This window comes from Hippopotamus amphibius, chromosome 7 (genome assembly GCF_030028045.1).
Source record: "Hippopotamus amphibius kiboko isolate mHipAmp2 chromosome 7, mHipAmp2.hap2, whole genome shotgun sequence".
NCBI classification, from domain to species: Eukaryota; Metazoa; Chordata; class Mammalia; order Artiodactyla; family Hippopotamidae; genus Hippopotamus; species Hippopotamus amphibius.
Window position 1 is genome coordinate 74353226 of NC_080192.1, and position 68092 is coordinate 74421317.

General features: G+C 49.9%; 1 protein-coding gene across 3 annotated transcripts; it reads left to right on the plus strand.

Moving 5' to 3' along the window:
- Window positions 1-20421: 20421 nt before the first annotated feature.
- Window positions 20422-60024, plus strand: LOC130857841 (myelin and lymphocyte protein-like). 3 transcript variants are annotated; one of them, XM_057743672.1, is made up of 5 exons: window positions 20422-20617; window positions 31646-31813; window positions 33012-33137; window positions 36860-37044; window positions 48155-48385. In XM_057743672.1, the coding sequence occupies exons 1-4, from the start codon at window positions 20453-20455 to the stop codon at window positions 36944-36946; spliced, it is 546 nt and encodes a 181-aa protein (XP_057599655.1). In that variant the 5' UTR covers window positions 20422-20452; the 3' UTR covers window positions 36947-37044; window positions 48155-48385. The 3 variants fall into 3 exon arrangements, with proteins under 3 accessions (XP_057599655.1, XP_057599656.1, XP_057599657.1); XM_057743673.1 differs by lacking the exons at window positions 31646-31813; window positions 33012-33137; window positions 36860-37044; window positions 48155-48385 and adding exons at window positions 55831-55998; window positions 59950-60024; XM_057743674.1 differs by lacking the exons at window positions 31646-31813; window positions 33012-33137; window positions 36860-37044; window positions 48155-48385 and adding an exon at window positions 59950-60024.
- The last annotated feature ends 8068 nt before the right edge of the window (window positions 60025-68092 follow it).

Below are 68092 nucleotides of genomic sequence, written 5' to 3' on the forward strand. Positions count from 1 at the left end.
GCTGGCGTGACACACGCTCAGAACTTTGCTTTTGTGTCCCCTCTCAACAGTTTTGCCATTTGGTCTCGGGGTGCCTCCATCCCCAAATCCTGAAAAGTCCTTTCCTGCTCTAGCACTTTGAAGCAGTTTCTTTGGAAGCTGTCTTCTTGCTGCACAGCTTAATAACAAGGAATTCCTTCAGGTTTTGTTTATCTCAAAAAAGGAAAAGGAGGGACCGGATGGGACCTGGTGGTGGGAGTGGTTTCTTGCTCTGTTGAAGGCTGCCAACTTTGAGTAGAAGCTGCCAGGGAGGGCTACCAGAATGGCTCTGTAGGAGAGAGGCTCTACCCAACCCTGGGAGCAGAGGGTGAGGGCTCTTGGCAGCCTGCTCACAGCCAATGGGCTTGGAGTAAACAGGAATAAAATCCCTAGGGTGGTGGGTGAGGACAGCTGGAGGTTGGAGGGAAGCCTTGCTCCCCAATAGCAGGTTGGGACTCAGAAGGGCAGTGCCACCCACATCCCCATGGGGCCGCTGGAAAGGGCAGGACAGCATTAAGGCAAGAAGAGACTGCAGATGGCCGGAAAGCACGTCACCAAGGGGACTTCAGGAAGGGGTGCAGCTGTGGGGTCTCCTCTGAGGACTGCTGTGGTCCCAGCATTGGCCAAAGGCCTGAGGTTAAACGCCCCCTTTAAAGGACAGAGGCATCCAGGAGTTTCCTGAGAGCCACAGAGAATGTGACTCATGGGCTTCAAGGAACGACCTTAGCTGTACTGATGGCCATCCCCCCCGACCTCTGATGCTCCGCTAACAGCTGCCCCAGTAGCCTTGTCCCAGGTCTGGCCTCAGGAAACAGACAGAACATGTCCTGGGCCCCTCTCCCTGGCCTTGAGGATGATATGCCTTTAAGAGTGTTTGTTAACATGAGTCTTGATAACTGAGCCCGCATGGACCAGAGGTCAGCACCACTTCCGCAGCAACAGCTACATTTGTAAGATGAAAATCTTACCCTGAGTTTTTAGTTCTATCTGCGATGCTCCCAAAGAGAGAGACTCCTGGTTTAAGTTTGCCAGACATGAATTGAGCTGATCTCCAGGGATAAGATGAGACAAAAATACTACAGCCCTACTATGTGGGCCCCCTAAGGACCCCTGGGAGGCAGAGGCAACTTTCTTTCTAAGAAATCACCATTGCCCAAAGTGAACCTTAAGCTCAGGGCAAACAGCTGCTTGCTCAGGCAAGACCTCCAGCGGGGGTCCTGTGCGTGTGTCAATCTCCTGAGTGAGGGGCCTGGGCCCCCGGGGTTGTGCCCAGTGCGTATCAAGGGCAGTATCCCCCGTGAGCCTGGAGCAGCCGTCTCAGCCCCAGTGAATGATCCACTTGGTCCACCCCCTTGTTTAAGGGAAACGGAGGCCCTGGGAAGCAAGAGCAGCCCCAGGCCACACAGCTGGCTTTTTCTTACTCATCCATTGACCATATGGACCCTAGTCTTCCATCAGTTGAACAAGAAAAGGTTTTTTTCCTTTCTGCCCCTTCGTCTGTAGGCTCTCTCTCTGCATCACACATCAAAGAAAGAACTTTCTGAAGTTTTCCTATGCCACCCAATCACTGTTCCACATTGTGCTTGAACGTGAAGCTCTTGGATTTATTCTACTTAAGAGGGTATTTGACAGCCACAATCATCAGAGTTCTGTGCCTCTTCCTACCAGGCCACCCCCTTGATGGAAGTCACCTCCTCGGTGTCCTTCACCCTGCCAGGTGCCCCCTATCCCCGGGCCCCAGTCTGGCAGGGCAGTGGTGGTTCCCAGGGGGAACAGGGAGCGGGGCTTCTGGACTTACTCCCAGCTTCAAAAGCCCCATGTCAGGTGGGGCGTCCAGATCCAGATGGAACACTCCTTAAACCACCAGCAGCTCAGACCTTGGGGTAGGGGTAGGGGGCTGCCTGGGAAGAAGAACAAAGGCTCCTTCCTGCAGGCTGAGTGCAGGCCCACTGCCCCAGTCCCGGAGGGGGACCTTCTCCAGGTTACAGCAGCATCAACTGGCCCAAACACAGGCACGGCCCTGCCTTGCCCCCCTCCAGATCTCTGACATGGCGACACAAATGTTTTCCCACAAATTTCTTCCCACACATGTCTTTCCCAGGGACCGACAAGGCCTGCAGGGGCCTCCCAGTCAGGACCTTGGGGCTCTATGCAGCCAGAGGAGGGTGGCGACCCACCTGGTCAGTGCCTGGGCCAGACGGGGGTGAGGAGGCTGGCATGGGTCCTGGAACCACAAGTTTGGCCCACCGCATGCTTGCCTTTGTGACTGCCTGCATCTACACCCCTCTCTCCACCAGACCTTGAAGCCAGGTGTTCAAGATGGTTGGTTCCCTCCTGGCCCCGCACAGAACCTCCAGCTAAGGCTCTGAACCAACCGAGTTCCCAAGGCCACAGTGGGCGCGCACCAACCCTCCCTCTGCTTGGAGCATCCCCTCACACATACCCACGCAACTCCTACTCATCCCTTAAGACCCTATGCAAAAATCCCTTACCCTTACCCTCAGGATCCCAGAGCTTTCTTTCTAGAGGCCATAGACTCCCCGTGACATCCCCTTTTCCCTCTGACCTGGGCTTCTTCCCTCTACCCCCAAAAGGATTCCTGAATAAAGGAACTTCTCCAGCCTTGTTGGACCCAGCGTGCCTGGGTGCCAACCCTGGCCTCACTCCTTACTGGCTTCTCACCTTGAGCAAGATATTTAATCTGGGAATCTCAGAGCACAAGGGTTATTAATTTAAATATGTAAGTGGATAACAACTGTCTAGTATATGACAATAAGTGTCAGCCATTACCATGCTCATTATTAAAAAAAAAAATTAAGTCATAGGATGTAAATACACGCCAGACAAAACTCTCGGTAAGAATGAGGATCTAAACATCAGAGTAATGGGCATGCTCTGAGGATCGGTAATCGCCCTTCAGCGCTAAGGAAAAGGCAGAGGCGCACCTGCCCGGCTCAGCTTACAACATAAACACAGCTCATTGCGCCCCAGTTTGCTCAGAGTGAGGTACCTCCTGCCCTGTGCCCAGTTCTCACTACTGGCAAGGATTGCCTTTTTCTGACAAGAGGAGCCTCTTAGAAGCAGCAGCACTAGACTGTGGAGAGAAGTTGACTCCACCTTACAAGCCACAACTTAGAAAGCTGCACTCCCAAGACTGCCATTCGTCCCCTGCGGCCCCCCAGCCACTGCCCTCTCCCCTGCGACCTGGTTCACAAGCTCCCCTCCCTCCTTCAACAGCCCTGGGCTACACTGGAGGGCAGAGAGGATTTTATATGCAACACTCATCCCCTGGAGAGCTCATTCCTCCTTTTTGGAAAGCTGAGACTGGGGGCTGGGGGCAGATAGGGTGGTTAAGCAACTTGACATCACAGCAAGTTGTAGACCTTCAAGCTGTCCTTCCCAGATCCCACCTGCTCCCTGCAGCTGCCCCACAGCCCTGACTTGTACTTTGGGCTCCTGATAAACCTCACTGTGAAAGCCGTGACATGCAGCTGAAAGAAGTCTGCAAACCCTGCATGAAAGGAAGAGAAGAAAATGGGATTCTTTTAAGACTAGTCTTTGTAGCACAAAGCTGGAATTTAACTTGAATCGTGATGCTAGGAGGTGATTAGAGCTCCTGGGAATCCCACATCTAGCAGTTCAGATTGGAATGATTTACCTGTGTAGAAGGCAAGCACTTCCAACTGCAAAATATTTCTTTGAGAAGAGAGATGGCTTTCTACTAGAATCATCCATTTCTACATTATAGCAGGTACTGCCTCATTCAGTAAACAGAAATGGGACTATTTGGGGGGTTCTGCCTGCCCCCTGGTGGTTGTAAGTATAACTTTTTAACAGTTTTAATGATGTTTCAGTAACAAAGGGCACATGTTTAAAGTGCACACTGTGGAGATTTTTGACATCGTATGTACTGTGAAACCATCACCACAAACAAGATAATAAACGTACCTATTACTCTCAAAAGTTCCTTAGCCCCTCTGTCATCCCTCCTTCCCACCCCTCCCCACCCTCTCCTATCCCCACCGATCGGAGGCAGCCACTGATCTACTTTCCGTTACCATAAATTAGTTTGCACTTTCTGGAGTTTTACAAAAATATAATCATACAATATGAGATCATTTTTGTCTGGCTTCTTTCATTCAACATAGTTATTCTGAGATTCACCCATGTCAGGTGTGTATCAAAATTCATTCATTCTTAGTGCTGAGTAGTAATCCTCATGGATACACCCCAGCGTGGGCATGCTTTCAACGCTTGAGATACATCTGCATCATTCCAGGTTCTGCCGATCACAATTAAGCTGCTATGAACATTGATACACAAGTCTTGGTAAGGGCAGATGCTTTGTTTCTCTTGAATACATACCTAGGGAGGGAATGGCCAGGTTATACGGTAAGTGTACCTTTAACATTTACAACACTGCCAAATTACTTCCAAAGTGGGTGTGCCTTTCTACATTCCCACTAGCAACTTACAATAGTTTCGGTTGTCCCATATCTTCACCAACGTTTGATATAAAAATGTTTACTTTGGGATATTCTAATTAGGGCAGAGTGATATCTCTCAGCGGTTTTAATTTGCAACTCCCTAATGCTTGGTAAATAGCTTTTCATGCCTATTCGCCAGTTCTATACCTTCTTTGGTGAGGTATCTGTTCATATGTTTTGCCCGTTTTTATTGGGTTGTTTGTTTTCTTTTTATAAGTTTTCATAATTCTATATGTATCTGAGTACACGTCCTTTATTAGACAAGCGATTTGTGAATATTTTCTCCAATCTGTGGCTTATCTTTTCCACATACTTAACAGAGTCTTTTGAGAAGCAGAAATTCTTAATTTTGATAAAGTCTAATTTACCAGTATTTCATGGATTATGCCTTTGACATTGTACCTAAGAAATCTCTTCCTAACACATGGTCACAAAAATTGCTCCTCTGTTTTCTTCCATAAATTTTGGATGTGGGCTTTATAAATAAGTCTAGGAAATATTTTCTGTTAGTTTTTGTATATGGTTTGGAATATGGATCAAAGTTCATTTTTTGTAGATGGACATCCAACTACACCAGCACTATTTGTGGTATCTTTTCTTCACTGAAATGTCTTTATATCTTTGTGAAAACTCAATTGACCACATATTTTATGGATGTATTTCTCTACACTCCGTTCTCTTCCATTGATCTATGTGTTTATGTTGATGCCAGCACCAAAGATCTCAATTCCTGTAGCTTTATAGTCTACTTAATTCCAAATACTTCCTAATTTCCCCCATTTAATTTTCTCACTACCTTGTGGTTATTTACATGTCATTTATTTTCAAAATATTTGGATTTATCGATTTCTAATTAAAAATGTTGTAATCAGAGATATACTTTTTATGACTTGAATCCTTTTACATTGGTTGAAACGTTTTCTGACCATAGTGGTAAATGTCCTATATGCCCTTGAAAATAACATGTATTTTGTCATTGCTGGGAGGAGTATCAATAAGGTCTTGCTGGGTGATTGTCATTTCATCCATATCCTTACCAATTTTCTGTCCAATTGTATTAATTACAGAGACAAATATTAAAAAAAAGTCTTTGCATAAATTCTTGGATCTATTTTTCATTGCAGTTATATTTGCTTATACTTTGTGAATTTTAACCTCTGTTTCTAGAGGCCTAAATGTTTAGGACTGCTATGCAGTCTTAATGAATTAATCCTTTTTATTATAAAATTGTTCACACTATCCTTAGTAAAATTCCTCGTTCCGAAGTCTACTTTGTCTGATACAGACACACATGTTGCAGCTTGCTATTCAACACTGTTAGCAAGGTTTCTTTTCCCACCCTTTTACTTTTACCCTACTAGTCTTTACGTTTAAAAGGAGTTTCTTGGGACTTCCCTGGTGGTCCAGTGGTTAAGACTTTGTGTTCCCAATGCAGGGGGCCTAGGTTCGATCCCTGGTAAGGGAGTAGATCCCCCACACGACAGCTAAAAGATCGCTCATGCCACAATGAAGATCCCATGTGCCACAACTAAGAGCTGACACAGCTAAATAAATAAATATTTTTTAATTATAAAAAATGAAATAAATTTCTTGTAGGCAGCATATATTTGGGTTTTTTGTTTTGTTTTGTTTTGTTTAAATCAAATTTGGCGATTTCTGCTGTTTAATAGACACATTTAGACTTTTGGTCTCTGGTCCAGCATGTAAGGAGCTTAGAAGTCATCACTCCATCCTAACAAGTAAGAAGCTGAGCAAACTGAGAAATCAACAACTCTTCTTAGATCCATCAGAGAAGTGACGTCACAAGGCAAACTGCTATCTCAAAACTTGAGAGACAGAGAGACGAATACAGAGAACACAACTTTCCAGAGCAGAAACCATCTAGCAGAAACCTCCCCAGAACCAGTACAGGGTAGGAAAACCTAAACTATACTGAGGAATTGCTCGAGGCTAGTGTGGGTCAGTCTGAGATTTAAAACCTCCAGAGGGGCTCCGACACTTTTCTGAGTTTTGCTTCCAGGAGCTCAACCTGGTTCCCACAGTGAATAATGGAGAAAAATCCCCTCTGCTCCTGGCAGGGAGAGGGGGGAGTGTCACCATTTTGAAACATGCCTGAGCATTCTGTTTCGTAACAAGGGCCGCTTAAGGAAAACTATTTTATCAGAGACTAAAGTACTGGAGTTTTATCAGAGCCTAACCAACCTGGGGAAAGGGACATTTCAACTGCAGCCCCCTCTACCCATCTGGTCCCACAAGAAGGGGCAGAAAAACTGAAGAGCATGTGTGACATTTATGGTCCAGAGGCACACGCTCAGGAAAAGGATGAGACCTCATCATAGGACTATAGATGCTTCCCCTCTCCCCTATAACTCAGCACATTACTAAAGACCTATTTACAGCTTTTCCTTTTATCCAGTACATTGTGTCTGGCTATCAACAAAAAATTATATTCTGTTCTAAAAGGCAAAAAATATGATTTCAAGAGGCAGAGCAAGCATCAGAACCAGACTCTGACATAGCAGGGATACTGGAAAAATCAGACTAGGAATTTTAAACAATTATGATTACTAGGCTAAGGGTTCCAATGGAAAAGCATGCAAGAACAGATGAGTAATATAATCAGAGGGATGGAAATTCTAAGAAAGAATCAAAAAGCAGTGTTAAAGAATATGAGGTACTTCTGTTCATTCTATAACAGAAATGAAGAATGCCTTTGATGGGCTTATAAGTTGACAGCACACAGTTGAGGAAAGAAACTCTGAGCTTGAGGACTGTCAATAGAAACTTCCGTAACTGAAAAGAAATGAGGAAAAAATACTTAAAAAGAAAAAAAAAGGAACAGAGTATCTGAGAACTGTGGCACAACTACAAAAGGTGTAACATACATGTAATGGGAATACCAGAAGAAAGAGAGAAAGAAACAGAAGAAACATTTGAAGCAATAATAACTGAAAATTTCCCAAATTAATGTCAGACATCAAACCATAGATCCATGAAGCCTGGAGAACACCAAGAAGGATAAATGCTTAAAAAAAAGAAAGAAAGAAAGAAAGAAAGAAAGAAAGAAAGAAAGAAAGAAAGAAAGGAAGGAAGAAAGAAAGAAAGAAAGAAAGAAAGACACAACATATTGAAAACTACAGAAAATCGAAGGAAAAGAAAATATGTTGAAAGTACCCAGAGAAAAAACAAGTTATCTATAAAGGAGCAAAGATAAGAATTTGACATTTGACATCTCCTCAGAAAGCATGCACGGAAGAAGAAAATGAGATGAAATGTTTAAAGTGTTGAGGGGGGGACTTCCCTGGCAGTCTGGTGGGTAAGACTCCAAGCTCCCAATGCAGGGGGCCCAGGTTCCATCCCTGGTGGGGGGAACTAAGAGTTCGCATGCCACAACTAAAAGATTCCTGTATGTACGGACTTCCCAGCTGGCACAGTGGTTAAGAATCCACCTGCCAATGCAGGGGACATGAGTTCGATCTCTGATCCAGGAAGATCCCACGTGCCTCGGAGCAACTAAGCCCACGTGCTGCAACTACTGAGCCTGAGCTCTAGAGCCTGTGCTCCACAACAAGTGAAGCCATCGCAATGAGAAGCCTACACGCTTCAAGGAAGAGTAACCCCTGCTCATCACAACTAGAGAAAGCCTTCATGCAGCAACAAAGACCCAATGCAACCAATAAATAAATAAATAAATTTATAAAATAAAAAAAAAAAGATTCCTGCATGCCACAACCAAGAGCCTGCATGTGGCAATGAAGAAGCCCTCATGCTGCAACTAAGAAGCCTGTGGGAAGACATTCAGGAGCCTTTCTGAAACCTTGAAAATGTTAAAGTATGTGGGCCGAGCGATGGGATTCAGAATGTCCTGCTTGAGCAGTGGAGGAACTGAGGGTGCGGGGCGTGGAGACTAATATCACCCTGTTTGGTCCTGAGGGATGGCTGGTTAGCCAAAGATGGGTAAGATTCCTCAGAGGAGGAACAACCTAAGACAGGCACAGCCGCAGAGGGGCCAACAGGGGTGGTGCATAGAGCCTTCCTTATATCACCGTGTTTGGCCCTGGAGGATGACTGGTTAGCCAGAGACGGGTAAGATTCCTCAAGGGAGGAACAACCTAAGACAGGCACAGTCGCAGGGGGGCCAACACGGGTGGGGCACAGACCCCCAATATCTGAGAAAGGTCTCCTGCCCCCAGGGCTGTTTTGCTCTCCACACCCAGCTCAAATCCACATCTGCTCAGCTCGGACCCAGGAGGCAAACAAGGATCATTGCCCCAGTCATGTGAGGCCTTTGATTGTTTATGAGTGTAACCTGAGAATGTTAGCCCACAAACTCAATAAAAGCAACCTGGGATGAGTCAGCAGGGCTCTTGATCCTAGAGGTCTTGAGTCCCCCGGTCCCATCTTTCTCTTCAGTCTGTGTCTGTGTGTTCTTCAAGCTTGCGGCACCCATCACTCACCTCGAGTCGCCGAGTTGATCCCGGCAAGTGGCGCCCAACGTGGGGCTCGAAAGGCTTGAGTGACGAAGGTTCACGGAAAGTGAAATTGATAAAAGTAAAGAATTGGGAAGTGCCGTGAAGCCCCCAAGAGGAGAGTAAGAGGCCTCTGAAAAAATCCTGCCAGTAAGTAAATCTCTTGGGTAGTTTGTGTTCGGGGTAAAATATGGGAAATAAAGTTCAGATTAATATCGACCAGATGTATGCCTGTTACGGCAGCTCCTAAGGGCAGGTGGAGTAAAAAGCAAGTGAAGGTCTTGTAAAAAGCAAATGAAGGTCGATTGTTAAAAATTCTGTAAATAGTTGAGAATATTGTATATAGTTTCCTTCTTTAGGCTAACACTGGGTTTATGTACTTAGGGATAAGGTTGGGAGCAAACTTAAAAAATTGCATTCTAAAGGGACTCCAGTATCAGGTTCTGTTTGGTCAAATGTGGTCTCTGATTAAGTCAGTATTAGAGCCTCTATTAGAGCCTCTATGGGCTCCTGAAGGCTCAAATGATAGCTTTGATGAAGAAGCCGGTCCATCAGAGGACCGATGGGCATGTGCGGTGCCAAACGAAACTGAAAAACAAAAAGGAATTAGAATTCATACTGGAGTGATTGATAATGATTATACTGGAGAAATTAAAGTGATGATATCAACTTCGGTTCCATGGAAAGCCCATCCAGGTGACAGAATAGCACAGTTGCTTCTTCTGCCATATTATAAGATTGGCAATAGTACAAAAGTAAGGAGAACGAAAGGCTTTGGAAGCACAGGAGAGGCCGGAGTTTTCCTCTTTGAAAAAATTTTAGAAACACGCCCGACGTGCTCAGTAACTATAAATGGAAAAGCTTTTAGAGGATTAATAGACACAGGTGCTGATGTTTCAATTATAAGCAGTAATCATTGGCCTTCTCGCTGGCCTACTTGTCCTGCAGACATTACAGTGGTAGGTTTAGGTAGAGCTCATGGCTTGCAGCAAAGTGCTAAAATATTGCCTTGTATTGGCCCAGATGGGCAGCCAGCCCACTTACAACCCTATATAGCAGACCTTCCCATTAATTTATGGGGAAGGGATTTATTGCAACAATGGAAGGCTGAAATCCACATCCCAACGTTAGATACTTATAGTATGCAAAGTCAAGAAATGCTAATAAATCAAGGATATCAGCCAGGGTTAGGTTTTGGTAAATATCATGAAGGGAAACTATTTCCCATTCCAGCTGAAGGTAATGCAAATAGAGAAGGTCTTGGATATCAGTCTTTTCACTAGTGGCCACTGTTCGTAAAAGCTTACTGCTTCCCCCAGCACCAATCTCATTGACCTGGAAAACTGATACACCTGTATGGGTTGAGCAGTGGCCTTTAACCATAGAAAAGTTAGAAGCTCTAACAGAATTAGTGACTGAACAGTTAGAAAAAGGGCATATTGAAGAATCTTTTAGCCCATGGAACTCTCCAGTATTTCCAATAAAGAAAAAAACTGGTAAATGGCGTTTATTAACAGATCTCAGAGCAGTCAATGCAGTTATACAACCAATGGGGGCCTTACAACCAGGCCTCCCATCACCTAATATGATCCCTGCTAATTGGCCTTTAATAGTTATTGATCTGAAAGACTGCTTTTTCACCATTCCATTACATCCCAAAGATAAAGAAAAATTTGCTTTTTCTGTGCCTGCACTAAATAATAAAGAACCTCGAAAAAGGTTTCAATGGAAGGTGTTACCTCAAGGCATGTTGAATAGTCCTACTATTTGCCAGAATTTTGTTGCTAAAGCCCTTGAACCAGTACGACTAGAATTTCCTAATTGTTATCTTATCCATTACATGGATGATATCTTATGTGCTGCTCCTAATCAAGATTTACTTACTTCTGCGTATATTAGCATGCAGCTTTGCCTTGATAGAGCAGGACTTAAAATAGCTCCAGAAAAGGTACAGATGCATAGCCCGTATCAATATTTGGGCACAATAGTTGCTAGAACAACTATTAGACCACAAAAGGTGGAACTGAGGACAGATCAAATCCAAACTCTTAATGATTTGCAAAAGCTCCTAGGAAATATTAATTGGCTTCGCCCATGCATAGGGATCCCCACCTATGCATTGTCTAACCTATTTGCTTTGTTAAAAGGAGATTCAAAATTAAATAGTCCAAGAACTTTAACATCAGCTGCTTTAGAGGAACTAAAACTTGTAGAAAATAAAATTCATTCTTCTCAATTACAGAGAGTAACTGTTAATCAGCCATTGCAATTAATTATATTACCTTCTCCTCATTCACCTACAGGGATATTAATGCAAAATGAAGGAATTGTGGAATGGTTGTTTTTAGCAAATACTATGGTGAAATCCTTGTCACCTTATTTAGAATTATTAACTCAGTTGGTTCTAAAGGGAAGAACTCGAAGTAAGCATTTAATTGGAACTGACCCTTCACATATAATTATTAATTTAACTACTAAAGAAATTCAGGCTTGTTTCCAAAATTGTGTAAGTTGGCAAATTGCCTTTGCTGATTATATTGGGAAAATTGATAATCACTATCCGAAAAATCCCATTTTGCAGTTTCTTAAGAGAACTCAATAGATTCCTATACCAGATGCTTCTATAATTTTTCTGATATGGTGGCAGGACCCATTGACTAATATCTGGTCATCAGGAAGGTTAATCACATGGGGAAGAGAGTTTGCTTGTGTGTCACCAGGACAAGGCCTGGAACCTGTGTGGATTCCATCTCGGAGAATTAAGCCACATCATGAGCGTTCCAAAGAAACGCCATCTTGAATGGGATGTAGAATCTCCGGAGATGAACTTTGTACATTTGTTTTCAGGTTTGAGCTTTGGATACTAAGTTTACTAATTATGCCATCCCTGATAGACCTTTGTGTAAAATAAAACGGATATGGGCTGACAGACAAGATCAGATTCTTTGGGATGTTTGCCGTGGGACGGAGGGTGTAATACTACTTAATGGTTCCTATGGAACAGTATGAAACTGGTCCCCTAAGGGGTATGCAGTCTCTAATGGTTTACACCAAAACAACTCCTCCTGCAATCCCTATAAAAGGTTGTAATGGCATATACCAATATTGCCATGCACTCGCCATATCCCATCTTATGGCTTAGGATTGGATTAATACTTCCTTGGCCTCAATTAGAGAATGGCAGAGCTCAAACAGAAATATGGAAACTTCCCTTAAGTTTAAGAACATTACAAATCTGGAATGGCCATGATGCCAGTGACACATCTGCTGGGATATGGAGCGGATGGTCTCACACTGGACATACAACAATTACAAACTAAAATTACTGGCATGCAATATGATTTTTGCAGTCTCTACACCAAATTTGCTACTTTACAAAGTATAGCTGATGGATTAAAAGCATTGCATCCATTGGATTGGATAAAAGGCATGAATAGCAGTCTCCTAAGCATTTTGATACTTTTTGTTGTCTTTTAATTATCCTATGTTTAAGTTCTCAGGTGCACAGGAGGAACGCTCCAAGGATTGACTGAAAAAGAAATAACTCGAATAGGCTTATCTTCTCCTACAGGCTTATCTTCTCCTACGAAAACAAAAAGGGGGAGATGTGGGAAGACATTCCGGAACCTTTTTGTAACCTTGAAAATGTTGAAGTATGTGGGCCGAGCGATGGGATTCAGAATGTCCTGCTTGAGCAGTGGAGGAGCTGAGGGTGCGGGGCGTGGAGACTAATATCACCCTGTTTGGTCCTGAGGGATGGCTGGTTAGCCAAAGACGGGTAAGATTCCTCAGAGGAGGAACAACCTAAGACAGGCACAACCGCAGAGGGGCCAACGGGTGGTGCATAGAGCCTTCCTTATATCACCGTGTTTGGCCCTGGAGGATGACTGGTTAGCCAGAGACGGGTAAGATTCCTCAAGGGAGGAACAACCTAAGACAGGCACAGTCGCAGGGGGGCCAACACGGGTGGGGCACAGACCCCCAATATCTGAGAGAGGTCTCCTGCCCCCAGGGCTGTTTTGCTCTCCACACCCAGCTCAAATCCACATCTGCTCAGCTCGGACCCAGGAGGCAAACAAGGATCATTGCCCCAGTCATGTGAGGCCTTTGATTGTTTATGAGTGTAACCTGAGAATGTTAGCCCACAAACTCAATAAAAGCAACCTGGGATGAGTCAGCAGGGCTCTTGATCCTAGAGGTCTTGAGTCCCCCGGTCCCATCTTTCTCTTCAGTCTGTGTCTGTGTGTTCTTCAAGCTTGCGGCACCCATCACTCACCTCGAGTCGCCGAGTTGATCCCGGCACTAGAGATTCCATGCAATTCTTATCAAAATTCCAAATTTTTCACAGATGTAGAAAACCTACCCTAAAATTAATATGAAACGTCAAGAGGCCCTAAATAGCCAAAACAATCTTGAGAAAGAACCAAACTGAAGAATTCACATTTTCTGATTTCAAAACCTACTACAAACCTACAATCATCAAAGCAATGAGGTACTTTACAAAAAGAAAGATATATAGATTATTGGGATAGAATACAGAGCCCAGATTTAACCCCTTGCATATATGGTCATATAATTTTTGAGAAGGGTGCCAAGGCAATTCAATGGGAAAAGGACAGTCTTTTCAACAAATAGTTCTGAGGAAACTGGATGGCCACACACAAAAACATGAAGTTGGACCTTACCTAACACCATATACAAAAATTCATTCGAAATGGATCAAGGGTCTAAATGTAAAACATAAAACTCTTAGAAGAAAACAAAGGACAAAAGCTCCCCAACAATGGATTTGGCAATGATGTCTTGGATAGGACACCAAAGGCATAGACAGTAAAAGAAAAAAATAAACAAATTGGACTTCATGAAAGTTTTCCATATTTGTACATCAAGAGACTCTGTCCACAGAGTCTAAAGGCAACCCACACAATGGGAGAAAATGTTGGCAAATTGTATATCTGATAGGGGATCAGTATGCAGAATATATAGAGAATTCCAAAAACTTGACAACAAAAAAAGCAAACAAACTGATTAAAAAATGAACAAAGGTCTTGAATAGACATTTACCCAAGGAAATGTATAAGTGGCAAATAAGCACATAAAAAGATACTCAACATCACTAATTATTAGGAAAACGCAAACCAAAATGATAAAGAGATACCACCTCACACCCATTAGAATGGCTAATATAAAAAAAAAAGCAGAAAATAAAAATGTTGGCAAAGATGTGGAGAAATTGAAACCGTTTTACACTATAGATGGGAATGTAAAATAGTTCAGCTGCTATGGAAAACAGTATGGTGGGTTCTTGAAAGAATTAGAATTAGAATGACCATACACCCAGCAATTCCACTTCTGGGTATATTTCTGAAAGAATTGAAAGCAGGGTCTTGTAGAGATATTTGTAAACCCATGTTTACAGCAGCATTATTCATAGCAGTGTAACCCAAGTATCCATCTAAGGATGAAGGGATAAGCAAAATGTGGTCTATATGTACAATGGAATATTATTCAGTCTTAAAAAGGAAGGAAAATTCTGAACCAAGCTACAACACAGATAAACCTAAATGACATTATACTGAGAGAAATAAGCCTAACAGAGAAGGAAATAATGAATGAGGTACACAGAGTAGGCAAAATTAAAGGCAGTAAGTATAACAGTGATTGCCAGGATGGAGGGGAGGGGAGAATGGGGAGTTACTGCTTTACAGGTACGGAATCACAGTTTCACAAGAGGAAAGGAGTTACAGGGATGGTGCCGATGACTGCACAGCAATGTGAATGGACTTAATACCACTGAACTGTACACAGAAAAAAATAGTTAAAATGGTAAGTTTTAAGTGTATTTTAACACAATAAAAAAATTATTTTCTAAGTAGAGTTGTTGGGCAATTAATGAGAGGATGTAAAATAGCAAGTACAGGGAACTAATGAGCAAAAGGGATCCCTCACTGTTCCCACAGTCAGGAACGGGCACTCCCACACTGCATCACCAGAAGAGAGCTGTAAACCTACTGTGTGAACTACAGCACATCTCCAGAGAGGGAAAGAGAAGTCGTGACTGAGCTGGGCCTGGACTGCTTGTGGAGGAGGGGGCCTGGGAGCTGGGAGGGGCTCCTGCAGGTGGTAATTGGGGAGGGGGGCGGGCGGGACATGTGAGCAGGACGTGGGGGTGGGGAGCAGAGGGTGGGGAGCAGGGGAGGGTGGTCGTGCCCCCCCCCCCACCCCCCTGGGCCGGGACTCACACACTAGCTGGGTGCAGGTGTAGGTGGGTAGAGGACCCAGGCCCTCCGAGCAGGAGGAGCTGGAGCCAAGGCCAGAGGTTCTCATGGAGGCAACAATGGAGCCTTCTGGGCTGAAGGCAACTGCTCAGGACCCCAGCGACCAGGCCTGACCCCAGGCCGAGCCCGAGGGGCTGCCAGTGGCAATTCTGCTTCTGTCCCCTACTTCTGAGCTGGGTGGGCCTCCATCCACCCCACAGGCCCAGGAGGCCACCCGAGGGTGGAACGTCCACAGCAGGCTGGACTGGTGACTGCAGCTGGGGGACACAGGCGAGGGTGATAATAGATGTACAATAATAATTATTGCTCCGAGGGCACCAGGTTCACGTCGTGACGAGGTGCCAGCTGATGGCACAGTGGGGACAGTGGGGTAAACGGTGGAGGAACACGTCCATCAAGAACAGGTTTCTTCTGAGCTAAGAAGTTTTATTTCCTGATGATAATTGTGAGGCATTTCTGAACCTGTCTCCTTCCTTAGGATTCAAGGCCAGGAGGACCCCTGCTAAGAGCACAAAGTGAGGCAGTGGAGACCCACATGGATCATCCTTTGGTTTGGGCCAAATTCCCCGTGCAACTTGCTGGGCGCTGGTGAGCTCTCCTGCAGAGATGCACAGTTCCTGCCCATCTCTGCGGTGGTTTTTTCAAGGAGGGAATGACTAAGCTTGAGGTAAGCTTTATAATCTTTAAATGTTGCCCCTTTCCTCCTGAGCCCAGCCTGCCCTTGGCCTTTCCAGCTCTGCCCCACAAGTCACCCTGCTCCCACAGAGATCAGAGCCTCTCCAGCCTCCAGGACCCTTCCAGGTACACCCTGCCTCCCTCTTCCTGCTCAGACTCCCCTGTCAGCATCTGTCCTGTCTTCTTCCCCCAGAACCCGCCATCTGTGCCTGTTTCCCTCGGCCCTGGATGCCCATGGCTCTTCTCCCTACTCCCCAAGCAAAGCAGCTCTGACCCCTGTCAGGGGTTCCCTTGTTTATCCTGCAGCCCTCACAGCATGTGGAACACAGCCTGACCCTCCTCCAGGGCCCGTGCCTGCTGCTCCTCTGCAGGGAAGGCTGCCTCCTCCCTCTAGTCACCCAGTGCTCACTCCCTCCAGGGTCACTTCCTCCCACAAGCTCCCTGGACCCCAGGCCAAGCCAGGCTGGACTGGTGGGTGCCCTTGGGGCTCCCTGCACTCTCCTCCCAGCACCAAACCCTTTACACATTTATCACGTGGTTGTGAGTGATCTCTGTCTCCTGAGGCCCACTGTAAGACTCAAAAGGCAGGGATCATGTCCGCCCTGCTTCCATGCTGTCTCTGTTGCCCGGCACTTACTGACATGGAACTGACTAGGGGATTGAGGGCAGGGGCCTCTATCATGTTTACTGTTACATCTTCAGTGCACCCAAGAGGTACTCAGAAATGGGAGCCTGTCCCCACCCCAACCTGGTTGAAGAAGGACGGGCCTTGTGCCCCCTCTGGTCTTTGGCCTGCACAGGTGAGGACAGTGCCCGGAGCAGGCCCAGCCCAGGTGTCCATTGACTCTGAATGTGATGTCCCTTTTGGGTGGGGCTCACCTAGATTTCAGAGACACTAAGACCCTCCACCTTCTGTCTGTGTCCCTCTTCCTGCAACACCCAGACAATGCTTGGTGATGTCTTTTTCAGGCAGTGGGGGAGGGCCAAGTCTCCCCACACAGGAAACAGGAACCTAGAAAAGGCTGGGGAAAAGGTCACATGCAGTGGCTCGTTGTCACTGCAGGTAGCAGGGCACAGGTGCCCCACTGGCCCATCAGAGCACAGTCTCTCACGAGCAACCAACTCCACCTCCACCTCCAGTTTTCAAGTGCATGGACTTCGTGCAGGGGGCACAGAGGTACAGGGACAGCCTGCCTTCTAGAGTCAAGAGCCCCAGCTGCTTCCATGTGGCCTGAGCATGTTCTTCCTCACTCTGAGCCTGGAGGTGGGGTGACACCAACTGGAAAGGCTCTGTGGGATTAAATGAGGTCATGGGACCAAAGAGCCTAGGGCAGTGCCGGGCACTTAGTAGGCCCTCAGCAGTGCCGGCTCCCCTCCCCCCTCCAAGGTTCAAGGCAGCTGTGACTGCCATTAATCTATTCCCCAGCGGGTACCCTCCCTGCTTCATGCTATGGGTGGAAATCGAGGGCAGCCAGTGACCCTGTCTGTTAAACAAACAAAATCCCTTGAGGTAAGTGCTTGCACAGGGTAGCCCTCTGAACTTGGGCCTTCATCCAGCTTCCCCATCCATAAACAGGGATGATGCACCCAACCTTGTGCTCCCAGTCTGGGGAGGAAACATCCAGAGCCCTGTCAGCCAATGAGACACACCTCTCAGAACAAGTGCCCAGGGCCACACTTGAGGTGACCACTAAGCCTGGATTTGAGTGGCTGCCAACGGTCTGCATGGATAATGGCATTTGATGGGCATTTGGTCTCAATCGAGTGCTTGCAGCTTTGGAGATGTAGCAACACTCAGATTCAAGGCTGAGCTCCAATTCTCACAAACTGTGAGGCCTTGGGTAGCTGCTTAATCTTTTGTTTTGTTTTGTTTTTTTTAACCTTTCTGAACCTCCACATCACACCTACTATTATTTATTGGCAATTCATGTCCCAGGAATCTTTTCTTGAACACACCCCTCTCTCCAATCCCTTCTCCCTCACCCCACTACCCACCCACCAACACCACCACCACCAAGCTGAAGCAGACCTCTTCCACCCACAGGCCGGCATAGCAGTCGTCACTTTCTAGTGTCTACTTTGTAGAAAACTACCCGAGACCATGTTCTTATTTTGACAGAAGGCCCAGATCCACACCAGACTGACCCCCACATCCACACCCACCATGCTGCTGGGAGGACCAAGGACCCTGCAATGAGTTACTACAGGCTGATGTTATTTTTTCATATCCTGCTGGAAGCCAAGGTATAGTCCTGGGCTTCTTATAAATACGAACTGCCTGAATCATTAGCAAGTGGCCCGAGCACTGGGGCAGGGGCAGGGGCGGGGGCGGGGGCAGGAGGGGCGGGTTGTGCTGTGGAATGGAGTCAGAGCCATCCCTACTTGGCAATACTCTTATGCTCCAACAGCCGTTCCACTTCCTGCTCTGGCACTCAAGCACAGACAAGGCGGGTCCTTCCTGGCACTGGACAGACATTTGTTGAGCACCTGCCACAGGGTGGGTTCTTGGTCAGGCACCGAGCATACGCTGCACAAAGGAGACAGGCAGATGGGGATGGACTGAGGGATGCCCTGCGGAGGGTAGAGTATGCTCAGGACAGTGAATCTCAACCAAAGGACTACAGGTGACAATGAGGGGGTCACAGAGAAAGGGACAAGCCCCCTTTGACCTTGGCCAGGCTGCTCTCTAAACCTTTGTAACCTTTTAGGCTTTATCAAAGGAGGAAGGAGTCAGCCAGCTTCATTGAGGTACATCAGGGAGCCTTTGCCCAAAGCCACAGGCCCAAGCTTGAAGGACTTGGCAACAAAGATTTGAAAGAGCTAGCAAAAATCAAGCTAAAAAAAGAAGCAAACAAAAAACTCCAAGGCCAGGCAAAGAGATTGTTAAGAGTTGATGAGACTTTGTGTTTTTTAATTAGTGAACATCAATAGAGTTACTGCCAAGCAGCTTTACCTAGGTTTGCTTGGGGGTTACCTCACCTCCTGGCACCTGTGACTTTCTGTGGCCACCTTGCTTGAGACGTGTCCTCACTAGAGTCTCCTCAGGAGGAGGAAAATATCCTCCCAGGGCCAGCAGGCCCAGCTGACATGGTTATAAGATGCCTTGGGTGAGTGAGGAGCTGTGGGGAGCTGACAGTCTCACAGCCCCCTGTGCCCATGAAGGCTCCTCCAGGCAGAGAGGTCTGGCCCGGGGGGACCTGGAGGAGCCAACGGGCCAAGCATGATGGTCTCAGGCCACCCAGGCCAGGGGCCCTCAGGAGGCTCACAGAGGCACCTGGTGTTTCCTCACATCAAATGCCTGATCCTCACCGTAAGTAGTCAGAACACACAGCTCACGGGCATGGATTTTTTTCCTTTGGAAAATGTGTCTAGGAATCTACTTCTCTTCATAGGAACCAGGAAGGAAAGGGCTGTTTAGAAGGGCAAGGGTGAGGGTCCCAGTGGAGGGGGGGGGGGCCCTATGCCCTGCTACTGGCTGTGGGTGAAGCCACAGATGCCCTGGGGAGTCTGAGCTGGTGGCTGCCCCATAGTGCAGGCAGTTTTAGACTTTCAGAACTGTAGGGGAAAACTCAATAATACTATCTAAATTAAAATATCAACTACTGGAGTTTGATACTTGCTGAAAAATAAAGACAGAAAAGAATAAAGAAATTATGCTCCATAAACAAACAAACCAACAAACAAACAAACCAGGTAGTGAACAGGCAAAGGACCAGAGGAGGAGTCATGCCATCTCCAGGGGCACCTGGCTACCCAGTCTGAGAGAAGGGGATATGTCTGCTCTAGGAAGTGTTCTCCTTTCCCTTGTAGTCAGTGCCGATCCGCCCCAGCAGCACCACCCCCAGGACCACCACCAGCCCTCCTCGGGGGCTGGCGGGGCTGAGAGTAACCTCCTATCATCAGACTTACAGGCTAGTAGTACAGCAGCGAGTGACTCAGAGCGAGGGGGCACGGTTTCTGGAGCCGGGCTCCGAGGGCAGGGGACCGGGGGTGTGGCCAGAGCTGGTCTCAGCTCTACCCCTGCGACCGCCGCCCTGCAGCCAGGGCAGGACTGGAACTCATCCCACCAGGGGCCCGAACTGGGCACTAGTCCCACCGTGAGACTGGACGCGGAGGTCGCACGTATTAACACACCCAGCAGAAAGATAAAAGAGACCCAACTTGAGAACAGTTCAAGCATCCTACGGAGGCCACCGTGGGAAGTCTGGCGGGCCTAGTTATTGATGGCGATCATTCTTATGGAATGGTCATCACCTGCGAAGAGTGCAAAGGGTGCAAAATGCCTCATCTAAGTAGCCTGGTCCTGCTCAGGGTGGCAGGCGGCGCCCAGACCCGGGGCGCTGCAGTCAAGTACCCGCCCCAACCCTCCGGGTGGTTCAGGGCGGCGCCCCGCCGTCCCGGGAGAGGCCCGGGAACGGGGTGGGGGTGGGGGGACGGCTGCGGTCGGGGCTCCTCCCTCAAAGGCCCTCAAGCCCTGGCTCTCCATCCCAGTGCCAGGCGCCCACGCCACTGGGCTCCGCTGAGCATGAATAAACAAAACCAAAATGAAGAGTCGGACGAAGGCGGTTCACCAGAGAACACCAGGGCACCTTCACCCGAGGACGCCAAGCCCGCGGCGGGCGGCAGCAGGCTGCCAAGTGGTTTCGCGGTCTTCACCACCTTCCCGCACCTGCTCTTCATCTTCGAGTTTGTGAGTGGCTGGCGCGCCCCGCGCCGGGCGGGATGGGAGGGGCGGTGCCGCGCGCTCTCACCCCGGCTGCGCACCTCGCGCCAGCGGATCCCCACCCTGCACGGGTCCCGGGAGCATCCGGTAGCGGGGGACCAGGGAAGGAAAGTCTCTCGCCCATTCCCACCCCCGAGTCCTCTGGCCCCCTTCTAGCCAACGGCAATGGGGGAGCCGTCTCCAGGACTTAGGTGGTAAAACCAAATTCACTAGACGGGTCCGATGGCAGAAGCGCGGCCTGGGCCCGCTCTTGCGCGCCGGTTCCAAAGCTGCTCTCAAGACCTACTTCCATGTGCCGCGCAGAGGAAGCCCTTTTTGGAGAGGTGCCCACCACTCTCCAGGGTTAGGATTTTCTTTAAAATTTTTAAAATCAGCAAAAGAAAACTGAGTATTACCACCCGACGTTTGGAGGTTGGGCTGCTGTCGTAGTAGGAGCTGAATCCTGATTATTCTCTCTAGCCTTTGAGCTTACCTGGTGAGTGAATGTATCTGCGACCACTTTGATCTGGAAATAATAAAACAAACCTCAGTTTGCTCTGCCACGGTCATTCTGTCCTGTGTGAGGGGTGGGGGAAGGGACCGGTGAGAGTAGTCTTAACCCTTGGGTGACCTTGAGCATTCTGAAGACCTCTGCACCCGAGGTTGGTCCCTCCTTACACTGGATCCACCCGGCGTCAGTCCATGGCTTCAGGAAAGCGCTTCCGACTCTGGGCTCCTCCTAAAGTGCTCACTGTTGGAAGGCTTCAGACTGCCCTCAGCCTAAACTCCCCAGGCCCCAGGCCCACACCTGGGAGGGGGCAGGCTGTTTTTCTTCTGTGGGTTTGATGCCATGAGCCATGAGATTCCTTTCCCTGCACCCCCAACTGCAAAAGTGGTTGCCTGGTGTGTCCATTGGAAAAGACATCATTCAAACCTGACTGTTTGAAAATGGGACCCCAGCTTCTTATCTCCTGATTGGCAGAGGAGGTTGTGAACAGCAAAGGGAGGGAGTTCTTTCATCCATGGAGGGTTTGGGGGAAAGGGCTGAGGGGGTCAAGGTTGCCTGGTGGCACCATATCATTAAACTTGAGCCCAGACCTGGGGGTATCAGAGTATCTTCAAATCCTGGAGCTAGCCAGAATACAGGAAGTGACATCTAGGAGAACCCTGGACACCTCGAGGCCCAGCCACACCATTTACAGGCAGGGACACCCAGGCCCAGAGTGGAAGGGACTTGCATCCGCTGGAACATTCTTTCCCCACATGGCTCACCTCTGCGCTGCTATTCAGCACTTAGCCTGTGCTTGCTCAAGGCTGGATTTCTGGAAATGATCACGCAGAACCTATGACCTGGGACTAAGTAATGGGTGGCTCCTTCAGAGGCTACTGTATTTACAAAGGCAGAGTTCCATGACCAAAAGAGAAGATGGCTAAAGGTGAGGTGAGATGAGGCAGAGAGAGTTTTAAGCAGAAAAAGGACTTGCTGTTATCTCTTAAGTTGCCTGATGAGTGGCTTGCTCTGCCTTTGTAGCTGTTTGCTGGGCGTTATAACAAGAATCATAAGAGAATGTGTCAGTTGGGCTTCATGCAAAACACTCTGGTGCACCCTCCTCCTCTTGTCCTGACAAAGATCTGGCTCAGGTGGCAGCTGGTGTGTGTGCTGGCTTCACAGAAGGGACAGCCTCCCAGCGCCCTCTGCCTCCTCTTGGTATCACAGCTTAGGAGAAGGAGGGCCCAGAAGGGTAGGAGGAGCTCAGCCTGGGGAGGTGATGTTCAGGGTCGAGAATGGGAGCATCCCCCAAACCACCAAGTGAAAGTATAAACCAGGTGTGGGAAATCTCAGAACTCTGGATGCATGCAAACTTACTTTTCCAGGGTGGTTTCACAACCTGCAGATGGTGGGGCGTCTAGTAGAAATAGTTCTCCCTTACCCCGAATACCACTTTCTCAGCTGTATTAGAAGTTATTTTTAATCCTCCACCTCAGCCCCTCTTCCCGCCCCACCCCCAACTTCCTGAGGAGATCTGGATGCCTCAGTTGTCATCTCATAATCTCTTCTTCCTCTCTAGATTGGGAATTGGGCTCACTGGGTGCCTGGGAGGGAAGAAAAGAAAGCAGATGCTAGTTTTTCACCTTTTTCTCTGCACAGATTGTGCATAAACGAAGCTGTATGTGTTCTGAGGTGTGGAAAGTGCACAGAACTAAAAGGGCCCTAGCAGGAGCTGGCCACCCTGAGAGGAATTTTTTTTTGATTCAACTCAGAAACAAAAGATAAACAACCCAGTTAAGAAAATGAGCAAAGAACTTGAATACATACTTCTCCAAAGAAGACATACAAATGGCCAATGAGCACATGAAAAGATGCTTAGTATCATTAATCATTAGGAAAATGAAATCAAAACCACAATAAGCTACCACTTCACATAAAATTAGGTTGACTAGTGTCATAAAACTGGAAAATAACAGGTGCTGGCCAGGAGATGGGTACACTGGGGCTCTCAGACATTGCTGCTGGGAATGGAAATTGGCTCAACTTCTATGAAAAACAGTTTGGTAATTCCTCAAAAACAAAACAAAACAAAACAAAACAAAACTGCCTTATGACCCAGCAATTCCACGCCTAGGTTTATAACCAAAAGAATTAAAGAGCAGGAACCTGAAGAGGTACATGAGCATGTGTGTTCCTACATCACCGTTCACAATACGCAACCAGTGGAAACAGCCCAAATGGCCCATCGATGGATGAATGAATAAACAAATTGTGATAGTCCATACAATGGAATATTCTTAAGCCATAGAAAGGAAGGAAGTACTGATACACTACAAAGTCGATAAACCTTGAAAACACTATGCTAAGTAAAAGAAGCCAGACATGAAAGCTCACATAGTATATGATTCCATGTATGTGAAATATCCAGAACAGGTAAATCTATAAAGACAGAACACTAATTGGTGGTGTGCCAGGGGCGGACAGGAGAGGGAAACAGGGAGCAGCTTAGTGGGTACAGGTGTCCCTTTTGTGGGGATGAAAATGTTTTGGAGTTAGACAGAGGTGGTGGCTGCACAACATCGACAGTGTGTTAGATGCCATTGAAATGGCCAGTTTGAAATGGTTAGTTTTCTGTTGTAATAACTTCAGTTCAATTTTTTAAAAATTAAGAACTATTTCAAATATTACAGAAAAGTGTATATAATACTTTAATAGGTACCCGTGTAATTATCACTCAAATTTGTCAAATCTTAATATTTTGTCTTACTTACTCTCAGTATTAAGGAAATAGAGCTTTCAGATGACATCTAAGCCCCCTGGGTATTCTGCGGTTATCTTACTCTCCTCCCTCCAGCCTCAGGACCACCCCTGAGCCGAATGTATGTTCACAGCTAGACCTCTACTGCACACCTGACTACCTATGACTACACGTGGCACTTTATGAAAGTACATCACCCTGTACACATCTTTCTGCAACATGCTTTTCATACAACCTCGTTCTGAGGTTTATACATGTTGACACTCTTTATCCATCTTCTCTTAATGGACATGTGGGCGATTTCCAATTTGTTGCATTTTGATATTGCAGACGGCACTGCCAAAGAACATTCTTGTATTTGCCTCTTTACTTATATGTTGGGAACTTCCTGTGGGAACACACAGAGAATTTGACTTGCTGGGTCATAGGGAATGCACACCTTCGTCTTCCCAGATGTTAGCACGTTGCTGTCCTAAAGGGTTATTGCAACCTACACAGCCAGAAGTGGAGTTTCCAGGAAGATGGAATTAAGCTTAATTAAGCTCAGGACCCCCACTTGCTCAGGCCCCTTCCAAGACTCTAACTCACTTTGTGTTCTTTTATAAAGAAGGTACCCATATTCTATAACCTTCCTGACACCATCAGCAGCTTATAAAAGTTTCCATTGTTCCTCATCTTGCCACACTTGGTAGAATCAGACTTTGTAATTTTCTGCTAGTCAAGTGGGTATGAAAGGCGTGATTATTTTTTAAGTCTGTGGTCCCGCGAGTTGTTGATTACTCCCGGTCCATATTCTCATGCCTGACCTCCCAATAGCCTGGGAGGTGCAGATGTCAAACTTTCAGCCTCCAGGGTCAATAAGGTGGAGCTCTGCTCAGCTCCCAAGACAAGGAAACTGCCCATAGAACAGGGAAGGGTGGTAGCTCAGGGTGGGGCATGGCAGCTTAACTCTAGCCCTGCACCCCCACCCCTGAGCTCCTGACTTCTGAGAGCTGCAGGGTCTTCACAGGAAAGGGAAGGCAGGCCCAACCAGGTGGTGTGACCCTGCCTCTCTGAGCACCCCAGAGCCACAGAGGCCATGCTGCTGTGCAGGGAGTGGGCTCACAGAACAGATCAAGTCGAGCCGGTGCAGGGGTGTGGGAGGGGGGACTTCCTTTGCAGTTTGCTCTTGTCTACACTCAGCGCTGCAGGACAGCTGGAACAAGAGGAAGGCTAATAGGCCAGTGTCCTCTCCCTCAGTGTTTCTCTTCTCATGGCCATTTCCAAAGCCGAGCCTAAACACGGGGAGATGTCATGGTGAACTGCTCTTGGCTCACCTTGGGTAACTGTCACAACACACACACAGGCCCTAACCTGGGCTTCACAACCAGCCTGTCAGAGCTGGCACTCAGCAGCTGTGGGGATGTAAGCAGGCAAGTGTGTCTCAATTTCTGCATCAATAAAATGGGGACATGATAACACACACCTCAGGGATGCTGTGAGGAATGAGTGTAATATAAACAAAGCTCTTAAAACCACAACATGCTCATAGGTACTGATCAACAGCTATTAGGTGCAATTTTTAATTTACTAACAACTTGATCACCTGCTCTGAGATCAACTGCCCAATCTCTGCTAAAAGGGAGCACCTGGGGGGCAGTAAGGCCCACCACACCACCTTTGGCCATATATGCCCCTCTGGGGCAGGTGGTGAGTGAGATTTGGGAGCGGGCAGGCTGTTGAGGGCACGCTCGGCTTGTCTCTGGAGTCAAGTACCACATAGACACTATCCTCTGTTCAGCCCTTCCAGAGGCTTTTCTCACCAAGGAGGGGAAAATAAAGGCAGAGGTCAAGTGTCCTCTGCTAGGAGCCGTCCTTGGACAGGCTGATGGGGTGGCCCTGGAGAAGAGGGCACTGTGGCAGCCAGTTCTGCCTTCTGCCTTGGGGGTGGGGGGCTTGCTGAGCTTCTCTCCTACACAGCCTGACAGCAAGGTGCCAGGACCCTGGGGAAAGCTTTGTGAATTCTGAATGCAGCGCCAATTGCTGCAGCTGCCTTAGGGCATAGGAACAATTACCAGTGGGCCTGGGTACAACCTTTCAAAAATGATTTGTCATCATGTCAGTTTATCACCATGAAGCAGGGCACTGGTTCTGGCCGAGGGCAACCTCTGGCACAGAATTAACCCCTCATCTCCCCCAGCCTCCTCGTGCCCTTCAGCTGACTGCTGATAAGCCAGGCATTGTTGGATGGTGGGACCTGGCAGGGAAGGAACCACCAGCCAGTTTTGTGTCTTAGGACTCTTCCCAGAACTCGCCCCATAGACCTCACTGGTCTCCGCCCCTAGTGCTCCTTTCATGCAGGTGACATGGTGCAGCTGAGTCCTTACCTAAAAGCCCACCCTGAGAGCACCCTTTCCTGTACTGCAGGTCCTGGCTGGTGGCCTGTCCCCTGTCTTGTCTGGGGGTGTCCTGTGTGCCCACAACATACCAGGCTCGCTGAAACCTTGGTTCTCAGCATACATCTATAGGAAAGGGGCTAGCATTTGTATCCAACCTGGCTAATGTTTATATTGTAAGTCACCAAAGTCCTTGACCCCAAGGGCAGACAAAGGGTGAAACTGACAATCGCACCAATTTCCAGAGAAGCCCGGGACCCTGCAGAGCAGCACAGACCACAGGGCAGCTGTGCTCAGCGCTGCAGGCCTTGTGGTGAGCTCCCTGCATTGCTCACTCCCTTGGCGCCTCCCATCAATACCTCCTGTTTTTCTCGGACTGAAGCCGCTCCCCTCTGGTCTGGATGTCCACGGATTTTGTCTTTTACAGCTGGCTTACCCGTATCATTCCTGGGACCTCCTTGTTTCTCTTTATCCTGCTGGGTAAAGCCAGTGGGAATAGGGAAGGAAAAAGTCCCATCCAAACTAGAGCAAGTCTGTCTAAAAGCTCCGGCTTTGTGGATCTGAGGGGAGTTTTCTTTCATTTAGGAACCCATGACTGTCCTCTGCCTAGGAGGGGAGATACTGATCAGGGATCCTCCTCACACCCGTGGCCAGTGCTGGGGGTGGGGGGGGGGGGGTGGATACTAGGGAGGAGGAGATTTCCCTGGGACCTGAGGGAAGAGGGACTCAGACCTGGACAGGGGCCGCGTCCCAGTCCACACTCACCCTGTTTTAGCAACTACAACCTGAACTCACACACTCCCTCTTGGAATCCCAAACCTGCATCCTCCTCTTCACCAACAGACTCAAGGCCCCCTGAGTCCTGGTCTTGCTCTTAGATTAGATAAAGGGACATTAGCTAGGTCTATATGGGGAGGGTGAAGTCATGATGGGTCCCCCAGAAGGAAGGAGCCTGCTGAGGAAGGGGCCAGGAGGGCAGAGCCGCCGGTATAGGTAAACTGAGTCAGGAAGCCTCAGCACCACTCCTGGTGTTCATGTGGAGGAGTCAGAGGTCAGACTCCTCAGTTGGCAGAGGGGGAGAGGGTCGCCAAACAGAGAGTCTCTGAACTGCCCCAGACGCCTCCATTGGGTTCGAGGAGGGGACCCTGTGCAGATTTCTGGGCTCTGTCCCTGTTCTGGGCAGAGATGTTTAGCTGGTCACCCTCACTGGGGCCCTGACACTTTCACCAGGACCTGACTCTGCCCTTGGTGACCCCAGAGCTGCTCGAGTGGGGCTTGGCAGCAAGACTGGATGAGAGAGGACAGGACGGGAGAGATGGGCTCCATTTATTAGTGTGTCTTTGAATAAAGTCTGTCTCCCTGGATGTACCTGCCCTCAGTGTTGTGGTTTGCTCACAGCATCTGTTCAAAGCATCAGTGAATGAATGAATGAACGAGAAAGTGAGCAAGTAAAGGAAGCCTTTCCTTAGACTTGCTGGGAGCCAAGTTCCTCCCTACGTGGGCGGTGGGGCTCATAGAAGAGCAAGTGTTTGCTTCCTACTCTCTCTGCCTTTCAGAACAGGAGGAGTCCCCAGCCTCCCTCTCAGACCCCTTTTCTTGGGTCTTGGGAAAGGCTTCAGTGCTCTGATCCCCCCTCTCTCTACACCCTCCTGCCGCCTGGTGCTTACATCCACTTGACTTCACCTTGGTGCCACTTTCTTTCTCTGCAGTAGCTCATCTTTTTTCAGCCTCAAAATAAACACACACACACACACACACACACACACACACACACACACACACACACACACGAAAACGCCATGTCAGTTTCCAGGGCATGGCTCACAGACGTGTATGGGGAGTAGAGCTCTCCTGGGCTCAGCCTTGTCTTTTCCTCTTACTCCTTCTGTCCTTTCAGGGCTGTTCCTTCCGCACCCACCTTGGTGGGTGGGTGCAGATGGCCTGCTATGGCTCCTTCCTGCAGCAGCCACCGCCCTGCATATCTCCCCTGGCATCTGCTGGGCAGGGCTATGGCCCCCAGTCATCTCCTGGAAGCCAAACCCATGGATTTGAATCGTGTCATCTGTGCTGAGGACATTCCCTTCACATGAGGTGTAACTTCACATCTATTTCCAGGGCAGATGGGCTCTGGTGGCCTCTTTCCTGTGTGAGTTTCCCTTGAACCAGTGGTTCCTCCACTCTTCCCAGCTTGGAGGCTCCAGAGGGAAGAGACACATTCACTCAGGGTCCCCCCAATGGAGGGGTGGGGATGGGCGGGTGCGACACACCGTGATGGTGGACTCTGTGAAAGTCCCCTTGAGAGAGAAGTTTTCACTTTGAAAGACATTATGCTACATGGAAGAAGCCAGTCACAAAAGTCCACATATCATATGATCCAACTCACATGAATGTGCAGAGTGGGGAGATCTGTAGAGACAGGGTAGGCAGTGGTGGCCTAGGGATGGCAGGGGTGGAGGGAGTGATGGCTACGGGGCACAGGATTTCTTGTGAGGTGATGAAGATGTTCTCAACTTGACTCTGCGGATGATGGTTGCACATGTCTGTGACTCTCCTAAACCATCAAATTGTACACTGTACACGGATGAGCTGTATAGTACTGGATATGAATTACATCTTATTGAAGACGTATAAAAGAGAGACAGAGGGTCTCCCCACCGTCTTACTATGAAACTTACTGCTATAGATACATCATGAAAAAAAAAATAGTTGACATATTTTTTAAAGGACCTTTGCAAGGTGGTACACAGAAGTGGGGTTGGGTCCTGAGGTCTACCAGAGGACAGAGACTCAGATTGGGGTTTGTTCCTGTGGACAGCTCTGGACAGACTCCAGGAATCTACATAGGGGTGTGTGTGTGTGTCAGACAGAGAAAGAGACAGAGACAGAGACAGAGACAGAGACAGAGAGACACAGGGAGAGAAAGCATCTTTAAGGAGCTGGATAGTCTCATCGAGCTGGTAAAAGCACACCCAAGTCAGGTTGAGAGTCTAGTAGGAGTTTGAAGCTTCCCTCTGCGCCTGCTGCCAAAGCTGTGGCCACGTGTGGCTAGTGCACACTCAAGACTCAGTGGCCAGCATCCAGTGTGGTGGCTTTTCCTCACTGTTCCTGCCTCTGGTGCCTGACTAACCCACAGAGGGAAAGTAAGCAGAGTCTGCAGATCAGGATCTGAAAGCCACCACCTCAAATTTTTGCAATTTCCAGGTACCACTTGTGCATTAATCTACCTCCTAGGTTTTTTACAGTTAATTTTACCCCCAAATAACTGTATCACTACCACAAAAATTAAAACAATGCCAACTCCCCTTTCCTGCCTGTTCTTGGAGCCTGTGCTCTAGGGGAGCTCCAGACACCTGGCTCCACCTGAGCCCTTCTCCTTGCCGAAGTCAGAAAACTCAGAGAGTGGAAAAGAGTATAATTCTCCTGATGTGGCATTCGGTGTCCCTCAATGCCATGGCCAGTACACATTGCAGGGTCCCACACAGGATACATAACAGAGGGGCTCTCCCCTCCATGTGCAATGCAATCTTTTCTTTGGGGTTTGGTCCATCACTGGCTTGTTTACCAACACATATCTAACAGGAGACCCTGAAGACCAGTTAACTAACTCATACACCTACACATAGCTGGACAGTTCTTCCTTGTGTCCCAGCCCAAGAGTTGGCCATGAGCAAGGGGCTTTATCCCTTCCGTCACTTGGTCAGGGAAAGTAGAATTTTGTACCTAACCAAACACACCTGTTTCGTGCTGAATGTGCAAAGGGAAAGTGCAGCGCTCCCAAGAGCATATGAACGGGGACCCTAACAGATTGTCCTTTTTGGATGGTCACCAGGTGACAGGGCAAAGGATGCTTAGAAGTGTGTCCCTGGCCCCTGCCTCTGTCCATGAGATAGCTGTGGCTGATCCTCCCTCTTCTCCAAGCCACACTCTCGTGCCTCCTAAGTCCAAGTCGGTCTCAGCCATTGGCACAATCACATCCTTTAGTTACTGTCCCTTACAGAAAAGGCTCAGCAATCTGTTTGATCTTAAAGTTGACTATGGATGAATCTACACACACATCTTACCCTACGACAGTCGGAGGATTTTTATTTAATTGATTTTGCTCCACTATTATGAGTTTTAAAGTGTGTCCCACTAGCTCTCAGTCCTCAGTGGAGGAATTTTCTGGTCAGAGATGCCCACATCTGATCCAACTTGATTTTGATATCTCCAGATTCTTCACCGCACTGATTTTTCTACCCAGATGTGATTGTCTCCTGAAGCTTCTCAGCTAAGAGGCTCAGGGAACATCGGAGGAAATGCTACCTCTTACCCAGTAAGTGGGCAGCAGGTGCAGGGAGACAGGGTCAGGGTACCACATGCGTTCACACCACAGGGGACGCAGGGCTGGGAGGGCAGCCCGGCCTCAGCCCCCAGACCCTCAGGAGGATGGTGCCAAGCTCTGCAGTACTTGGACCCTCTGACTGCAAAGCCATCTCCACCCGTGTTCCAGCCCACTCCCAGCCCAGGCCTTCTCTGTCTCGGGGAGACAAGTACAGAAAATCCCAGCTTGGCTTGTGCCACGTCTACAGGGGGAACCAGACTGTGCCACTGAGGTTATGACCCCTATGTTTGTCCTTACGCTTTGAAAACATGGGGCTCCTTGACCCTGAGGACACCAAGTGAGGTGTCTTCCGCATAATGATGGGGGAAGGAGTGCTTCTCTCATTCCTGTCCTAGGACATCCGAGGAGGCCAGGCTGACCCGGGCCCTCCCCACTCCAACTGCACCTCCAGTAGTCAGAATGCCTCCTGCACTTGGGAATTAAGGGAGCAAATTCTTTTTAATAGCTAATGACATCATGTGGATAATATCTTTTGCAAAATAAAGATCAAAGTAACTGCTGGTCACTACAATTTTACAAAAGAAACAATTATTTATATCAAAATTACTAGGAAGGTTATAGTCTCAGAATTCCCCTTCTAATGGATGGCATAAGTCCTATCTTAGGATAACAGAGTTTTAACTTACATGTACCTCAATTTCCCCATCTCACAAATGGGTCAGTACCACATTCAAAGGGATGCTGTGAGGATTAACTGAGCTAATATTCCTAAAGTGTTTAGGCAAGTGCCTAGTATATAAATATGATATGTGTTTATTAGGTAAAAAATTAAAATTGTATTTTAAAAGTGACAAAGGCAGGAAGCAGGGAATTGGAAACACTGAGACTGTGGATCCAGCCTACAGCCTTCAGAGGGAGGAGGGGTTCATTTCTGGTGAGGAAACAGCCCTCCACTGTTCTCTGTCTCTCTCCGGTTTTTCTGCCCCACGGTTCCCCAGTGTCACCTCTGGGTTTGGCCCTTCCTGGGCATGGGCTCTCCTGACCCGCACCCCTTCTCTCCCTCCCTCTGCAGGCCTTTGGGGGGCTGGTATGGATCCTGATCTTCTTGTCTCATCTGCCCAACCCCCTGGCCCTGGGCTGGGTCATGTTCGTGTCTGTGTTCTGCTTCATGGCCACCACTCTCCTGACCTTCGTGTATGTGTTTCATGGGTACAAATGCGACGATTTCTGCATCACTGTGGTGAGTCCCAGCCCTGCATGTCTGTGGGGGGAGGGGCTAGTACTGGACCCTCTCCACGGGGAGGCAGGTTTTCCAGTGCAGGGTGAGGTCCCCTGTGGATGTCTCCCACCCCTGCTCCAAGGCTGGGCTGGCCACCCTTCAGCTCCGAGCTGCCCACAGCGGCCCAGGGCTCCCCGCAGCAGGAGGGCAGACGGAGGTGAAGGCAGAGGCTGCCTGTCGCTGTCGCTGCCTGGTTCTCTGTGGGCCTGCTCTGCTTCCTCCTGTGTGACTGCCCCTTTCATGGAAACCAGCAGCCCAACAACCCTCCCCGTACCTCCTGCACCTGCCGGGCCCAGCTGGCATCTCCCACCACCCAGGAGGGCTGGCTTCCATCTCGGGGGAGGGGGACAGGGTGCTGGGGCTGGTCCTGCTGCCCAGTGTGAGGCCACGCTCACTGCCCAGCCCCCAGTCACCGCCTTCTAGAGCAGGGTCACCAGAGAGGACTTGGCCAGGGAAGAGGGATGGTCTGTGACCTCCCTTCTGCATGAATTCTGCCTTGAGGCCCATGAAGGGGGTAAACTTACACATGCGCCCCCTGCCCTTACCTCCCCTGAAAGGGTGTGTGGCCTTTGGTTAGGCCCCTTACTTTAAACTCCCTCCGAACTAGACTTTTGAAACCACCTACAAATCACAGCTACTCACGACCCTGTTCTAGTACTTTTCTGCTTTTAAACATACGTGGAGCCGCAGTCTTCTGCCGCCTCCCCCAAAATGAACAACAGCAAAACAAAACAAAAATGGAAATGGCCTAGCCCTCTCACGCTGAACTGGTCACTGAGACCACACCTGAACTGGAGACTATGACCATGGATGACACTTCTCAGGTCCAGAACCAATTTCTACCAACTGCAAGAGTCCCCTTCCCCGTCACTTACTAGATCCCACCTCAAGGGAAAGCAGCGTCCCTCCTCTATCAAAGGCCTTACTCTGGCCCCCAAAGCAGTGAGACAAAACTCAGCTCAGCAGTCCTAGTTAATCAGTCTCTGTGAGGAGGGGGCTGGATGGTGGATGGGTGATTGGGGTGGGGGAGGGGTAAAAGGAAGTAGCAGAGGATGACGAAGGGACAGCTCGGGTGGACAGGCCCTGCTGGGACCACAGCTGCCCCACGTCTCCATATCTGGGCGCCCCATCTCTCTGATGGCCCTTTCTGACCCTGCAGGAGGCAGCCTACCACTGTATCGCCACCCTGTTCTACCTTAGTGCGTCAGTCATAGAAGCTACGATCATCATCCAGAATCAAGGGAAAATCAAGCAGAAACAATACAGTGAAAACATCGCTGCTGTGGTGAGTCCCCAGTCAACGTGCCCTGTTCACAGCTCCCACTGCCCACTGACAGAGGTTCTCAGTGGAAGGCTCCCCAGGCCCTCCTCATTTTTTTATAGTCCACTAAATTTCAAATAAAATAAACCTTCCCCCAGTTTCTCAAGAAACAAAGCCCCAGGAAAGGGAAAGCATGTGCCCCAGACTCCCTCGGCCATCGGTCAGTGCTGCACTGCCCAGGCCTGAGCTGGCCAGGGGTCTGAGCCTGGGCGGGCTTTGAGGAGGCAGATGTGGGAGGAGACAGGCCTGCGGGGCCTGGACTGTCTGAGCTCTTGGGAAGAATCTTATTTACCCTCACAACAGCCCTAGGATGGAGGTGCTGTTGTTATAGCTATTTCACAGATGGAGAACCAGGGCCCCAAGAGCATGCACAGCTTGCCCCAGGGTCACCAGGAACTGGAGAGGCCTGGTGTCCAAGCCAGGTGCTCTGTCACCCACACCCTTAGCACCAGTGTGAGCAGAGGCTCTGGCCACTTGGGTTCCTGGCTCTCCCTGAGTGTCTTCCAGGGAAGCACACAGTCAGGGCAGAGGCAACGCTGAGACCAGGGGTGGAAAGTTGAGTGGCCAGTGTCTCCCAGGCCCTGGCTCTGGGGCTGGGGCTCTAGGGAGGCCTTTCCAGGGGCAGCGTGTCCAGACCCCCAGAGATGAGTGGTTGCTGCGGGGATTAGGACTTCGTCTCTTGACGACGGTGTCTCCTGCCTGACAGCTCTGAGAACCATGGTTTTAAACCATAGACGTTGTTTAAAAACTAAGAAAAAGTTGCAGAAATAGCCCTCCTCAGAATTGTAGCAAATCCCAAGGTCAAATGTGATGACAGACCATAGCATGTCCACCCCAGGTGCCAAATCTGTGCCACCCCCACTCCTTTTTGGGAAGAGTAGAGCAGAGGCTGACAGAAAATCCACAGGGTGGGCACTGCTGGGCTCTGGGAAGGGGGTTAGTGAGGGTGCCCTGCCTGCTCCCAGAGAAAGGGTCTGGGGGAAAGCTCCTCAAAGCCTATCTGCTGGTCCCCAGGGGCCCATCCCCTACCCCGGGGAAGCCACACACACCCCTCAGCTCCCAGTCTACTCCCCAGTCCATAAGCATGGCCACCTCACGTCCCTGGCACCCCCTCAAATGTCCCACACTGTGGGACCCTCTCCCATATGGGCTCATCTCCCAAGATGGCAGGCCCCTAACCAGGAGCACAGCCAGGCAGCACCTTGGTTGCTCTCCTTCCCTTGGGAGACTGCTCATCTGCCTCCTCCATCACCTTCGAATGACTCTGTCTCTTCACCCCCTTGCTAGAGAACCATACACACCTCCCCTATCCCAACCCCAGAAGCCTTCTCTCTGAACAGACATCAGCCAGGCATTTGACAACCGTTTCTGTAAAATTACTGCAGACGAGGGCAGTGAGATGCAGATGGCATATGGATAACGGGCCAGCCCTTGACGGAACCACCCAGGCGGGGGGAGTTAATGACCTGCCCACTGGGCTGATCTCTAGTTGAGAACCCCTGGGCTCTACCATGTTCCAACTTTTCTCTTTTCCTTTCTATGGAAATGCGGCAGGAACAGGCGTCCAGACAAGTGAGCAGGATGCACGTGTACGGCTTGATGAATTTCCATAGTTCGCCCATTATTCATCATTCACAAGCCCTCTGTGCAACACAGCATCCAGATTAAGAGATAGAACGTAGCAAGCACCTCCCAGGAGCCCCCTTCTTGTCCTGCCGCGATCACCGTGCCCCTTCACTAAGGACGAGTGCTGTCCTGAGGCCGAGCTCGCTGCCACTTCGCCTGCTCTGGACCTTCCTGAGCGTGCTGGGCCCTCTCCCGTGTCTGGCTTCTCTCTCTCCGCCTCAGGTTCCTGCGGCTCGTCCGCATTGCTGGGTGGGACGCAGAGGTTTGCTCTCTTTGCTGCTTAGGGCCCCCACTGACGACCACACCAGCATCTATTTATCCCTTCCGCGGCGGATCACCTCCCCCCATCTTTGTGAGCTGAGCTGGAGAACCACGAGGAGGCCCCCGCAAAGTCAGCAGGGCCAGAATCAGGAAGCTAAACGTTGCCAGCAGGTGGAAACGCTGGGCTGAAGCCCCCCAAGGGAAATATGAGCCTGGTTCAATGTAAAATCACATCTTTCTATTCAAAATATCAGGGGAGAAGGGATCATGATTACACGCTCGGGATTTCACCCCAGACCCTGCCCAGCCACCACATGCCCTTCCCATGGTCTTGGGGTTGGGGGGAGGGCAGACCCGGGATGTGAGGAGGCATCTCAAGACCTTCACCCACACACCCCGGCCTTTGGGAGCATCTGACCTCCTCTCACCCGCCTCTGTGACTGCTCACCTGCCTCAAAAGCTGAGCTTCTGCCTCTCTCCTCAGCTGGCAGCACAGGGAGGCTGCTCCAAAGGGATCCCTAGGATTGGTGAGAGTTGCCTGAGAGCAGCTGGAAATTTCTGGAGAAACCTGGAGGTTCCTGGATCTTAACTGTGGTGGGCAATAATGGCAGCTGCTCAGGGAGAGGGGCTTCTGGGGGCCTAAGTTCATGTCCACGCGTGGCCCTGGCCCTCAGTGTCCCCAGGGTGCCATTTCCTGACCTCGCTTTAAGATACGGGTCTGTTTCCTGTTCCTGTGGCGACTTCTGAGGTGCTTCCGCCAAGGGTGTCCATCGGGTCTGGAGTCCCCCACACAGCACACTGCTCCCTCCTGGTGGGCAGAGGTGTCTTTTGAGGGGCTTCTCACGCACGTGTGACGGCTCCCTTCACGCAGGGCGTCGGACTCCCAGACGCGTTCTCTTACCTTGGTTATTAAGTAACTCAGGTGACTCACCGCCTCTGGCAGTGAGGGTGAGGTTCGCCCAGGTGTGGAGGCGGGGGAGAGCAGGCACTGGTGTCATGGGAATTTTCGACAGTCACGGGAGTGTAGCCACGCTGATGTTATGCCTGGGTTGGAAACTGCTGACCCCACACCCAAGATCACAAGCCAAGTGCAAATAATTGCTTGCGGGCAGGCCACCCTCAGGGCCAATTACCCAGGTGATAGGATAGATGGTGCCCAGGTGAACGTGGCAGGTCAGGGCCTTGACAGGGCACAAAGTGACTGTTTGCCACATTTCCCGGCCTCTGCTCCCAGCAGCTTTCTCAGGAAGCCCCCTCCTTTTGGCAGAAGCTCAAAATCCCTCTTCCCCGACCCAGTCCCTCACTTCCTGTGTCCAGGCTCCCTGGCCTGGTTGTGAAATTCAGAATCTTAGAGTAAAATTCTGGTGGAGGTCTGAGGATGTCCAGGCAGCAAACCCATGTGTTCAGCCAAAGCCACTGGGATCACAGCTGGTGGACTCTGGTCTTACTGGTGTGAAGGAAGGAAGTTTTCCAAAGAGCAGTGGCTACTCACCTACACGTATTACATGACGGGTCTCTGAGGGCCCTCATTTCCAGTTGGGTGGCAGATGTGTGATGGCAGATAATTGAGCTTGCACACCAAGTCCAGTGTATCATTAGGTCACCTGGAGTCTGTGCTGAGAGCATTCTGGGTCCCACCTGGGCTCTGCAGGAAAGTGTGTCTGCACGTGTGTTGGGAAGCCTACAGACTTCAGAACTGTCAACCCCGAATGCCACGCAAGCGGCCAGCCCAGCATGACGGCCCATGCTTTGCCCTCTCCCCATGCACCCCCATTAACGGTCATTTATCTTGGTTTCAGGTGTTCTCATGCGTAGTCACCCTGCTGTACCTGGTCCATTTCGTGTTTTCTTTAAAGAGCTGGAAGTCTTTCCATGAAGAATTTTAGTTGAAAACTGAGAGGGTGTTAACTGATTGGCTCGCCTTCCAGCATAACATTTGAGAATGCAGGAACATTCTTGATGGTGGAAAAAGGAACCAAAAAAAGTAACTCAGTTTCTTTGTATTATGTTTACTCTCCCATATAACTTCAAGTCAAGGTAGGGGGCTTAGCTACATTTATCCTTCACCTACTGAGCTGTCTTTCCAAGATTGTTTCCTATTAGAAAAGAGGCAGCAGGGGTGGAAAGTGGGGCCTGTGATCTGAGAGACCAGGAATCAAGGATGCCCTGCTGGCCCCTGGACCAGATCTTGAGAACTGTCTGTTGTTTTCTAAGTAGAGTTGTTGGGCAATTAATGAGAGGATGTAAAATAGCAAGTACAGGGAACTAATGAGCAAAAGGGATCCCTCACTGTTCCCACAGTCAGGAACGCGCACTCCCACACTGCATCACCAGAAGAGAGCTGTAAACCTACTGTGTGAACTACAGCACATCTCCAGAGAGGGAAAGAGAAGTCGTGACTGAGCTGGGCCTGGACTGCTTGTAGAGGAGGGGGCCTGGGGGCTGGGAGGGGCTTCTGCAGGTGGTAATTGGGGAGGGGGGCGGGGGGGACATGTGAGCAGGACGTGGGGGTGGGGAGCAGAGGGTGGGGAGCAGGGGAGGGTGGTCGTGCCCCCTCTCCTCCACCCCCCTGGGCCGGGACTCACACACTAGCTGGGTGCAGGTGTAGGTGGGTAGAGGACACAGGCCCTCTGAGCAGGAGGAGCTGGAGCCGAGGCCAGAGGTTCTCATGGAGGCAACAATGGAGCCTTCTGGGCTGAAGGCAACTGCTCAGGACCCCAGCGACCAGGCCTGACCCCAGGCCGAGCCCGAGGGGCTGCCAGTGGCAATTCTGCTTCTGTCCCCTACTTCTGAGCTGGGTGGGCCTCCATCCACCCCACAGGCCCAGGAGGCCACCCGAGGGTGGAACGTCCACAGCAGGCTGGACTGGTGACTGCCAGCGGGTGGCCTGGCAGGGCAGGGGAGGATGTGCCTGCCTGCTGCTGCCCCGCGGTCAGCGGGGGTGGGGCCGGGAGGGGGCTGGTTTACGTCATGACAAGGAGCCGGCTGATGGCGCAGTGGGCACAGTGGGGTGAACCGTGGAGGAACAAGTCCACCAAGGGTGGGTTTCTCCTAGGTTGAGAGGTTTTATTTGCTGCTGACAATTGTGGGAACCTGTTTCCTTCCCCGGCATTGCAAGGCCAGGAGGACCCCTTCTAAGAGCTCAGAGTGAGGCAGTGGAGACGCACACGGATCATCCTTTGGTTTAGGTCTCAGAGGCCGACTGCCTATGGATCGGCTCCCACGACCTTCCCATCTGCTGAGTTACAGGAATTCACGGTTGGGTGTTCCTGAGTGACCAGAACAGAAACTCCCACTTGCTGAAAGAGGGAGGGTTAGAAACAGCCTCAGGCCCCAGGCAGAAACCGCCAGGAAAGGAGGCAGGGACATAGGTATGTGACTGAAAGCCAGAATGTTCTCTAATGGAATCTGCATCCAAGTTAGAAGAGAAAATTTATCCTCTGAAAATGAACGTATGTGAAAAGGCACACACATGACAGCGATGAATCCTGAGGGAATTTTGTGAGCATCTATTTATACTAGCTTTCACATCTTGAAGTTTACCGCATGGAAGGCACTGCAAAGGAGACTCGACACACATTATCTCATTTAATTCACAAATATCCCTGTAAGAAGGGACTTCCCTGGTGGTCCAGTGGTTAAGAATCCGCCTTCCAACGCTGGGGACGTGGGTTCAATCCCTAGTCAGGGAACTAAGATCCCACATGCTGCGGGGCAACTGAGCCCCCGTGCCACAACTACTGAGCCCATTCACTCCGGAGCCCTGCACCACAACTAGAGAGAAGCCCATGCATAATATTGAAGAGCCCACACGCCGAAATGAACGATCCCACGTGCCACAACTAAATCCCGATGCAGCCAAAAAATAAAATAAAAACAAATATTAAAAACAAACAAAAAAACACAAATATCCCTGTGAGAGAGACATTACTCTTGCCATTTTATAGACATGCATACCAAGACCCAGAAATCAAGTACTTTGTAGGAAGTTACACAGCAAGTAAATAGCAGAAGGGAGATTTTAACTCAGGTCCCAAATCACTCTCTATAAGCTGAGGGTTCTCTGGGGTCTTTGGTTAAATATCTGTTGTATATTCAACGTGGGACCAGAGGGAGGGCCATGACTGTGATAAAATTAGGGATGCAGCCCCGACCCAACGTGTGGCTGTCTCTGCGGAAGACAGGATGCAGAAGAGAAAGCCAGAGGCCATAGTTCAGAACAGCCAGATGCCTGACAGCTCAGGTCCTTCTTGCAGGAAGGAAACCCAGGGCAAGAGGGCTGTGACGACCGGGGGACCTGAGGCAGCCCAAGCAAGCGGGGAGCAGGGGCTGCTCATCAGCCGGGGGTCCTGGGGCCGGAGGCGCGGCGCCTTGTCCCTGCCCCAGAGGTGCAACCCTCTCTCTCCAGCCACACCTCTAGGCTGCCTGTTAGAGGGTGGGGCCGCTGGGGGTAGAGAGAGGGAAAATGATGCTTCCAGAAGCGGGGAGCTCTGAGGTCCAAGGTCTCCTGTCCCCAGCTGGCTGGGCTGCAGGCAGGAGTTCCCGGCGGGGCAGAGTGAAGAGCCTCCACAGGTCAGCAGGCTGGAGCCAAGATGTGCTTTCCTGAACGCGGTTTCCAACGACAAGGTCTATGTTCCATGCCCACTATTTCAAGAAAAAGCGACATCTCTCTCCTGCCCTCAGCCGCACGTCTCTGTGTACTGGTCTGCAGCGTCCTCTTTTCACCTCCAAATGATGCTCTCCTGGCCAGGCTCCTGTGTCAGCACGTGCAGGTCTACTGTCCCTTTTCCAGTGCTGACACGCATCCCACGGTATGGACACAGCCCTCCTGTGTCTGGGTGACTTGTCCTGTGCGGAGTGCATGTGGTCACGGGCCTTCTTGAGAATGGGTTGTCCTTTCCCACAGAGTTGCTCCCTCCCATCAACTGACCAGAGGTGGGGGGAGGTGGGGAGGGGATGTCGTGTCTCAGAGAACCTGGTAATGCCAGGATTCTGGCCCTTCTGATGTTTAAGGGATTTACAGGAAATGATGGATCTGAGAGGTGATGGGGTCTGGGAATTGATGGTTTGGAAAATGGTGGGGTCTGAGAAGCATTTGGTCTTTGAGGTGGTGGTACTGTGGGAAGATGAGTCTAGAAGGTTATGGGGTCTGGGACGCAGAGATGATGGGGTCTGAATCACCTCCCATGATGCAATGGCCACTCCTCACAGTCAGGGCTGCTGTCAGAAAGAGCTGGGCTGGTCAGATGAGGGCCAGGCCTCCTCCCCAGGGGCTGTGGCACCATCCAGCCTGTTCGGCTGGGCTGTGTCCTGCACACACTCTGGGTGCAACTCTCTGGAGCCTCCTCTGCTGTCACCCAGGTGAAGCAGCAGCAGGTCCCCGCCCTTCCTTGCGAGGGTTGGCTGCTCTGAGTCATAGACCAAGACCTAGGGCAGCCAAGAGCTCTTCCTTCCTTTTTTTAGGCCCCACAGCTAGAAAAATGGGTCTGTTTGTTGGGATAGAAATCAATTCACAGAAAGGACACAATGGCAAGTGGGAATTTAGGAAACAGTGGGACACAGCCCCCGTGGAATCTGACGGTCCCTGGGCTTTCCAGAAGCCTGCCCGCATGCTTAATATTTCCCTCCCTCTTTCTGTCCCTCCTTTCCCCCACCCTCCCTCCTGTCTGTCAACAAACACCCATCATGCCTCCCATGTACCAGGCACTGTGCTAAGCAGTGGGCACCCAGAGGTCAATTAGCAAATTCCTACTACTCTTAATAAGGACATGCCATTCTTCTTCTGCACCGTGTTTCATATTCTGCTTGGTTAAAGTCTTCTATGGTTGTACTGTTTTCTGATTTCATGCTGTCCCAGATAACAAGGTTCCCTATGCCAATTCAGAGAACTATGGGCTGGTCCCTGGACCCCTGTTTCTTTAGGCTTTGTCCAAGTGCTTTGCTCTGACTAAGGTTTCCAAGGACTGAAGAAGCATGGGCACCTGCTGGACTCCCCTCTCTTCCCTGGAGGAGAACTCACACTGGCCTTAGCAAGGGCCCTCATGGCCACTACCTGGAATGCTCCCAGGTACAATGGCCTCATCGCCACCATCTAGACTCACATATACCTCCCTCTCCAGCCTAGTCACCTGTGCTCAGACAGCTTGGGTGTGGCACTTTGAGGGTACATTTTAGGTTGAATGAATGGACAAGTCACCAGCTAGAAACAGAAGCTCAGAGAGGAGCAAGTCTGCCCCTTCATGACTTCTAAAAGGTAAATGCAGAGATGAAAACAGTTGCCTTGATTTGGAAGAATCAGGGGAGTATTAGTACAATTTTCCTTTCTATGTTTTCTAAACGAAAACAAATGCAAAGTACAGATAGCAAGAGAGGGCCCTCTGGCACAGTAGGTGTGAGGTTAAAGGTATCTCTTAGTTTCGCAATGGCTAGAAGCAACTGGCTTCTCTAGAAGGTGGGTTCCTGGTTATCCAAGAGGGGGCTAGTTGCCATGGGGAGGCCTTCAGAGGAAGCCTGAGTTTGAGAGTGAAAGGCCTGGGATCAAGGCTATTCCAGGACACACCTGCTAAATTCTGATGTCTACTCCACAGTTCTTCAGAGTCTAAGCATGCTGTGTGGCAAAGGCTATTTGAGAGGTGCTGTAAGTGAAACCTGGAAGGGACGTGCTTGATAGGGAGAAGCCTGCCCGCCCCAACCTGCACGGTTGAGTGGTGAGTTTGCATCCAGGGGACCCACTGGCCCAGCCATCTCTGTGCATCTGCTGCTTCCTGATGATCTGGGCAACTTGGGCCAAATTCCAGGTGTAACTCAATGGGCAGGTGGTGAGCTCTCCTGCAGTGGTGCAGAGTCTCCACCCCTCTCTGGGGCAGAGAGAATGAACCTGATTATTCTCAGGGTTGAACAGGGGAGAATGATGAAGCTTGATGTGTACTTAATACTCTTTATTTAAATTTTGCCCCTTTCCTCCTGAGCCCAGCCTGCCCTTGGCTTTTCCAGCTCTGTCCCAGGAGCCAACCTGCTCCTCACAGAGATCAAAGGCTTTCCAGCCTCCAGGACTCTTCCAGGTGCACCCTGCCTCCCTCTTCCTGCTCAGACTCCCCTGTCAGCATCTGTCCTGTCTTCTTCCCCCAGAACCCGCCATCTGTGCCTGTTTCCTTTGGCCCTGGACGCCCGTGACTCTTCTCCCTGCTCCCCAAGCAAAGCGGCTCTGACCCCTGTCAAGGGTTCCCTTGTTTATCCTGCAGCCCTCACAGCATGTGGAACACAGCCTGACCCTCCTCCAGGGCCCGTGCCTGCTGCTCCTCTGCAGGGAAGGCTGCCTCCTCCCTCTAGTCACCCAGTGCTCACTCCCTCCAGGGTCACTTCCTCCCATAAGCTCCCTGGACCCCAGGCCAAGCCAGGCTGGACTGGTGGGTGCTCTTGGGGCTCCCTGCACTCTCCTCCCAGCACCAAACCCTATTACACGTTTACTGTGCAGTGTTAGATTGATCTCTGTCTCCTGCGCCCCAGGGTCAGCTTCAAAAAGGCAGGGATCATGTCTGCCCTGCTCCAGTGCTGTCCCTGTTGCCCGGCACTTACTGACAATGAACTGACGGGGTTACTGATGACAGGTGCCTCTCTCAGATTTACTGTTACATCTTCAGTGCACCCAAGAGGTGCTCAGAAATGGGACTCTGTCCCCAACTCAACCTTGTTGTTGAAGGGCTAGCCTGGAGCTACCTTTAGTATTTGGCCTGCAGAGGCGGGAAAAGTGCCCAGTGCAGGCCCAGCTCACGTGTCATGTGATGTCCCTTTTGGGTGGGACTCATCTAGGGAGTAGGGACACTGTCTTCTCTACTCAAAGACCCTCCATCCTCTATCTGTGTCCCTGTCCCTGTGACACCCAGGCAATGCTTGGTGATGTCCTTCTCAGGCAGTGGGGGAGGGCCAAGTCTCTCCACACAGGAAACAAGAAACAGGAACCTAAAAGAGGTTGTATAAAACGTCACATGCAGTGGCTCCATTGTCAGTGGAGGCAGCAGGGCACAGGCTCCCCATCAGCCCAACAGAGCACAACCTCTGATGAGCAACCACCGCCACCTCTAGTTTTCAAGTGCATGGATTTCATGCAAGGGGCACAGAGGCAGCGGGGACAGTCCGCTTTCTAGAGGCAAGAGGTCCTCCTGTGGCCCAGCTGCCTCCATGTGGCCTGGGCATGTCCTTCCCCACTCTGAGCCTGGAGGTGGGGTGGCACTGACTGGAAAGGCTCTGTGGGATTAAATGAGGTCATGGGGGCAAAGAGCCTAGAGTGGTGCCAGGCACTTAGTAGGCCCTCAGCAGTGCCGGCTCCCCTCCCCCCTCCAAGGTTCAAGGCAGCTGTGACTGCCATTAATCCACTGCCTAGCAGCTCCAGCACGGAGTGGAGGAGACCACGGGTACAGGGTTCCCGGCTCCCGGCTCCCAGGGCTCAGGGAAAAGGAACTGGAAGCCGGAGCTGGTCTCAGCACCGCCCCTGCAGACCTCCAGCCTGCAGCTGCGGGCAGAACTGGGAACTCGTCTCTCCCCGAGCCTGAGCCCAAAGGTCACACATACTAAACTCACCCAGCAGAAAGATGAAAGAGCCCCAACTTAAGAACAGTTCGAGTGCCAAAGTGAGGAGTTTTCAGTTATTGATGGCGGTCATTCTTAAGGGATGGTGATCACCTGTGAAGAATGCAAAGGGTGCGAAGCGCCTCACCGAAGTGGCTTTGTTAGGCTCAGGTTGGGATGTGGTGCCCAGACCTGGAACGCAGGAGTCAAGCCCCCGCCCCGAGTGGTTTAGGGCGGCTCCCAACAGTGTAGGGCGGGGGCGGGGGCCGGGCGGCGGCGGCGGCCTGGGGATCCTCTTTCCTCGGCACCCACCGAAATCCCGGCTCTCAACCCGCGCGGGTGCACCCGGGCCACTGGGCTCCCGGAGCAAGCGCTCGGTCAGCGCGGAGCCAGAGACGCGCGCCCCTGGTTCGGAGGGCGACGCCACTTTCCCGGACCTGCTCTTCATCTTGGAGTTTGTGAGCCGCTGAGCGCCAGGAGGGCGGGATGGGATGGGCCGTGCTGTGCGCTCTCACGCGGGCTCCGCACAGTGCGCCGGCCCATCCACGAGCGGCACTCGTCCTGGAGTACTGGGTAGGGTAGCGGGGCCCCGTGAGGAGAGTCTCTTCCCCACCCCACCCCTCAGTCCTTTGGCCCCTTGTAGCCAACGACGATGGGGAGACAGTCTCCAGGACTTGGGTGGAAAAACCAAACTCACACGGGTCAGATGTCGGAAGCCGGCCAGGTCCACTGGTAGGCGCGCCGGTTTCAAAGCTGCGCTCGCGACCCGTTTCCCATGCGCCGCGCAGAGGAAACCCATATTGGAGAGCGATGTCCTTGTAGAGGTGCCCAGCTCTCTCGACGATTTTGTTTAGAAATTTAAAAATCAGAAAAAGAAACCTGAGTATTAACAAGCGAAGTGTGAATATTGGGTTGGTGTCACAGGAGGAGCTAAATCCGGATTATTTTCTCTTGAATGTTTCTGGTAAGTGAAGGTATTTGCAACAACTTTGATCTGGAAATAGTAAAATAGGCCGTCGTTTGCTCCGCCACAGTCATTCTGCCCAGTGTGAAGGGTGGGGAAAGAGAGGGACCCGTGAGAGCCGTCCCCTGCCTTGGCTGACCTTGATCAATCCAAAGACTTCTGCACCCGGCGCTGGTCCCTCATTACACTGGAGCCTCCCAGCCTCAGCCCGTGGCTGCAGGAAAGCGCTCCCTACTCTGGGCTGCTATAAAGTGTTCACTGTCGGAAAGCTTCAGACGACCCTCAGCCTAAACTCCCCAGGGCCCCAGGGCTTCACCTAAGGTGTGTGTGTGTGGGGCGCGGGGGGGGGGGGGGGGGCGGGGCGGAGTGGAAGGGGTGCGTGCTGTATTTCTTCTGTGAGTTTGATACCATGAACCACAAGACTCCTTTCCCTGCACCTCCACCGCAGAAGTGGCTGCCTGGAGAGTCGGTTGGAAAAGAAAATGTCCAAACCTGACTGTTGGAAAACTGGACCACAGCTTCTTCTGGCCTGATTGTCAGGGAGGATGTGAACTGCAGAGGGAGAGGGTTCTGTCATCCGTGGAGGTTTCGGGGAAAGGGCAGAGGGGGTCAAGCTTGCCTGGTGACACCATATCGAGGAAGTAGCATCTAGGAGAAACCTGGACACCTCGAGGCCCAGCCACACCATTTATAGGCAGGGACACCCAGGCCCAGAGTGGAAGGGACTCCCATCCACTGGAACATTCCTTCCCCACATGGCTCATCTCTGCGCTCTCAGTCAGACTTAGCCTGTGCTTTCCCAAGGCTGGATTTCTGGAAAAGAACATGTAGAACCTATAATCTGGGACTAAGTAATGGGTGTTTCCATCAGAGGTTACTGCATTTACCAAGGCAGAGTCTTGTGACCAAAAAAGATGATGGCTAAAGGTGAGGTGAGATGGGGCAGAGAGGATTTTAAACAACAAAAAGACTCCCTATTGTCTCTTAAGTTGCCCCGATGAGTGTCTAGCTCTGCCTTTGTAGCTGTTTGGGGAGCATTATAACAAGAATCATGAGAGAGTGTGTTAGCTGGGCTTCATGCAGAAGACTCTGGTGCACCCTCCTCCTCCTGCCCTGACAAGATCTGGCTCAGGTGGCAGCAGGTGTGTATATCAGGGGGATCCTGGCTTCGGAGAAAGGACAGCCTCCCAGCGCCTCCTGCCTCCTCTTAGTATCACAGCTTAGGGGAAGGAGTGCCCTGGAGGGTAGGAACAGCCCAGCCTGGTGGGGGAAACGTCAGTGGTGGGGAGGATCCCCCAAACCACCAAATGAAACTAGAAAACCAGGTGTAGGAAATCTCAGAACTATGGATTAGTTGAAATGTATTCCTCCAGCATGGTTTTGTGACCTGCAGATGGTAGGGGCTTCTAGAAGAAATAATTCTCCCTTGCCCCAAACACCTCTCTTCCAGCTTAGAGTTATTTTTTTCTCTTCCACCTCAACTCCTGCTCCGCTGATCACACACCCCCAACATCCTCAGGGGCCCTGGATGCCTCAGTTGTCATCTCTGAATTTCTGACTCCTCCTTGGATTGGGGATGGGCTCACAGGATGCCTGGGAGGGCAGAAAAGAAAGCAGATGCCAGTTCTTTATGTTTTCCTCTGTACAAGTTGTACATACATAAGCTGTATGTGTTTTGATGTGTGGAAAGAAGAGAGAACTAAAGGGCCTAAGCAGGAGCTGGCCACCCTAGGAGGGTTTTGTTTTGTTTTGTTTCATTATGGACTATTTCAACTCCACAAAGAAAGATAAACATACCAGTTAATAAAACGGGCAAAGGACTTGAATAAAGAGTTCTCCAAAGAAGGCATACAAAGGGCCAATAAGCACAAGAAAAGATGCTCAATATCATTAATCATTAGCAAAAAGAAATCAAAACTACAAAGAGCTACGACTTCACATGAAATTAGGATTACTATTATCAAAAAACTGGAAAATAAGTGCTGGTTAGGCTGTGGAGAAATTGGGACCCTCAGACATTGCTGGTGGGAATGTAAATTTGTTCAACTGCTATGAAAAACAATTCAGTAATTCCTCAAAAATAATTACCAGCCATCATCAAAAAGTCTACAAACAATAAATGCTGGAGAGGGTATGGAGAAAATGGAACACTCCTACACTGTTGGTGGGAATATAAAGTGGTACAGCCACTAGGGAAAACAGTATTGAGGTTCCTTAAAAAGTTAAAAATAGAGCTTCCATATGATCCTGCAATCCCACTCCTGGGCATATATCTAGAGAAAACATGGTCCGAAAGGATACATGCACCCCAATGTTCATTGCAGCACTGTTTACAATAGCCAGGATATGGAAGCAACCTAAATGTCCACTGACAGATGAGTGGATAAAAAAAGATGTAGTACATATAAACAATGGAATATTCAGCCATTAAAAAGAATGAAATAATGCCATTTGCAGCAACATGGATGGATCTGGAGATTATCACACTAAGTGAAGTAAATCAGACAGAGAAAGACAAATATCATATATCGCTTTTATGTGGAATCTTAAAAAAATGATACAAATGAACTTATTTACAAAACAGAAACAGACTCATAGACTTAGAGAATGAATTTATGGTTACCAGTGGGGAAGGGTAGTGGGGAGGGATAGACTGGGAGTTTGGAATTGACATGTACACGCTGCTATATTTAAAATGGATAACCAACAAGGTCCTACTATACAGTACAAGGAACTCTGCTCAATATTTTATAACAACTTAAATTGGAAAAGAATTTTAAAAAGAATAGATACATGTATATGTATAACTCAATCACCTGAAAGTAACACAACATTGTTAATCCACTATACTCCAATATAAAATAAAAAAAATTTCATTAAAATTTAAAAAAATAATAATTGCTGTATGACCCAGCAATTCCACACCTAGGTTTATGACCAAAAAATTGAAAGCAGGGACCCGAATAGGTACATAAACATGTGTGTTTACAGCAGCTCCATTCACAATAACCAACAGGTAGAAACAACCCAAATATCCCATTGGTTGATGGATTAATAAACAAATTGTAACATTCCATGCAGTGGAATATTATTCAGCCTTAGAAAAGAATGAAGCACTGATACATACTACAAAGTTGATAAACCTGAAAACACTCTGCTAAGAAGCCAGACACAAAAGGTCACATAGTGTATGATTTCATTTATATGAAATGTCCAGAACAGGTAAATCTATAGAGACAGAACACAAACTAGTGGTTTACCAGGGCCTGAGAGGAGAGATAATGGGGAGCAGCTTAGTGGGTATAGGCTTTCCTTTTGGGGGGATGAAAATGTTTTGGAGTTAGATAGAGGTGGTGGCTGCAAAACATCGTGAAGGTATGAAATGTCATTGAACTGGTCAGTTTAAAATGGTTCATTTTCTGTTGTGCCAACCTCACTTCAATTTCTTAAAAATTAAGACCTATTTCAAATATTACAGAAAAGTATATATAATACTTTAATAGGTACCCATGTAATTATCACTCAACTTTGTCAAATCTTAATATTTTGTCTTATTTACTCTCAGTATTAAGGAAATAGAGCTTTCAGATGACATCTGAGTCCCCTGGATATCCTGCTATTATCTTACTCTCCTCCCTCCAGCCTCAGGACCACCCCGAGCTGAATGTGTGTTCAGGGCTAGACCTCTGCTTCACACCTGACTATCCATGACTACACATGGCGCTTTATGAAAGTGTATCACCCAGTACACATCCTTCTGCAACACGCTTTTTATGCAACCTTGTTCTGAGGTTTATACATGCTGACAGTCTACATCCATCTTCTGTTGATGAATATTTGGGCAATTTCCAATTTGTTGCATTTTAATACTGCAGATGGCACTGCCAAAGACCATTCTTGTATTTGTCTCTTTACTTGTATGTTGGGAACTTCTTGTGGGAATACACAGAGTATTTGACTTGCTGGGTCATAGGGAAGGCACACCTTTGCTTTCCCAGATGTTAGCACATTGCTGTCCAAAAGGGTTATTCCAACTTACACAGCCCAGGAGCGGAGTTACTGGGAAGCTGATGAAAGTAGTTAATCTCAGGACCATCGCTTGTTCAGGCTCCTTCCGAGACTGGCTCATGGGAATTTCCTGGCTGTCCAGCAGTTAGGACACTACACTTCCACTGCAGGACTGCAAGGGGCACAGGTTCGATCCCTGGTTGGGGAACTAAGATCCTGCACGTTGCACAGTGCAGCCAAAAAAGTTAAAAAAAAAAAAAAAAAAAAAAAAAAAAGACTGCCTCACTTTGCATTCTATTACAGTGTCCCTATATTGTGTAAACTTGACTCCCACCAACAGCATATGAAAGTCTTCATTGTTCCCAGTCCTTTCCACACTTGGTAGTGTCAGACATGGTAATTTTCTACTAGTCCAATGGTATGAAATGCTGGATTATTTTTTAAATCTGTGGTCCAGAGAGTTGTTGATTACTCACAGTCCATATTCTCATGCCTGACCTCCCAATAACCTGGGAGGTGCAGATGCCAAACTTTCAGCCTCCAGGGTCAATAGGGTGGAGCTCCACTCCCCTCCCAAGACAAGGAAACTGCCCAGGAGCAGGTAAGAGTGGTAGCTCAGAGTGGGGCAGGACAACCTGCCCCTGGGCCTGCAGCCCTACCTCTCAGCTCCTGACCTCAAAGGCTGTAGGGTCCTCACAGGAAGGGGAAGGCAGGCCCAACCGGGTGGTCTCTCTGAGCCACACAGGCTATGCCGCTGTTGCAGGGAGTGGGATCACAGAACAGAGCCTGTTGAGCCAGTGGAGGGATGGGGGAGGGGGGACCTCCTTTGCAGTTCACCAGACCCAGGGTTCAAGGGCAGCAGGGAGCAGGAGCAAGGCAAATGGGGCAGCCTCCTCTCCATTGATGTTACTCTTCTCATGGCCATTTCCAAAGCCGAGCCTAAATATGGGGGAGATGTCATGATGAATTGCTCTTGAGTCACCTTGTGTAACTGTCACACACATGGAGGCCCTGACCTGGGCTTCACAACCAGCCTGTCAGAGCTGGCACTCAGCAGCTGTGGGGATGCAAGCAGGCAACTGTGCCTTAGTTTCTGCATCAACAAAGTGGGGATGTGATAGCACACATCTCATGGATGCTGTGAGGGATAAGTGAGTGTAATATACACAAAGCTCTTAAAACAAGTGATACATGTAGTTACTGCTCAGTAGCTATTAGATGCAATTATTATTTATTAATACCTCAAACACGTGGTCGGAGATCAACCAGCCAATTCATGCTAAAAAGGGGGCAACTGTGGAGGGGGCAGGGGCAGTAAGGCCAATCCACACCACCTTTTGCTTTAGATGTACTTCTCAGGCAGGGGGTTGAGTGAGACTTGGGAGTGGGCAGGGCTGTTGAGGGCACACTTGACTTGTGCCAAAGGTCAAGTACCACACAGACACCACCCTCTGTGGAGCCTTCCCAGAGGCTCTTCTCACCAAGGAGGGGAAACAGAGGGTGGAAATCAGTGTGTCCTCTGCTAGAAGCTACTCTGGCCGGCCTGGTGGAGTGACCAGGGCAAAGAAGATGCTGTGGCTGCCCCCCTCTGACCCCCCGCCGCCTTGTGCCTTGGGGGTGGCACCAGCATGGTACCAGGACCCTGGGGAAAGTTTTGTGAATTCTGAGTGCATAGCAAATAGCTATATCTGCCAGAAGGCACAGGAACAATTACCAGTGGGCCTGGATTAAACCTTTCAAAAATAATTTGTCATTGGTGTCAGTTTATCACCATCTGGCAGGGCACTAGTTCAGGGCGAGGGCAGCTGGCACAAAATCTTGCCCCTCATCTCTCCAAGCCTCCACCCTGCCCTGCGGCTGCCTGGTGATAAGCCAGGCACTGTTGATCAAGGGACCTGGCAGGAAGGGAACCACCCAGCCAGTTTTGTGTCTTAGGACTCTTCCCAGACAAGCCCCATAGACCCCAGTGGTCTCCATTCACGGTGCCCCTTTGGTGCAGGGGCCATGGTGCAGCTAAGTCCTTCTTGCCCAGCTTACCTAGAAGCCCACCCTGAGAGCACCATTTCCAGTACCAAGACAGGCCTGTCTTGGGGTCTGTCCCCTGCCTGGTCCATGAGTCTGCCCATGTCCCTGGCACAGACCCGACTCTCTGAAACACTGGCTCTCAGCATCCATCCATAGGAAGGGGCTAGCATTTGTCTCCCACGTCACTGATGGCTATGAATCAGAAGAGAATCCTTGACCCTAAGGACAGAAAGAGAGTAATACTGACAACCACACCAATTCCCCAAAGAGAACCTGAGCCCTCCAGAGCAGCGCTGTTGCTTTAGGGGCTCTGCTCACCGGTGCAGGCACGCTGTTGAGCTACCCGCTCTGCTGGCCCACTTGGCGCCTCCCATCAGTACTTCGTTTTTCTTGCACAGAACCCATTCCTGCCTGCTTTAAATGTCCAAGAATTCTTTTTGTCTCTTACAGTTCGCTTACTCGTATTTTTCACAGAACCTCCTTATTTCTCTTTATCCTGCTGGGTAAAGCCAGTGGGTATAGGGAGGGAACAAGGTCCATCCAAAGGAGGGAAGCCTGTCTACAAGTCCCTGGCTTTGTGGATCTGAGGGGAGTTTTCTTTCACTTCGGAACCTGTGACGGTTCTCCGCCTGGGAGGGGAGCTACTGATCAGGGATCCCTCATGCCTTTGGTCAGTGCTATGGAGAGAGGTGCGGTGGGTACTAGGGAGAAGGGGATTTCCCTGGGACCTGAGGGAAGAGGGACTCAGGCCTGGACAATGGCGGAGTCCCAATTCCACACTCTCCCTGTTAATATCAACTACAGACCTGACACACCCTATCTCTTTGAATCGCAGACCTCTATCCTCCTCTTCACTAACAGACTCAAGACCCCCTGAGTCCTGGTCTTGCCCTCAGGTTAGGTAAAGGGACACAATCTAAGCCTACTGTGGAGGGTGATGTCATGATGTGTCCCCTGGAAGGAAGGATACTGCTTAGGAAGGGGCCAGGAGAAGAGCAGCTGGTGTATGTAAACTGAGTCAGGAAGCCTCAGCACGACTCCTGGTGTTCATGTGGTAGTAGTCTCAGAGGTCAGACTCCCAAGAAGCTGCCTTTCTGTTGGCAAAGGGGGAGAGGGTCCCCACATGGAGAGTCTCTAATCTTCCCCAGACACGGCAGCAAGATGGAGGAGAGAGGACAGGACGGGAGAGATGGGCTCCATTTATTAGTGTCTTTGAATAAAGTCTGTCTCCCTGGACGTGCCTGCTCTCAGTGCTGTGGGTCACTCTCAGCACCTGTTAAATGCATGAGTGAATGAATGGGTGGGTGAGGAAGATTTTCCTTGACCTTCTGGGAGCCCAGCTCCTCCATACATGGGTGGTGGGGCTCATATAAGAACAAGTGTTTGCTTCCTGCTTTCTCTGCCTTTCAGAACAGGAGGAGTTCCCAGCCTCCCTCTCAGACCCCTTTTCTTGGGTCTAGGGAAAGGCTACGGTGCTCTCACCTTCCTCTTTCTACACCCTCCTGCCGCCTGGTGCTTACGTCCTCTTGGCTTCACCTTGGTGTGATTCCCCTCTCTGCAGTAGCTCATCCTTAACCAGCCTCAAAATACACACACACACACACAGGAAAATGCAGGGTACCGCTCACAGTCAGGGAATAGAACAGGGATTCTACAGGGAATAGAACTCTCCTGGGCTCAGCCTCGTCTTTTCATCTCACTCCTCCAGTCTTCTCAGGGATGTTCCTTCTGCACCCCCCCACCCCCGTGGCTCCTTCCTGCAGCAGCTGCCCCCTTGCATATCTCCCCTGGGCACCTGCTGGCGGGGGGGGGGGGGGGTGGTGGGCAGAGAGTAGGTACCGCACTCATCTCCTGGGAACAAAACCCACGGATTTGAATCATGTCATCTGTGCTGAGGACATTCCCTTCACATGAGGTGTAACTTCACATCTATTTCCAGGGCAGATGGGCTCTGGTGGCCTCTTTCCTGTGTGAGTTTCCCTTGAACCAGTGGTTCTTCAGCTCTTTCCAGCTTGGAGGCTCCAGAGGGAAGAGACACATTCACTCAGGGTCCCCCCAGTGGCGGGATGGGGATGGGCGGGTGGGACGCACCGTGATGGTGGACTCTGTGAAAGTCCACCTTGAAAGACATTATGCTACATAGAAGAAGCCAGTTATAAAAGTCCACATATCATATGATCCAACTCATGTGAACGTGCAGACCAGGGAAATCTATAGAGACAGAGAGTAGGCAGTGGTGGCCTAGGGATGGGAGGGGTGAGGGAGCGATGGCTACGGGGCACAGAGTTTCTTGTAAGATGATGAAAATGTTCTCAACTTGACTCTGGGGATGATGGTTGCACATATCTTTACCATCCTAAAAACCATCAAATTGTACACTATACATGGATGAGTTGTATAGTATGTGGCTTATATCTCATTGGAGATGTATAAAAGAGAGACAGAATTTCTCCCCACCATCTTACTATGAAACGTACTTCTATAGATAAACCATGCAAAATAAAAGACACATTTTTTAAAGGACTTTTGCAAGCTGGTACACAGAGGTAAGGTGGGGTCCTGACGTCCAGGGGACACAGGCTGGGATTGGGCTTTCTTCCTGTGGACAGCTCTGGACAAACTCCAGAAATCTGCATAAGATAGAGAGAGAGGGACAGGGAGTGAGAGAGACAGACAGAGACAGAGAGAAATGAAGACAGAGGGAGGCAGAGAAAGAGAGAACACATTTTAGGGAGCTGGAAGATAGTCCCATCAGGCTGGTAAAAATACACCCGGATCAGGTTAAGAGTCTACATTAACCCTGAAGCTTCCCTCTGCACCTCCTGCCAATTCTGTGGCCATGTGTGGCTAGTGCACGCTCAGGACTCTGGCCAGCACCCAGCGTGGTGACTTTTCCTCACTGTTCCTGCCTCTGGTGCCTGACCAAGCCGCAGAGGGTAAGTAAGCGGAGTCTGCAGACCACAATCCAAGAGCCACTTCTCAAATTATGCCATTTCCAAACACCACCTGTGCATTAATTTACCTCAGAAGTATTTTATGGTTAATTTTCCCCCCAAATAACCCTCTCACTACCACAAAAATAAAAACAGTGCCATTACCCAGGTCCCTTTTCCTGCCTGTTCTTGGAGGCTGTGCTCTAGGGGAGATCCAGACACCCATCTCCACCTGAGCCCTTCTCCTTGCCGAAGTTAGAAAACACAAAGAGAGTGGAAAAGAGAATCATTTTCCAGGTGTGGCATTCAGTGTCACCCAATGCCATGCCAGTGGGCCACATACAAGCACCTCCAGGCTGCAGGGTCCCACACAGGATGGATGAGGGAGTGTTCTCCCCTCCACACGCAATACAAGCTGTTCCTTTGGGGTTTGGCCCGTCACTCACCTTTTCCGGCCAAACACAATTAACAGGAGGCCCTGGAGGCCAGTTACCTGACTCGGACACTGACACGCGGCTCACGGCTGGACAGGTCTGGCCTGTGTCCACACCCAAGAGTTAGCCGTGAACAAGGGGCGCCTCACTCTCGTGCCTCCTAAGTCCAAGTCCGTCTCAGCCACTGGCACAGTCACATGCTTTTGTCACTGTCCCTTATGAAAAAGGCTCAGCAATCTGTGGGATCTTAAAGACAGCTATGGAGGAATCTACACACACAGCTTACTCTGTGGCAGCCTGCGGAATTTTACTTAATTGATTTTGCTCCACTTATTATACGTTGGAAAGTGTGTTCCACTAGCTCTCAGTCATCAGCCCAAGAAGTTTTCTGGTCAGATGTGCCAAGTGGAATCTGACTCGACTTGGTTTTGATAACTGCAGATTCTTCACTGCAGTGATTTTTCTACCCAAAGGTGATGGTCTCCTGATGCTTCTCAGCTAAAAGGCTCAGAAACACCTGAGGAAGTGCTACCTCTTATCCAGCAAGTGGGCAGCAGGTGCAGGGAGACAGGATCAGGGTACCACGTGCATTCACACTCCAGGGACACAGGGCTGGGAGGGCAGCCCATCCTTAGCCCCTAGACCCTCAGGAGGATGGTGATAAGCTCCGCAGTACCTTGGACCCTCTGACTGCAAAGCCATCTCTACCCGTGTCTCAGCCCACTCCCAGCCCAGGCCTCCTCTGCTGGGGACCGTGGAGGAGGCTGAGGTGACTTCACTGGGATGGAGAGGAACAAGGAGAAGGGGAGACAAGCACAGAAAATCCCAGCTTGGTTTGTGCCTCGTCCACAGGGAGAGCCAGACTGTGCCACTGGGCTTATGACCCCTGCGTCTGTCCTTATGCTTCTCTTTGAAAACATGGGGCTCCCTGACCCTGAGGGCACCAAGTGGGGTGTCTTCTGGATAATGACGGGGGTAGGAGTGCTTCTCTCATTCCTGTCCTAGGACATCCAAGGAGACCAGGCTGACCTGGGCCCTCCCCACTCCAACCCCACCTCCAGTAGTCATAGCGCTTCCTGGACTTGGGGATTTAGTGGCCAAATTTTTTTTAATTAATTAATTAATTAATCAGCTGCGTTGGGTCTTCGTTGCTGCATGCAGGCTTTTTCTAGTTGCCGAGAGTGGAGGCTACTCTTTGTTGCGGTGCATGGGCTACCTTTGTTGCAGCATGTGGGCTTCTCATTGCAGTGGCTTCTCTTGTTGCAGAGCACAGGCTCTAGGCAAGTGGGCTTCAGTAGTTGTGGCACGTGGGTCCAATAGTTGTGGCTTGCAGCTCTAGAGCACAGGCTCAGTAGTTGTGGCACACGGGCTCAGTTGCTCCGTGGCACGTGGGATCTTCCTGGATCAGGGCTCGACCCGTGTCCTCTGCATTGGCAGGTGGATTCTTAACCACTGTGCCACCAGGGAAGCCCCAGGAGCAATACTAATAAAATAGTGTGGCTAATTTGTTTTGCCAATTAAAGATCAAAAGTATTGGCTTGTCACTACCATTTTTTAAAAGAAAGGATATTTTTATATTGAAAATAGTAGGAAGGATATAATCTCAGAATTAGCCCTTCTAATGATACAACTGGATGGCACAAGACCTTTTTATGGGATGACACATTTTTACCTTGTACATGACCCAGTTTGCCCATCTTACAAACGGATCAGTATGATGATTAACTGAGTTAATATCTGCAAAGTGCTCCTGGTTCCCCAGTGTAACCTCTGGATCTGCCCCTTCCTGGGCATGGGCTCTCCTGGCGTGACCCGCACCCCTTCTCTCCCTCCCTCTGCAGGCCTTTGTGGGGCTGGTGTGGATCCTGATCCTCTCGACCCTGGTGCCCATCCCCCTGATCCGGGGCTGGGTCCTGTTCGTGTCTGTGTCCTGCTTCACAGCCACCACTCTCCTGCTCTTCCTATATGTAGTTAATGCCCACAAGGCTGGGGCTTCCTGGATCACCCTGGTGAGTCCCAGCCCTGCATGTCTGTGGGGGGAGGGGCTAGTACTGGACCCTCTCCACGGGGAGGCAGGTTTTCCAGTGCAGGGTGAGGTCCCCTGTAGATGTCTCCCACCCCTGCTCCAAGGCTGGGCTGGCCACCCTTCAGCTCCGAGCTGCCCACAGCGGCCCAGGGCTCCCCGCAGCAGGAGGGCAGACGGAGGTGAAGGCAGAGGCTGGCTGTCGCTGTCGCTGCCTGGTTCTCTGTGGGCCTGCTCTGCTTCCTCCTGTGTGACTGCCCCTTTCATGGAAACCAGCAGCCCAACAACCCTCCCCGTACCTCCTGCACCTGCCGGGCCCAGCTGGCATCTCCCACCACCCAGGAGGGCTGGCTTCCATCTCGGGGGAGGGGGACAGGGTGCTGGGGCTGGTCCTGCTGCCCAGTGTGAGGCCACGCTCACTGCCCAGCCCCCAGTCACCGCCTTCTAGAGCAGGGTCACCAGAGAGGACTTGGCCAGGGAAGAGGGATGGTCTGTGACCTCCCTTCTGCATGAATTCTGCCTTGAGGCCCATGAAGGGGGTAAACTTACACATGGGCCACCTGCCCTCACGTCCCCTGAAAGGGGGTGTGCCACTGGCCAGGCCTCTTAGTCTCAAAAGGCCTCCAACCTAGACTTTAGAAACCACCTCCATTCACAACTACTCAAAGTGCTGTTCTAGTATTTTTTTCTTTTAAAATATACCTGGGGCCCCAGTAGACTATCCCCCCCTCAAAAAATGAACAACAAAACAGAACAACAATAGGCATGACCTAACCTTCTCACTCTGCACTGGTCACTGAGACCACATCCAAACTCAGTACTGTGACCATGGATAACACTTCTCAGGTCCAGAACCAATTTCAACCCATCCAAGAGGCCCTCCCCTACCCCTTTCCAGATCCTAGCTCAAGCGAAAGTCCCTCCACCTTCATAGTCCTTACTCTGGCCCCCAGACCAGTGAGATAAAACTCAGCTGGGCATCTCTAGTTAGTCAGTCTCTGTGAGGAGGAGGCTGGGCGTGGATGGGCGTCGGAGTCAAGGGAGGAGTAAAAGGAAATAGCAGAGGATGTCGGAAGGGCCTGGCACAGGCCAGGCAGGGACAGGTGGGGTCGACAGGCCCTGCTGGGACCACAGCTGCCCACGTCACTATGGGCGCCCCATCTCTCTAATGGCCCTTTCTAACTCTGTAGGACACAGCCTACCACTGTATTGCCACCCTGTTTTACTTCTACGCCTCTGTCCTGGAAGCTCTGGTCACCCTCCAGATGCAAGAAGACAACATGTACAAACATTACAGTGAAAACATCTCTGCTGTGGTGAGTCCTCAGTTCAACCTGCCATGTTCACAGCTCCCACTGCCCATTCTCAGAGGGTCTGAGCAGCCAGGTTCCCAAGCCCTCTCTGCTTAATTCACTTCATTTTGAACAAAGTAAACCTTCCCCTCATTTCTGAAGAAATGAAGCCCCAGAGAAGAGAAATGATGTGCCTCAGACTCCCTTAGCCATCGGTCAGTGCTGCACTGCCCAGGCCTGGGCTGGCCAGGGGTCCGAGCCTGGGTGGGCTTTGAGGAGGCAGATGCAGGAGGAGACAGACCTGTGGGGCCTGGACTGTCTGAGCTCTTGGGAAGAATCTTATTTACCCTCACAACAGCCCTAGGATGGAGGTGCTGTTGTTATAACTGTTTCACAGATGGAGAACCAGGGCCCCAAGAGCATGCACAGCTTGCCCCAGGGTCACCAGGAACTGGAGAGGCCTAGTGTCCAAGCCAGGTGCTCTGTCACCCACACCCTTAGCACCAGTGTGAGCAGAGGCTCTGGCCACTTGGGTTCCTGGCTCTCCCTGAGTGTCTTCCAGGGAAGCACACAGTCAGGGCAGAGGCATCGCTGAGACCAGGGGTGGAAAGTTGAGTGGCCAGTGTCTCCCAGGCCCTAGCTCTGGGGCTGGGGCTCTGGGCAGGCCCTTCCAGGCGGTGCGTGTCCAGACCCCCAGGGTGGGTGGTTGCTGCTGGGATTAGACCTTCGTCTCTTGACGATGGTGTCTCCTGCCTGACAGCTCTGAGAACCTCTGCAGGAGGAGGGCCTGGAGTTCACACTCACGCATTCTTTGTGCACGTCCCTTGGGCCCTCTGAGTCTCAGTTTGCTCATTTGTAAAATGGGACAGTAATTCCTGTTGTTTCCCTGGATGAAGAGACAGCTGTTAAACCACTTCCTCCCAAGGCCCCATGGTGAGCGATGGGTGGAACAGGGCTGGAACCTCCTTCACCCCATTAGCAGGACAGATGGGCGTGAGACTGTGTGTCTGGGGGCACACCACATGCAGGTCTCTGAGCTCTAAAAGGAATGTCCTCCAACTGCGGGGACCAGACCCTTTGGAAGCTGTGAGGTCATGACCTGATTTTCTTGTTGATGGAATGGATCACAATGACAGGGACTAGGAGAAGGTACTATTTCACAGAACTCCTTTCCAGAGTTGTGCATGTGTGTGCCTGCCCCCGTGTGCTAACTCATAACAGATGCATCTCTAACCATGGACACTGTTTACAAAACAAGGGAAAATTTGCAGAAACATCAGTCCTTAGATTTCCAGCAAATCCTGAGGTCAAATGTGATGACAGACCACAAGATGTCAACCCCAGGTGCCAAAGCTAGGCCACCACCACCCCATTTGGGGAAGAGGAGAGGAGAGGAGAGGCCGAGAGAAAACCTGCAGGATGGGCACTGCTGGGCTCTGGGAAGGGGATTAGTGAGGGTGCTCTTCCTGCCCCCAGAGGGAGGGGTCTGGGGGAAAGCTCCTCAAGCCTGCCTGCTGGTCCCCATGGGGTCATCCCCTGCCCCAGGGAAGCCATACACTCCCCTCAGCTCCCAAGCACTCCCCAGTTCCATAAGCATGGCCACCTCCTGGCCCATGGCACCCCCTCAAATGCCCCACACTGTGGGACCCTCTCCCATTTGGGCTTATCTCCCAAGATGGCAGGTTCCTAACCAGGAGCATGTCCAGGCAACACCTTGGTTGCTCTCCTTACCTTGGGAGACTGCTCACCTACCTCCTCTGTCACCTTCAGATGACTCTGTCTCTTCACCCCCTCACTAGAGAACCATACATACCTCCCCCATCCCAACCCCAGAAGCTGGAAACTCTTGACCCCACACCCAAGGTCACAAGCCAGATGCAGATATTTGTTTGTGGGCAGGCAGCCCTTAGGGCCAACCACCCAGAGCAGGGTGATAGTATAGATGGTACCCAGATGAACACGGCAGGCAGGACCTTGACAGGGTACAATGGGACCTTGTGCCACATTTCCTGGCCTCTATTCCCAGCAGCTTTCTCAGTAAGCCCTCCCCTTCTGGCAAAAGTTCAGAATTCCTCCTCCCCATCCCAGTCTCTCATTTCCTGTGGACTGGCTCCCTGACCCATGCTTGTGAAATTCAGAATCTTAGAGTAAAATTCTGGTTGGAGTCTGAGGACGTCCAGGCAGCATGGAGACCTTAACCAGAGCCAGCAAACCCATGTGGTCATATTCTCTTAGCCAAGGCCGCTGGGCTCACAGCTGGTGGACTCTGGTCTTACTGGTGTGCAGGAAGTTTTCCACAAAGAACAGGGTAGATACTAGCCTGCAAGTATCATTTGAGGGGTCTCTGAGGGCCCTCGTTTCCAGTTGGGTGGCAGCAACACAGCAATGTGTGATGGCAGATAGTTGAGCTTACACACCAAGTCCAATGTATCATTAGGTCACCTGGAGTCTGTGCTGAGAGCATTCTGGGTCGCACATGGGCTCTGCAGGAAAGCATGTCTGCCTGTGTGACAGGAAGCAGTGGCGGTCCACACACTTCAGGGCTGTCAACCCCAAGCCATGCATGCAGCCAGCCCAATGTGGACAGCCCATGCCTTTCACGCTCCCCATGGGCGGCCATTAATTGTCATTTATCTTGGTTTCAGGTGTTTTCATTCGTAGTCACTCTGCTGTACATGATCCATGCAATGTTTTCTTTAATCAGATGGAAGTCTACGTAAAGCAATAGAGAACACCCCTGAAAACACATACAGTAGTAACTGATCAGCCTGCCTTCCAGCATAATGTTTTAGAATGCACAAATGCTCTCGATGGTGGAAAAAGAAAACAAAACAAAAAGCAATGTTCTGTTTCTTTGTGGATGTTACGCTGACTCTCCACATACCTTCATGTCAGGGTAAAGGGCTTGCTACTTTTAACCTCCAACAGTTCAGCTGTCCTTCTAGGGTCATTTCCTATTGAAAGGGGCGGTGGGGTGATAAGTGGGGACTGTGATCTGAGAGGCCACAAAACAAGGATCCCCTGCTGGCCCCTGGACGGAGTCTTTATTACTGTCTATTGGAATTTTCCACGGGCTCTTTTGAGTGTCCATCTTGCAGCATGTCTCTGGGTCTTCGTGGATATTCTACATGTTCATGGATATTCTACATCTTCAAAGATATTCTACTTGTCATAGAGAATAAAACTCTCCCAACAAATATTTGTAGATATCCGTGGTGGGACACGATAAACCCTTGAAATACTTTATAAAGTGCCTTTATGTCCAATGGGGTGTTTTTTGTTTTTGTTTTTAATTCTCCCGTATGGGGAACACCATCATGTCAGCTTTCTTTCTGAGGAATCCTTGGCTTAGACCGAATCTCTAGAGGCAGCATCAAAGGGCAGTTCAGATGACAGCTGTGTGTGCCCAGCCACTGCATCTCAGAGAGCCCAGTGCTGGGTATCCCACCCTCTCGGCTACCAGGGAGGTCAGACGGCTTCACCCTCTCTGGAAACTAGCCCAGTATCAGCCTGGGGACCCCTTTTTTTCCCTTCAAACCCAGGGTTCTGTGCTCAATTAGGAAGTCCTTAAGTGAAAAGAAAACAGGTGTAGACATTTCTTCTCACTGTTTGTGAAGCTTGTCAGACATGTTCTGAGCAGTGTGTTTTGTGTTTTCTTCCAACTAGGAATGTGGACAAGAAGCTGTTATTAGAATTTCTTTGGGCCACATCATAGGAGAGAAAGGGGACCGGGCTACAGTGTGAAAGGAAGCACAGTGACAAGTGGCAGTGCTACCTTTCGGGTGTGAGATGTCTGGGTCGGGAGGAAAGAGGATGATTAGGAAGGAGGGCACTCAGTTAGGAATCCTGAAAGCTCAGCTTCCGTTATGAGATGCTCCTTTATCCCTTCATTCAAGGAACGTAATGGTATTTTGGATCTGGGACACCAGAACAGGGGCCTCAAAAGCTGGTCAGGTCCCAGCATGGAGGTGCAGAGGCAGAGGCTGGATGACCGCTTGCTAGCAAGCACACAGAGCAAAGACTGAAGCCTCAAGCGGAGGTTTAACTAGTTGACATCTTACTCCCCTTCCAATACGGGGACCCTGTGACCAGACTGGGTCTTAGGAGCTGTTTGTTATCCCAGGGTAATTGTACCAGAAAAGGCCACTTCCAGTGAGTCCACTTAAAATTTCAGTTAAAATGTTACAGTAAATTAGGAGCAAAAGGTTTATTGGGGCTTATACTGAAAAATTAAAACAAATTAAGAAATAATAGGAAGTTTGTCACTTGTTTAACAAAATTTGCAACCAAATGTTGACTGAGGAAAGTCTGATTTTTTCATAAAGCACCATGATGCTAACAGAGGCTCATGTTCAACCCCATCAAAAAAAAAGAAACTGGAGGCTTAAGTGGAATTTCCCAAGGTTTCTCAAAGTTTTGAAATTTCAGTCATTCTCTTTAAAGGAACTTTGACATGCTCTTTCTCTATTTCCCCTTTTTCAGTTATAAACTGTCTAATTCTAAACCCTCCTTAGTCCCAGGCTTTGGTGATGATTCTCTGACAAGACTTTCTCATTCCTTCTATCCTGAGTCATTTTTAAAATCTGCAGTTTCATTGGGCATTTGATTTGCATCCTGTCTGCACTGGGTGGAATGGGGGTGGGAAGCCTCAAAAATGCCCTCTGAGGCTCAAGAAGGAGGGGAGATGGGGATGTATGTATACGTATAGCTTATTCACTTTGTTGTACAGCAGAAACTAACACAACATTGTAAAACAGTTATACTCCAAAAAGATGTGAAAAAAAGGTAAAAAATAATAAAATTTCAAAAAAAAACAAAAGCCCTCTCCTGGTGCTGTTTTCCTTCCCCCAGACCACCCCTCCTCTCCCACCCCCAGCAGACCCTGGTCCAGCCTCCCTGCTGGTGCATCTCATTGCTCAGTTCCACCTGCATCCAACTGTTTGGGAAGTGTCTGCAGGTACAAGTGCTGGCCAGCGGGCAGGCTCCCCTGCTAAGGGCAGCGCTCCCAGGAAACCCATGTGGCCTGGGGAAGGGGGCATTTAAGAAGCCTGCTGGGCAATAGCAGAAAGGTCCTCAGACCACAGAAAATGAGTGTCAACTGAGCACCTACTGTGTGCTAGGACAACTGGTCCCTCCAGGTGTGGGACGGTGTCTGCCCCCAAAGTTTCTCATGGCTGGCATGCCTCAGCTCTGCCTCCTCTGGGGCACACCTTGCTGTCACCCCAAGGGCAGGTGGGACATGCCTTACAGACTGCCTGCTTGGTGGCCCTGACTTGGACCAAAGGGCAGGTCATACCAACACCCAAACATGACTGCACAAAGGACCCACATTTGCACTTTGTGACCATCTTGTCTGCTATGTCTGGAGATCTCGCCTTGGAAGCACCTCCCATACAGAGCCTCCTGTCATCCTCCCAGTGGGCACAGTAGACAGCTATGACTGTCCTTTTACAGATAAGGAGATAGACTCTCTCAGTGGGTGAAAACTGGAGCTGGGTTGGGGGCCGACCTCCTTTGTCCCTGAAACCCTGTGCTCACTCACTGCCCTCAGGTACCCAGACCTGTCCCCATGAGGGTCTGTCCTCTGGCTGCTTCCCATGAAGTGACAGTGAAACAAGGCCTTGTAGTGGACCTGATAACAGTGGGCAGAGAACTTCACAGGGGGCTGAAGCCGGGCATGTGGGACAGCCCCGGACACTAGGAGGGTCTGTGGGAGGCCACGTGGCCAAGTCCAGGTCCTGCACACAGCTGTCTTCCTGAAAGCGGTTGGCTGCTCGGAGCTGCAAAGTCACGGTCAGGCCAGCTCAGGCAGCTGCCAAGCTCCACGTTGCAGCCCCCACAAAGCCAAAGGCCCCCCAGTCCAGCCGATGCTTTGTGAAGAATGTGAATAACTGAGTGTCTTTAAGTTCACAGTCCGTGGGCCTGAGAAGGAAGTAAGAAGAAGCTGATGTCTGTACGTGACCAAGAGCCAAAGCTGGCAGCACAGAACAAACCATGATGACTACAAACGTGGGTAAAGGTGTGCGTCACTGGATAGAAAGAGGAGAGTAAGCTGTGGATCCAATTCCCTGGACATTTTGGAGACTCCGGCCTGTGACTTCAGTGGCTGTAGCCCCCTTGCTTCTTGGGAGCTCTGGGGGCACATCCTGGGGGCCTTCCCTGTGCAGGGAGCTTGCCTAGGAGGCACTTCATTCGCATGAAATCCTTCTCTGGGACCCGACCCCCTGCCCCCTTGCTCTGCTCAGTCAGTCCTACCAGGCCCGCCCTTCTCCTGGAGAGGACACAGTTTAGAGAAGCTGAGCTTCACTGACATCCGAGGTGGGGTGGGGGAGGGGAGGTCTCAGGAGGATAGGAGGCCCTAGGGTGGCCCTGAAGGTGAGGCTTTCACCCCTGCAGGGGGTACCCACTGGACATTGGCAGTCCTCCAGGTGAGAGATGCTGTAGGTCTGGGCAGTGGCGCTGGGTGTAGTGGGGGAGGCTGACAGGCTGGACTGGGGAGGTGGGAGAGACTTGACAGGTTTCGGTGAACAGAGAATCTGTGGAAGGCAGTGGCCGAGGGCATGGACCCTGAGCCAGCACATGTGTGTGGCCTGTCTCTCAGCCTCAGGGCCCTTGCCTGCAGAATGGGAATGTTCATCCAGCCTCAGAGGTTGTTGGGAGGATTCAAGTACTTGGTTCAGGTAAGCCCCTGGGACTGAGGAAGGCTGAGGAAGTACTAGGTGGGCTCACCATCATGGGAATGAAGGAGGGAAAGGTCTAGAATGATCCTGTTTCTAACCTGGGCAGAGGATGGTTATTGGCATTGTGTTTAGTAATTAACCTGTTCGTGACATTGTGATAAAATTGGCTTGATATTTTTGCTTTTCCCCACATAACTTAACATTTAGTCAGCCATGACACACTTTAAAATAGCCCCACTTAGCTGATGACAGACAAACCATAACAGAGCAGGCATACAAAGCAGAACCAGGGATACAAAACAGAGCCAGGGGCCACTGAGGGTCTGGTCTCAGACATGTCCCTGCACCTCTGAGAACTTGAACTTCCTCTTATCTATACCAAACCCCAGGACACCAGCCCTTTTTAAAACAACATATGCTAGCTGCAAACTTGTGGTGTCTAGGAGTTCCCCCTTGTAATTATACAACCATTTCAGATCTCAACCAGTCCTTAATTCTTGCCAGCTCCAGTTATAATTCTTGATCAACAACTCACGTCACTAACTGTGGCCTTGCAGTTTTTACCTTTATAAACTCTCTCCATTTTGCAGTCCAGCAGAACACAATTCAAGTGCTTCTTGAATCTGTGCCTCCCAGGCTGCAGTACTAACAAACCCCAAATAAATACCTCTTTATTTCGACCCGGTCTTCATTCCTGAAATTTTGGTTAACACAGTAAAGCAAACATCAGTCCCTTGGAAAGGAAGCCATTTCTGCCAGAGCCCTCTGACCACTAAGTGCAGGGCACTGGAAGGGCCAGAGAGGGTCCCAGTTATCTGACCAGACCCTTCAGTCGTTCAGTTACCGTAGCATGAGTAGCCACCCAGGGCACAGCAGTACTGAGAGGGGTGAGGTACATTACAGATGAAGAACAGGAGGCTGGAGAGGCCAAGAGACTCGCCCAGAACACCCAGGAAGTTAGTGCTGAAGCTGACACTCAGCCCGGGTCTCCTGGGCACCCTCCTCTGCCAGCCGCCTCCCTTGTCTTCCCGCCCCTGCTGCCCTCCTCTTTTTCCCTCCGGTTTTATTAAGATACAGTTCTCAGCTGTCAGAAAACTCGTAGTCTAGAGATAGGATTAAGATGGCGGAGTAGGAGGACGTGTGCTCACTCCCTCTTGTAAGAGCACCGGAATTACAACTAACTGCTGAACAATCATCGACAGAAAGACACTGGAACTCACCAAAATAGACACCCCACATCCAGAGACAAAGGAGAAGCCGCAATCAGATGGTAGGAGGGGCGCTATCACGTTAAAATCAAATCCCATAAATGCTGGGTGGGTGACTCACAAACTGGAGGACAGTTATACTGCAGAAGTCTACCCACTAAAGTGAGGGTTCTGAGCCCCACGTCAGGCTTCCCAACCTGGGAGTCCAGCAATGGGAGAAGAAATCCCCAGAGAATCAGACCCTGAAAGCCAGCGGGATTTGATTGCAGGACCTCCACAGGACGGGGGGAAACAGAGACTCCACTCTTGGAGGGCAAACAAAAAAGTGTGCTCACCAGGACCCGGGGGAAGGAGCAGTGACCCCATAGGAGACTGAACCAGACCTACCTGCTGGTGTTGGAGGGTTGCCTGCAGAGGTAGGGGACAGCTGTGGCTCACCGAGGAGACAGGGGCGCTGGCAGCAGGGGTTCTGGGAAGTGCTCATTGGTGTGAACTCTCCCAGAGTCCACCATTAGCCCCACCAAAGAGCCTGTAGGCTCCAGTGCTAAGTAGCCTCAGGCCAAACAACCAACAAGGTGTGAACACAGCCCCACCCATTAGCAGACAAGGAGATTAAAGTTTTACTGAGCTCCGCCCACCAATTCAGATTAAAGCCTTACTGAGCTCCGCCCACCCAGCCCTACCCACCATCAGTCCCTCCCATCAGGAAGCACGTGTGAGGCTCCTAGAGAGCTTCCTCCACAAGAGGGCAGACAGCAGTATCAAGCAGTATCAGCAGTATTTTGTCTTCTGGAACTGAAAACCACAGCTACAGAAAGATAGAGAAAATGAAAAAGCAGAGGACTTTGTACCAGATGAAGGGACAGGATAAAACCCCAGGGAAACAACTAAATGAAGAGGAGATAGGCACCCTTCCAGAAAAAGAATTCAGAATAATGATGGTGAAGATGATCCAGGACTTTGAAAAAAGACTGGATGCAAAGATCGAAAAGTTTACCACTTAGAAGAATTAAAGAGCAAACAAACAGAGATATGCAACACAATAACGGAAATGAAAAATAAACTAGAAGGAACCAATAGCAGATTCACTGAGGCAGAAGGGCGAATAAGTGACCTGGAAGACAGAATGGTGATAATCACTGATGCGGAAAAGAATAAAGAAAAAAGAATGAAAAGAACTGAAGACAGCCTAAAATACCTCTGGGACAGTGTTAAATGCACCAACATTCACATTATAGGGGTCCCAGAAGGAGAAGAGAGAGAGAAAGGACCTGAGAAAATACTGGAAGAGATTCTAGTTGGAAACTTCCCTAACATGGGAAAGGAAATAGCCACCCAAGTCCAGGAAGCACAGAGAGTCCCAGGCAGGATAAACCCAAGGAGAAACACGCCAAGACATATAGTAGTCAAATTGGCAAAAATTAAAGACAGAGAAATGTTATTAAAAGCAACAAGGGAAAAACAACAAATAACATACAAGGGAACTCCCATAAGGGTAACAGCTGATTTCTCAGCAGAAACTCTGCAGGCCAGAAGGGAGTGGCATAATATATTTCAAGTGATGAAAGGGAAGAACCTACAATAAAGAATACTCTATCCAGCAAGGATCTCATTCAGATTCGACAGAGAAATCAAAAGCTTTACAGACAAGCAACAGCTAAGAGAATTCAGCACCACCAAACCAGCCCTACAACAAATGCTAAAGGAACTTCTCTAAGTGGGAAACATAAGAGAAGAAAAGGACCTACAAAAACAACGAAACAGTTAAGAAAGTGGTAATAGGAACATACATATCAATAATTACCTTGAATGTAAATGGACTAAATGCACCAACCAAAACACACAGACTGGCTGAATGGATACAAAAACGAGACCCATATATATGCTGTCTACAAGAGACCCACTTCAGACCTTACAGACGGGAAGTGAGGGGATGGAAAAAGATATTCCATGCAAATGAAAATCAAAAGAAAGCTGGAGTAGCAATACTCATATCAGATAAAATAGACTTTAAAATAAAATATGTTACAAGAGACAAGAAAGGACATTACATAAAGATTGAGGGATCCATCCAAGAAGAGGAGATAACAATTATAAACATATATGCACCCAATATAGGAGCACCTCAATACATAAGGCAAATGCTAACAACTATGAAAGAGGAAATGCAAGGCAGAAATAGAGACACAGATGTAGAGAACAAACATATGGACACCAAGTGGGGAAAGCGGGGAGGGTTGGGGGGGAATGAATTGGGTGACTGGGATACCAAATTGTACACTCTAAATATATGCTGTTTATTGTCTGTTAACTGTATCTCAATAAAAGTTTTTAAAAAAAAGATACAGTTGTCATATAACACTGCAGACGTTTAAGGTCTACAACATAATGATTCGATACACGTATCTATTGTGCAATGCTACCACAATTAGTTTCATTAACATCCATTACCTCACATAGTTAACACAGTCTTTTCTCCTTGGGATGAGAACTTTTAAGACCTACCGTCTTAGTAACTTTCAAACATACAGAAGAGTACTGTCACCTATCGTCATCATGCTGCACAATACGTACCCAGGACTTATTTATCTCTAACTGGAAGTTTGTACCTTTGACCATTGTCATCCAATTCTCCCACCCCTAACTACCCCCCATCCCCACCTACCCCCCACCTCCACCTACCCTCCACCCCCAACCTCTGGCAACCATAAATCTGCTGTTTCTACTAGCTCCTTTTTTCCCCTTACTTTCCACATATAAGTGAGATCATACAGCACGTGTCCTTCTCTGACTGACTTCATTTAGCATAAGGTAATCACTATCCCAGAGAGACACCTGCACCCTCATGTTCACAGCAGCATTATTTACAGCAGCCAAGACACAGAACCATCTAAGTGTCC

Coding starts and splice junctions, on each gene's coding strand:
- LOC130857841 (XM_057743672.1), top strand. CDS start 20,453: ATGAATAAACAAAACCAAAATGAAGAGTCGGACGAAGGCGGTTCACCA. Junction 20,618..31,645: donor TGCTCTTCATCTTCGAGTTT/GTGAGTGGCTGG, acceptor CTCCCTCTGCAG/GCCTTTGGGGGGCTGGTATG. Junction 31,814..33,011: donor ACGATTTCTGCATCACTGTG/GTGAGTCCCAGC, acceptor CTGACCCTGCAG/GAGGCAGCCTACCACTGTAT.